General features: G+C 38.5%; 2 protein-coding genes across 5 annotated transcripts; one reads left to right on the forward strand and one right to left on the reverse strand.

Annotated features, from left to right (window-relative positions):
* Positions 1-39,757: 39,757 nt before the first annotated feature.
* Positions 39,758-49,006, forward strand: AIR9 (Outer arm dynein light chain 1 protein). Of its 4 annotated transcripts, none has more exons than XM_079010689.1 (37): positions 39,758-39,911; positions 40,037-40,129; positions 40,367-41,189; positions 41,312-41,380; positions 41,518-41,583; positions 41,703-41,774; positions 41,865-41,930; positions 42,033-42,095; positions 42,169-42,234; positions 42,346-42,445; positions 42,592-42,693; positions 42,773-43,005; positions 43,095-43,209; positions 43,292-43,412; positions 43,489-43,664; positions 43,867-44,002; positions 44,090-44,190; positions 44,261-44,308; positions 44,393-44,577; positions 44,676-44,793; positions 44,862-44,989; positions 45,085-45,253; positions 45,320-45,438; positions 45,524-45,692; positions 45,773-45,857; positions 45,956-46,029; positions 46,108-46,429; positions 46,497-46,826; positions 46,928-47,001; positions 47,092-47,230; positions 47,339-47,514; positions 47,605-47,760; positions 47,853-47,984; positions 48,074-48,132; positions 48,237-48,269; positions 48,366-48,497; positions 48,593-49,006. In XM_079010689.1, the coding sequence occupies exons 3-37, from the start codon at positions 40,422-40,424 to the stop codon at positions 48,767-48,769; spliced, it is 5,079 nt and encodes a 1,692-aa protein (XP_078866815.1). In that variant the 5' UTR covers positions 39,758-39,911; positions 40,037-40,129; positions 40,367-40,421; the 3' UTR covers positions 48,770-49,006. The 4 variants fall into 4 exon arrangements, with proteins under 4 accessions (XP_078866815.1, XP_078866818.1, XP_078866816.1 ...); XM_079010692.1 differs by having other exon boundaries at positions 46,111-46,429; XM_079010690.1 differs by lacking the exon at positions 40,037-40,129.
* A 1,184-nt stretch (positions 49,007-50,190) lies between these two features.
* On the reverse strand, positions 50,191-51,418 carry LOC145064826 (39S ribosomal protein). Its single transcript, XM_079012192.1, has 2 exons — positions 50,999-51,418; positions 50,191-50,387 (listed from the first exon to the last, which is right to left on the reverse strand). The coding sequence occupies exons 1-2, from the start codon at positions 51,353-51,355 to the stop codon at positions 50,358-50,360; spliced, it is 387 nt and encodes a 128-aa protein (XP_078868318.1). The 5' UTR covers positions 51,356-51,418; the 3' UTR covers positions 50,191-50,357.
* Between the last annotated feature and the right edge of the window lie 20,671 nt (positions 51,419-72,089).

Consider the following 72,089-nt stretch of genomic DNA (forward strand, 5'->3'; position numbering starts at 1 on the left):
CTCCATTTCTCAATTATTTGATATATATTTATTTCCATAACCATTTTCAAGAATTTTCCATTTCTTAATCTTGCCAGATTATATCTGCATTTGGCCTGTATATTTGGTGCGCTGGTGCTGATCCAGCAAATACAGGAGTTTTCAAATCAAGAAAATATTGTAAAACAACAAACAACAAAACAGGTGTTAAAAAAGAAGGATCGATAATAGAAGATACAAAAGATTATAAATCTGAATTTAAACTCATGATTTTTACGAGAGAGAGAGAGAGAGAGAGGGCATTTTAATATTAAATAATTATATTTTTTTCTTTTTCTTTTTTTTTAAATATGGCAACCTTCATAAATGGTCCCTGTGGTTGTGAAATGACTGAAATGCCCTTCACTTAACAGTCAAATGTTAACGGTGTTAGCGAAAAGGACCATTCGTTAAAAGTTTTGAAACCACAGGGACCATCTATGAGGTTTTTTGAACTTAGGGACTAAACTTGATATTTTCGAAAACCACAGGGATCATTTTTTATGTTTTGTCTTTTATATATTTAATTATATCTGTATGTTTTTGAGTCCATGGTTCAGGATTGTCTTTTAATCGATTATAAAGTGGTTTACATATGATCCCTAAATCTTTGAAAAAATCATGGATATAATTTAAGCATCCTAAAAATCTTTGAAGTTGCTTTTTATCTTTAATTTCATCAGGAAATTTAGTAGAAAATTGCAAGCTCCTTGTAATAGGTCTAATAGTGTTTTTGACAATATCATGTCCTAAAAAACGAATTTCATTTTTAAATAAATGCATTTTTGCTGCAGAGACAGCTAAGCCATTTTGATAAATCAAGTCATAAAATTGATTTAAATGTTTAAAATGTTGATCAATTGATTTTGAAAAAATTAGGACATCGTCAATATAAGCAATAGCAAAACTACTTATAGGAGTTATGATATCATTCATAATATTTTGGAATTCAGAAGGAGCATTTTTTAATCCAAAAGGCATTACATTCCATTCAAAATGCCCAAAGGGAACATTAAAACCAGTTTTGTATTTATCTTCTTCATGAAGTTGTATTTGCCAAAATCCTGATTTCATATCAAACTTTGAAAATATTTTTGAATCATAAAGCTTTTTTAGCAAATTTCGTTTATTAGGAATAGGATAACGAATCCATTCTAAAACTTTGTTTAAAGGTTTATAATTGATAACTAATCTTGGTGATCCTCTTTCTAATTCTGCGGCATTCATGACATAAAATGTTGAACAAGACCATGGTGATTTAGAAGGTCTTATGAGTTTTTTATTTATTAAATCCTGAATTTCATTTTTACAATGACTTTCTAATTCATTATTCATGTGAATGGCTCTAGATTTTGAAGGAATATCCTTTTCATTAAAAAATTTTATATATGGTAGTTTTACAATATGTTACTTTCTATTCCAAAAGGCATTAGGAATATTAGAACAAACATTTTTCTCAAATTTTAATTTTAAACCTGTTATTTTATTTTGAATATTATTATCATTTAATTGATTAGTTATTCGAACATTATTTATTTCGTTAATAAGATATTTGGCTTGTTGTGTTTTATAATTAAGGACATTAATCGTTGAATATAGAGGAGGTTCACAAAACTTAAATATAATTTCCTTTCCAAAGACATTGGTTCTTATACCATCATCATGAACCATAGAAGGATATAGTTTTGTAATGAAAGGCGTTCCTAGAATTAAAGGAGAAGAGAGATCTTTTACTAAAATTAGGTGAGTTTTATAACAGTAATCTTGGTCATTACAAATATGAACATCAGAAACTTTATTATCTACAATTAATTTTGTACCTCCGGCACCAGTAAGTCTAGATGTAGTTTTTTCATAAAATTGTGTAGGAAAAATTCCTTCTTGAATACAATTCATATCAGCACCACTATCAATTAAAGCAGTTAAGTTGATTTTAAAATTATCTTTGACTAAAGTAATTTGAGTGTTCCATTTTTGAGAAACTTGATTATTTATAAGTTTACCAATAGTTACATTTTCAATTTTATTTTCTTCTTCGTTATTAATTTCTATATTTTTGTTTTTAAAGGTAGAAGGTTTTTCCTTTTCTAAAATAAAAATTTTATTTTTTATTTCTTTTATTTCTTGTTTTACTATTTTTAATTCTTCTTGAAGTTCTTGCATAGAAATTGGTTTTGCTTCAGTAAATATTTCGTATATATTTTTTAAATTAAAATTTTCATTATTAGCAGGAGTTATGTTATTAGTTTTATTAAGCATCTGTTTTATTAGCAATTCTTGGATATTTTTATCTTTTATAGAATCAAGAGAGTTTAAAAGATCTTTATCATCTTGTGAAAGAACATTAATGGAGCTACTAGTAATTACATTGATTAAATTGTTACAGTGACATTTACCAATACACTCGCAAATATCAGAATCTTCAGAACTTGAAGTAGTATTTTCTAGAATATTTAAATCATTTGTTTGAAAGTCAGAAATACTTTCATCGGAATCTGAATCAGTATTTAAAATAATTTTTCTTATTTGTTCTTTCAAGTCTTCAAAGACATTTAACTCATTTATTTTTGTCTTAGCATAACAATTATTAGCTGTATGACCATTACGCCCACATTTATGACAAATAATAATATCTTTTGATTTTCTTTTAGATTTTTTATAATTTAGTCTATAAGGTTTTTTAGATTTTGAAGCGTAATCTTTGCCCTTTTTATAATTTTCTAGAAGATTATATTTCTTTTTCCTGAAATATTTTGAAGATCTTTTCTTAAATACTTTAGATTTTGAAGTAGACGGACCATTCAAGGGCTGATAACCATATTGTTGGCAAAAATTTCCCAATTCATTTTTACTGTTAATTCTATCTTTTTTGAGTTTTTCTTTAAACCTAAGATCAGCACAAACTGCTAATCCCTCTTTATTAATATAGTTTATTAAATCTCCATAAGTTAAATTTTGATAAAGGATGGTATTATTAAAATTTTCTCTTAATTTTTGTCTAACTCTTTCCGCAAAGAGTTTTGGAAGGCCAGCAATAAAACGTTATTTCCAATAGGACTCTTTACAAACAGGTCTTGAAAAAACTTTAACAAGATAATTATCTTTATACCATCTAAAATCAGTAAGTTTTCTACAATGTAAATTCATTAAAATTTCTGAAGTTTTTTCTTGAAAAGTAGTAGGATCTCCTACAAAGTTTTTGATAATAGCAAAAATTAAAGTGTTAACCATATCATCTTCAAACGTTTGTATTTGTGGATTATTTTCTTGTTTTATAATAGTTTTCTTAGCAGATAAAATATAATCTTTTTCTTCTTGTGAAATATAGAAATCCCACCAGCCTTTAAGACTGCCAGTAAAACCAGAAGTAATAATATTAACAATTTGGAGTTGAGTATTATTATGAGCTTTATAAGCATTAGCAGCCATAGTCATTTCTTGAACAATATTCATAATTTGATGTTCAGAATGGCCATCAATATTCCATTCATAAATAGAATTACCATCATATTGAGAACGATCAAATTGAAAAGTTCGTTCTTCAAGTTGAACATCTGGAAGAGAGGGTCTATTCCAATAATTTCTTATAGTTGGTTTTGGATTTTTTCCGAAAGTGCTTTGCTTTGATTGATGAATTTTATTAAGTTTTGAAAAGTAATTAGTGAGTTGATTAATGTCATCATTTGTATCAAATTGTTGAGCAAGAGTTTCAAAATTTGTTTCACTATTAATATCACTATTTTCAGATTCTTCATTCGTAAGAGTATTAATATTATTAGTGTTTGAGATATGAAGTTTTGAAAGTCTTTTTTCTAATTCGTTAATTAAATATATATTTCTTAGATTAAAATTACCATCGATTTGGCAAGGAACAAAACTTAAATTACTAGTGCTTGCCATATCATGCTTGTTAACGTTTTTATCTTTGAAAATTTTTTCTTCAATTTTAACTAAATGTTCGGTAATACTAGATAAGGTTTCATTTGCATAATTATTTTGGTAAATAATTTTTTGAAGACCCTTTTCAGTAGTTAATTGGTTTGGGGCTTGAACTAAAGGAGTTGCAATAAACATATCGTTAATAATAATTTCTCCTTTTGGTGGAAAATTAGCAATAATTTCTTTATTAGAAATAATATATTTATATTTTTTCTCAAAAATAGGAGTGATAGAATCATTTTTAAATGGGTAATTTATTTTATGTTTAGGGGCATAAATTAATTCAAACCATTGAAAAAAAAGGAGAATGAATTTTATTTGATAAAACATAATCTTCCCAAAGGCCTAAATGGAGAAATCTTAAGTAGTATGAAAAATTTTCTTCATGCCAAACTCTTTTTTTATGGTTATAATCTTTATAATATTCAATATTTTTTAAGTAATCAAAATCAACTTGATATTCTAAATTCGAGAATTTCATTTTAACAGGTTGTTTTTGTTAGGATTGAGGAAATATGCTTTATCGATTCTAAATTATGACTTCTTGATTTTTCATATTTTTTTATGCCTATCTTTAGCCTAGAAATTTTTTCTATTTGTTTATTATATTTATTAGTATATGGAGGTATTTTGTATAAATTATAATTTTCATGAGTTATAGTTTGTTCTAAATGTTGAATGGTTTTGCATATATTAGAATTTATCTTCCAATGCCTTTTTAACATATTAGCCCAAAGCTTATATATATATATATATATATATATATATATATATATATATATATATATATCTTTTTTAATATAAAGGTTATAATAGATGTTTTTCTATTTTTATGTTATTAAAAGTTGCAGTTCATATTTTTGTTCATATGTTTTGTTACCCGTTATATTATCATTCATTTGATATATAATTTACACAATTTTAAACAGTTTATAAAATTATCAAAGAATTGTATATATCACAATGACTTAAAAATTAAACTATAATGTCTAATAAAACTAATATGTTAAATATATGTTTGCTTTACTACTAACATTTTGTTTCAAAGTAGAAAAATATTAAATGATAATTTGGTAAAAGTTATTATTTTAACTATATAATTCTATTCTCGCGCAACGCGCGGGGATTCGCCTAGTACATATTATACTTCCCAAATAAATAACCAAAAACTAACCTCATCGCTAAATAAATTACATTTTAACTAACATCAATAAATTATGATTATACTGTCTTGATTTTTAATTATACATTATAGAGAATCGGTTAATATATAGTCAGTATTCTTATATTCGTATCGGTTTTGAACTACAAAAACTTTATTCAAATAATAAAAATAAAATGGAACATATACGATGGTAATAATACAAAAATAACCTTCAAATTTGGTCTGATGCAAAAAATAGTCTAAAACATATTTCTAAAAACAACAAGAAATAACAATGAACTTTTAAAAATAAATGAGAAATTGAAGCGAACTTTTCAAAACCATCAAGAATGTATAATATAGGATGATAATAATGCTGAAAACACCGAGTTTGGTCTGATGCAAAAAAAAGTAATTTTATATGAAAATAAGATTGCAGTAATACTAAAAGAACCTATTTGTTTTTTATCTGATGCAAAAATGGTCCATACTTTTAAATCGGCAAGAAATAGAAATGAAATTTTAATTCATCTTTAAATAACCATTTAATAGTTATATGTAAAAGATATGAATACTCAGCAGTTAAGACCATAGACCTTACACAAACGTCTGCAAATGTCTTGAAGTAAGCATTCATTTTTCCATTATTTTATCATTATCATAAAAAAATACAGCATCATCATGTATTTATTGTTTAATTCGTCTCGTAATAACAAGTAATTTGTATGCTAATTATGTATTTTTCACATTTCCAATGAGTCACGGGCAAAATCTAAATCGAGCAAACATAATTGTTTTTATATTTATTTGCTAGAGTTTCTTTATATTTAATATTGTGGGGGGTTTATGTGGTTCATTTCGAATAAACATAAGTACGTTTTTATTTTTTGAAATAAACAATTCTATTTTGCACTATAACCATGAAATAACAATGTATTTTGAAAGTACATTGTCAAATGTTGGATTATACTTGCATAGACCTGTTTTCGCGCATGGCCAGCTGTATGTAGCTGTTTTTCCGTGTCACAAATAAAAAAAGGTTTGGAGATACTTTATGACGAGAAAGGTCGTTCAACTAATCAAACAAAAAAAATTGTTCACAAAGAGGTCCTTCAACGACCATATATATTTACCGATTTCAGTGTATTTTCTACACATTTCAATAATACCAATAACCCTGGTTTTTTATAATTATTCTGCAATATCTATATACATTTATATTTTATTTATGCGTTCCCCAGCGTTTAACGCGGGTCATAATCTAGTTTGATTATAAAACCATATTCTAAACGGTTCCGTAACGACGGATTCTCGGTTTCTCTAGTAAATAACCACTAGGTTTGCATGTATACCCATGGGTATCAGGTATCCCGATTCGCATGGATGGGTTAATAATTTTAATATGTTAAAATTTACCAGTAGAATTTTCATTGCCTAAAACCCGGTCACGATCTTATAAAATGACTTAATTTTTTTTTTAATAATTTCAACTTCTAATAACTTTGGCTTAATCATTAAAGTTCACCTTTATCTTTTCCCATATAGGGTGAAGTATAATGTTATCTACATCTTCTTGATTACGTTGTCCTTGAGATTGAGATTGATTTGTGCTTATCCATTGTCCTTGATTTCTATCAACATGTATTTGTGTATAGAAACTCTCACAACCTATACTTACTTCTCCTTCTACATATATACTACTTGAATATGAAAGTGTTAGATAGTTATGGGACCACATCATATGTATGTAATGTTATCATTAAATCCAATTATTATGATAAGAATATAAATTGTTGATGTACCGATTTATAGAATATTTACTTACCTTCTGGGTTGGGTTCCCGGTTTGACTCAAGATCCTCAAGATCTCTTTCATCTCTCACGTTAGGGTATATCTCCATCTATATATACATGTGATGAGGAGCAAATCAAGATATACGAAATTACATAAACAAATTCGTGAGACATTGTTGAGGGTTCTTAGAGGTGGTATTGAGATCAACTGAAAAACTCATCCTAGTCTTCAGATCCGAAAATCATAATGAATCAAGTATGTAATCGATCTTTCGGGTTTAAAGTTTTCTTTTTACATGTTCGAGATTAAGATCTAAGGCTTCCGCATTTTATGTTTTGGTTATATGAAAATCTCCAACAATTGATATCATAGCCTACTCAAATCTATTATTAGAACTTTTTTTGGTTGATTTAAAATCATACAGACAGACATGTTTTTATGTCCTCTTGGCATCAATAATTTTTTTTTATCTCATTCGATGTTTGTTTTCTTGACCAACTATAAAAGAACCAGTGTATTTAAGCTAAGTTTCTTGTATTTGAGCTAAAGTTTCCTGTTCGTTCTCTTGAGTCTTGACCATGGAAAAGAAGCATATGTGTATTTTCAAAGAATATTTTTTTTGATTTGAATAACAAAACCCCTGCCGTAGGCAAGATATATATTTAGATTTTTTTTTAATTGTATACAAAACCTAATACTTTTGTATGATTGTCAAACTCATTATATATTTTTGCTTTCTATGGGTTGTAAAACCCATTGTTGTAGTTTATAGTACTACAGGCACATAAAAACTGACATATAAATGAAAATTTTGTGGTGTAATTAGTAAACCTTTTTTTGATTCTTCAATTGGAATGTTGAGGCACGTATTATCCTTCCGAAGTGGTAACAAGGTTTAACTTAATAAGGGTACTTCAAATATTATAATATATATATATATATATATATATATATATATATATATATATATATATATATATATATATATATATATATATATATTTTGATTTAGTCAAATCATTTTGATAAGAAATTATAAGAAATTTTTTAGACAGTGATCACGTGGCCATTATTAATGTTTGTGATATTACTTTAATTTGCTTGATAGATATTATGAGGTAAGATTTAGGTTCAATGTAAATCATCAATAAATATAAATTACATTTATATCTAAATTACATTTAAGGATCCATTTATATGGTTATGTAGATTGAATTTACGTAAATGAAGATAAGGTTTGTTTACCTTACAAATCATTTTTTATAAGCAAAAGTAAATACCTAGTTCAAATGATAAACCATATCAAATAAATGTTTGATTTGTTTCGGTTTAAATATTTGTCATTGATAATAGGTTTTATGTTTATGGTTTTTTCTTTGAGATTCTTTTAACTTTTGTCATGAATTGTTTGGAATATTAAATAGACAATGATTATTTTTTTTATGTATTATATGCAATCAGTAATTGTCTATTCCACTAATGTTTCCGTGAATTTTGATTAAGGACAAATACTGTAAGATGAAAATGTATTTTCGTTTAAGTTCCATCTCTGCTAATGATGTTCAATTTTTTAAGCAATGATACAACCGGATGTATGTTTATGTAAAAGTAAGATCATTTTATTATGGTTGTAATATTTGCAGAAATTATAAAATGGTATTTTTGATACCGATTAATATTTGTAATTTTTTTTGTCAATAATTTTCAGTTATGACATGTTATTTATTTTCAAAGTAAATTAATTGACACAATATATTGTCAAAACGATCTATTTTGCAAAAATTAATTTACAAAGAACATAAATGTTCAGGTTTTTGTGTTTATTATTGCGGATATTAGTCGACCCAAAGTTAGATTGATATTTGGTCGGATAAATGCATATATGATAATAAACATGGAACAATTTTTTTTAAAGTTACATGTCATTAATAAATCAATCAAAATAGGGCTTTTAATCGATATGATTTATTGTCAATGTTTATTGTTAAATTTTATGGTAATGTGTTTGTTAATGCAAATATTAATTGACCCAAATATAGGTTAATATTTGGTTGGATAAACACATGTTTGATTATAAATATACGACAATTTTTAGGTTGATGTTAAATTTTATGGTAATGTGTTTGTTAATGCGGATATTAATCGACCCAAATGTAGGTTAATATTTGGTCGGATAAACACATGTTTGATGATAAATATACGACAATTTTTAGGTTGCATGTCTTTAATAAGTCAATCCAAAGAGGACTTATTAATTGGTATGATATATTGTCAATTTTTATTATCAAAATTTATAGTTTGTGTTTGTTAATGCGAATATTAACCGGCTCGAAGGTAGACTGATATTTAGCTGAATAAACATATATGTGGTGATAAACATGTGGCGATTTTTTGGTTCCGTGTAATTAATAAGTCAATCCAAAGAGGGGCTTGTTAATTGACATGATTTATTGTCAATGTTTATATCTAAAACAAGGATATCTCTTGCAAGTTAGTATTACTGTCCAAAGAATTGATATTAATATTGTATTGACACCTTGTAAAGATGTCATAAATTAAATTTATTGATTACGGTTTATGGATTAATGAGCATAAAAATAGATTTGCTTATGTTCTCAAAACAACAAATTTCAATTATGATATTATATCTGCTAACATTGATCACATTTATGATTCATGTACTCAGTGTGATTAACCTTAAAGAATGGAATGAGGGCATTATGTTAGTTCTCAATTGCATGGATATTGACTTTGCATTTGGGATAGAACAACATTCTTTGAGGATGTTGAGTTTTGGGGAGACACAAGATTAAAACATTGTCCTTAAGGAGGAATCAATCTTAATTCCTATTATTGCTTTCGATAGTACGCAAATTATGAATCAGTGATCGATAATGTTATTCAATCTCCTATTTTGAATACACAACCTCAACTTTGGATATCCTATGTGTGGTACCACATTTTTCATCAATTTATTATCTCTTTTGGTTTTGAGGTAAATACAGTAAATGATTTTGTGTATCACATATTAAGTAGGAGTAAATTTATCTTTCTGGTTTTGGAAAGATATCTATGCAACCCAAGTTTGAATCATAAGAAAGCAGGCAAATGGATTTTGAGATATCTATACATAACAAAAGGCTATATGCTAAACTACAGGAAATCATATGTTTTGGAGAACATTTTTATTAATAATATGATTTTATTTGATGCCAAAATGGTTATCGATCTATATCGGGATACTTTTACATTTTAGCATGATGAGTCATTTCATGGAATAGACGTTGGTAGCTTCTTCCATAATGGCAACATAATTTGTAACATGAAATATGATTGCGGAAATTTGTCACGAGGCTACACATTATTGTTATTGAAAGACCACTAAAGTTGTGATAATAAGTCAACAATTGTGACAACCCGAAATCTTCATTCGGTAAAACCATATAGTCAATCAATTCAAATTATAAGTCAAGTTCACTTTTATTGGTTTTTAGAAAATTTAAAGTTCGTTTGATTATTTTAATAATTAATCTTTAAACGAACGGGTGAAAGGATGTGCCGACTCGAGTCTTGAAATTTCAAAACCGCGAATACCACGTAGTTTAGAAGTTCACGGCCAAACTTTTACGTTTGGGGCTTAATTTACCCCAAAAACCGTAAACTCATGCTTAAGCATGAGTTTACTCCCCCAAGACACTTCATTTCTCATTTGTAAACTCAAGAGTAAACTCCAAAACTCTCTTAAGTATCATCAAAGTTTTTGTTCAATATCTTCAATCTAGTAAGTGTTTCTAGCTCTTTCAAGTTAGTATATCACTTAATCTAGTGATTGTAAATCTTTTCATCCATCCATTTATGTGTTTTGACTAAATTTCCAAAACACCAAGAACACACACTAGTGTTCTTGGGGCCTTAGCACCTTTTCAAGCTTCTAACTAGTAAGTACTCCAACCCTAGTGTATTGAACAGCTTATTAACTTATCATACATCAAGAAAATGTCCCAAAAACACCAAGATCATGGATTTTACGGTCCAAGGAGTTCTTGGACCGTCAACCCCAAATAAAGGTGCTAAAGTGTGCCAAAGTGTGCTTTATCTTATCCTAAGCCTTGGGTATTAACTTAGAATCCTTCCTTGATGTGTATAGCACATGAAAACCACCAAAATCCCTCATTTATATGTGTTTACGGTTTGGGGATCTCCCAAAACCGTAAACACCCCAAAGTGGGTATAAATGGCCCATACTCCTTCCTTATGCCTATAATCTAACCTAGGCTATTACCTTGAAGTGTTTAGAACTTGAAAACATCAAAATACCTTAGTCCATAAGAGTTTACGGTAGTAAACTCATGGAGAAATGGTCCATATACCGTAAACTCCATTTAGGAGTGTATTGCTGCCACAAAACACTTCCTAAGGCTTAAACATGAAGTAGAATGCTTGGATTGGCTTAGAAGACTTCAAAACAACAAATGGTCAAAAGGTTATGAGCTTATGGCCGTAAACTCAAGAGTTTACGACCGTAAACTCAAGAGTTTACGACCGTAAACTCAATGGGATATGGTCAATGAGGAGTAAACTCATATTATGGGTTCCCTTGAACCCTAAAACCCAATAGCCTTGCCCTACAACACTTAGATGCACTCCTTAGCACTTATAACACTTATACAAAGTGTTTATCATGCCCTAGGATGTCTTACCTTTGTTTATTAGTTGTATAGAGACTAATTGGGTACACATATGTGATATTATATGTTATCTAGGATCATAGAGTGTGTACAAGTCTTCACTTGACACCTAGCATCCTATTTCAGTCCGTTCATCCCAACCACTTGCTACAGGTGAGTTCATACCCCTTAATCAATGTTTCAAATGTTTTTAAATGCTTTATGGGGGGATACAACTAGAATCATGCTATTTATTATATCAATCACATGTGATTAATAAGCAACATTCAAATGATTTACTACTCGTTAGCTGTTTTACCAAACAGTTTTCTTCAGATGATTTTCATAAACGTTTTATATGTTTATATGTAACGACCCAATTTTCACGACCAAAAATTTTGTTTTAAAAACATTACTTTAGAAAATATTAATAACTAAAAACATTGTTTGATCAAATCATAACACAAAGTGAACCATATCTAAAGGCCAATTCATACATTCAATCAAAATATCAGAGTACAAATCCCAGTGAAGCTCGTAAATGCGGAAACCGGAGAGTGTGTGTGTGACATGCTGCTACCGCGCCGGCTCCTTTCCCCTAGCTGAGGAGATACCTGAAACCAAAACTGAAAACTGTAAGCATAAAGCTTAGTGAGTTCCCCCATAATACCCCATACCATGCAAACATATAACAACCAATGTTCAGCTAGGAGTTACGGGCCTTGCCCACACTCGGGAAGATACGGGCCCTGCCCACACTTCGCTAGCCGGGAGATACGGGCCTCGCCCACACTTGTTAAGATACGGGCCCTGCCCACACTTCGCTATCTGGGAGATACGGGCCTAGCCCACACTCCAACCTCGGAGAGATACGGGCCCTGTCCACACTCAACCGCTAACCCATAACATACAAGTATCACGCAGACAACAAGTATAAGCAACTCTATCATATTAACACATATATCATACTTGACTAAACCCAGAGATACGGGCTCGACCCACACTCTAGTACTAGCATCTCGTCTACACGGGTCGGCTTTGGTGCCTTAGACCCGTTCCTACTGGAAAGGAAACTCACCTCGAAATAGTTGTTGGTCTGTGTGGGAATTGATCACCTACTACTGTTGTTGCTGCTCCGGAAACCCTCCGGCTGCAATTCCCACAATATACTCAATCAAACACTGCTCACTGACCTTTGGGTAAAATGACCATTTTACCCCTGACCTTGCCCTAAGTCAAAGTCAGAGTCAACTTTCAGTTGACCCGACTCGCCGAGTTGGCTTTCCAACTCGCCGAGTCCCTACCCAAACGATTGCCCTGAATCCCGATCCTACCCGTCGAGTTAGGCGACGACTCGACGGGTTCGCCTTCTTAACCAATATTCAAGTCCTTCATCCTACTCGCTGAGTTGTATGAACAACTCGTCGAGTTCATCTTCATCCGATGAACACTTATGCTAAGACTCGCCGAGTTGTATGAAAAACTCGTCGAGTCCATCTTCATCCGAAGAACACTTATGCTGCGACTCGCCGAGTTGTATGAACAACTCGCCGAGTTGTATGAACAACTCGCCGAGTCTGTTCTTGATCTAAGGAGATTGCCTTGAACTCGCCGAGTCAGGGCATTGACTCGCCGAGTACCTCCATAGATGAGTTAAGCTTCCGACTCACTGAGTCACACCCCGTGACTCACTGCTCACTCGACACTACGAAAAGGGGACAAACTCGGAGACTCGCGAACAGACTCGCCGAGTCATATGAACGACTCGTCGAGTCGTTGCCATGCACCCACTAAATACACGGATTTGCTCGATTCCAGTCCATGCCATTCACAGATCTGGACTTCTAGGACACGAATCACACCTAAAGTTTCCAACTTTACGTGTGGATATTCACCAATATGGATTTTAGGGCTCAAAATGCCTCAAAAGGGTAGATCTAGGGTGAACAAGCAACATGGGGCCATAAAGCTAACAGATCTGAGCTCCTGGAGCTCAATCCTGCCTAGATCTAAGGGCCAATCAGCCTATTACGAAATAATTTGCACATACAAACTTGGGGTTTGGCTCAAGAATGACTTACATGAAGTAATAAGCATAGAAACAGGGGAAAAACAGATTATACCTCAAGGGAACTGCTGAAAGAGTGCAAAAATGTCTGGATTCCTTTCCTTCCTCTTGATCTACTTCCCCTTTTTCCTTAAAACCATCAAGAACACACACAATAGCCTCAAACTCTCAAGGAACAAGCTTAGAACGAGGGTTGGGAGCTCTGGGGAGAGAATGGGGGCTGGCCTGGGCGGATAAGTCCTTTAAATAGGGTGCAAACCCCTGAAACTTAGGGTTTCATCCAACAGCTGTGACTCGCCGAGTCCAGGATATGGACTCACCCAGTCGCCAACTTAAACGTATCCCGGGTCCCGCATCCACTCGGCGAGTCGGACCTATGACTCGCCAAGTCCAAGGCTAGAAGAAAGGAAATACTCAAATAACATTTACGTACCAGGAACCGGGTGCTACAAATCTCCCCCACTTATTTTAGACTTCGTCCTCGAAGTCTGCTGCTCGATCCTGAAACAGCTTGGGATAATGCTCCATCATCTCGTCCACCGGCTCCCAAGTCCATTCCGAACCCTTGCGGTGCTGCCATTGCACCTTCACTAGCTCCACCTTCTTGTTCCTCAAATCCTTTGACTTCCTGTCGAGGATTGCGACTGGGCGCTCAATGTAATTCAGGCTGTCATCAACCTGAATATCCTCCAAAGGTACTACTGTAGAATCGTCCACTAGGCACTTTCGCAACTGAGAAACATGGAAAGTGTTGTGGATCTGGCTGAGCTCGGCTGGCAGATCCAACCTATACGCTACCTTGCCCACCCGGGCTACGACCCTGAACGGTCCGATGAATCGCGGGCCCAACTTGCCCCGCTTCCTGAATCGAATGACGCCTTTCCAGGGCGACACCTTCAGGAGAACCATATCCCCGATTTGGAACTCCAAATCGGATCGACGCTTGTCAGCATAACTTTTCTGCCGACTCTGAGCAGTCTGAAGCCTGCTCCGGACCTGCTGGATCCTCTCGGTCGTCTTGAGCACCACTTCGGTGCTCCCCATGACCCTCTGGCCAACTTCACCCCAGCATATCGGGGTCCTACACCTCCGTCCGTACAACATCTCGAAGGGAGGGCGGTCGATACTCGCGTGATAGCTGTTGTTGTAAGAGAACTCGGTCAGGGGAAGATAGTATCCCAGCTACCACCGAAGTCTAGCACGCACGCCCGCATCATATCCTCCAGAGTTTGGATGATCCGCTCGCTCTGCCCATCCGTCTACGGGTGAAAGGCAGTGCTAAAATGCAGACGAGTGCCCAACTCGTCATGGAATCTCTTCCAAAACCTGGAAGTAAAACGCACATCCCTGTCCGAGATCACCGATACTGGCACCCCATGCCGTGCCACAATCTCCCTGATATAAATGTCGGCCAATTCTCGGCCGATATGCTCTCCTGAATCAGAATAAAGTGAGAACTCTTGGTCAATCTATCCACGATGACCCAAATCGGATCCACTCCACGTGCGGTCCTGGGAAGCTTCGTGATAAAATCCATCGTGATATCTTCCCATTTCCACAGTGGAATATCCAACGGCTGCATCTTGCCATGCGGTCTCTGATGTTCGGCCTTGACCTTCCTGCAGGTCAAACATCACTCGACATACCATGCCACATCCTGCTTCATGCAGGGCCACCAATAGTCTAGACGAAGATCCCTATACATCTTCGTCGCCCCGGGATGAATAGAGAATCGGGACTTGTGTGCCTCCTCCATCAAAATCTGGCGCACGCCTCCGTGATACGGCACCCACACCCTACGATGTAGTGTCAATAGTCCTCGGTTATCATAATCAAAGGAGGAAACCTGACCCACCACACGCTCGCTCTTCCGATGCTCCTCCTTGATAGCCTCCTGTTGAGCCTCCCGAATCTGCTCCAACAGGGGAGCCACCACGGTCATCCTCATACAAACGTCCCTGATCGGCGCCGCCTTGCGGCTAAGCGCATCGGCCACCACATTGGCCTTCCCCGGGTGGTAAAGGATCTCACAATCATAATCCTTCACCACGTCCAACCATCGACGCTGCCTCATGTTCAGATTCGGCTGATCCATGAGGTACCTCAAACTCTTGTGGTCCTTGTAGATGGTACATCGAACCCCGTAGAGGTAATGCCGCCAAATCTTGAGGGCAAAGACCACCGCCCCCAACTCCAAATCGTGCGTCGGGTAGTTCGCCTCGTGAGGCTTGAGTTGCCTCGAAGCGTAGGCAATGACATGCCCCCTCTGCATCAGTACCGTGCCCAACCCAGAAATGGACGCATCACAATAAACCACAAAATCCTCTACGCCCTCTGGCAGGGCTAAGATCGACGCCTCACACAATTTCTGTCTCAGTGTCTCAAATGCAGCCTGCTGCTCGGGTCCCCACCGAAAGACCACGGCCTTCTTCGTCAGCCGCGTCAGGGGTACGGCTATCTTGGAGAAATCCTGGATAAATCTCCAATAGTAGCCTGCCAATCCCAAGAAACTCCGAATCTCAGATGGAGACTTCGGAACCTCCCATCTCATCACGGCCTCGACCTTGGCCGGATCGACCAGAATCCCGTTCTGGTTGACGAGGTGTCCAAGAAATTGCACCTCGCGCAACCAAAACTCACACTTTGAGAACTTGGCATACAAGCTCTCCCTCCTCAGGGTCTCCAACACCTCTCTCAGATGCTCCTCATGTTCCTCCCGAGTCTTGGAATAAACCAAGATATCATCGATAAAGACTATCATAGACCGATCCAGCATCGGTCTGCATACGCGGTTCATGAGGTCCATGAACGCGGCAGGAGCATTGGTGAGCCCAAACGGCATCACCACGAACTCATAATGGCCATAGCGCGTCCGAAACGCGGTCTTCTACATATCCTCCTCCCTGACCCTCATCTGATGATAACCCGAACACAAATCAATCTTGGAGAACCAAGATGCTCCCTGAAGCTGGTCAAAGAGGTCATCAATCCTCGAAAGCGGGTAACGGTTCTTCACCGTTACCTTGTTCAGCTCCCGATAATCTATACACATCCGATGCGACCCGTCCTTCTTCTTCACAAACAGAATCGGGGCTCCCCAGGGTGAACTGCTCGGACGAATAAATCCCTTGTCTAGCAGCTCCTGCAGCTGCGTAGACAACTCCTGCATCTCGGGAGGAGCCAACCGATACGGTGCCTTGGCTATCGGAGCCGTACCAGGAACAAGGTCAATCCGGAACTCCACCTGTCGCTCCGGAGGTATCCCAAGAAGCTCCTCTGGGAAAACATCTGCAAAGTCTCGGACCACCGGAACCTCGCTCACTGTCGCCTTACCCGCCTCCCGGGTATCCATCACATACGCGACATATCCTGCGCATCCCTGCTGAAGGTAGCGCCTAGCCCTCGCTGCTGAACATACAGCGGGTCCATACTGAGGCCTCTCACCATGAATCACTAACTCTCCCCCGCTTGGGGTCCTGACCCGCACTAGCTGCTGTGCCCAATCTATCACCGCCCCATTAGGGCTCAGCCAATCCATGCCTATAATCACCTTGTTCCCATGCAACGGAATGAGAACCAAATCTACCAAATAGCGCTCCTCGAACAAACGCAGCACGCAATCTCGAAATACCATCGATGCTCGCACCGATCGATCGTCAGCAATCTCCACCTCCAAAGGGCAGTCTAACTCGCCCGATGACTCGTGAAACTTCTTGCTAAGCGCAAGGGAAACAAATGATCGGGACGCACCCGAGTCGAACAACACCTGAACTGGAAGGCCGTTCAAATGGAACGATCCTAAAGCATACATATACATACAGAGCACATATCAATAACATAACATCATAAAAATAAGATAAAGGGAAAGAATCATACCCGTCACCACATCGGTTGCGGCGCGTGCCTCCTCGGTAGTCAGCTGGAATGCTCGACTCCTCACCATTGGAGCCTCTGCCTTGACCTGCCGGCCATCCGTGATTCGCAGGGTCGCTGGAGTTGGCGCCTTCACCGGCGCTGAAACTATCAACTGGGGGCAATTGGCCTTCTTGTGGCCCCTCTGGTTGCAGTGAAAACACAGCAACTCCGATGTCTGAATAGCTGAAACTGGAATAGTACAATCCCTGCTAAAGTGCCCTGTCTTGCCGCACTTGTAGCAGCCTACTGATCCCATCCTACATGCCCCCACATGCGTCCTGCCGCATTTCCCGCAACGGCTCGGTCCTGACTAGCCTTTCGGCCTACCATCTGATCCCTTGGGCTTCTTCCCCGAAGCCCCTCCTGCCTGACCCTCCTCTAATTTTCGTTTCCGGATGTGCTCCAAATCTATCTCCCTCTCCCTTGCCCTGGCAATCATAGAATCCAATGTAGGGCAAGCCGAAAAGCTAACATGCTCCCGGATGTCAGCTCGTAGCATATCATGATAACGAGTCCTCCTCATGTCCTCGTCACCAGCATACTGGGGCACCAACAAAGCCCTCTCCCGGAACTTGGCGGTGATCTCCGCCACAGTCTCCGTCGTCTGCCTCATGTCTAGAAACTCCCTGGCCAGCTGCTGAAGCTCGACAGCCGGCGCAAACTCTGCCCTGAACCTGGTCACAAAGTCCGACCAGGTCATCGCCTCGATAGCTGAGGCTCCCAACGAGTCACCCACTGACTCCCACCAATCCCGGGCTCGGTCCCGTAAACATCCTGCTGCATACCTCACCTTCGACCCCTCGGGGCAGAAGCTAGTCAACTGGGCAGACTCGATGTCTGCAATCCATCGCTTGGCAGCAATGGGGTCTTTCACCCCATGGAAATCCGGCGCACCACTGCCCCTGAAGTCCTTGAAGGACAGCGTGCGAGATCCTGACTGGCTAGATGCCATATCACTCCTGAATGCCCGAAGGCGATCCTCAATCAACTCCATGATCCCTTCCTTGATCGACCCAAAGAGAATGGGGGTCGACTCAAGGATGCCTCTGGTAATCTCTGACGCGATGAACTCGCATAGTCCCTCATCAACCGGCTCGGAACCTGATCCTGAACCTGACCCCTCTCCTGAACCGCCATCTACCGGCCTCAATCGAAGTACCACCATTCTGCAATACATCACAACAATCATTAGTGATACTGATACTTCCTGAGGGATCACAACTACTTACAAGTTCCCTGGTCTTATCTTGGCCTTCCTTGGTTCGGGTATGGATCCTCTGCTTTCAGTAGTACGGGCCCATACTACCTTCTACATCTATCCGTACCTTCTTCAAGGAATGCCTCGACTCCACCAGATCCCTTGCACTACTGCTGATCACTGCTATACTCATCCTAGGCTTGCCCTAGGGAAATCTCTAATTCCACTCTAACCAGTCCTCAGTTGCTGCAGGCCTCCTTGTAATGCCAATTAGCCATTAGCCAAATACCATCACGTGTGACGAGGCTCAGATAATCCTTCGAGTACCCAACTCGTCCCTACAACGGTTGGACTCAAACAAGAGCTGCGCAGTAGGATCAAATCCGGCACTCTAAGATTATTCAACCCTGATCACATGTGACGTGACACATTCGCCTAATGGCTAGATGCCATATCACTCCTGAATGCCCGAAGGCGATCCTCAATCAACTCCATGATCCCTTCCTTGATCGACCCAAAGAGAATGGGGGTCGACTCAAGGATGCCTCTGGTAATCTCTGACGCGATGAACTCGCATAGTCCCTCATCAACCGGCTCGGAACCTGATCCCGAACCTGACCCCTCTCCTGAACCGCCATCTACCGGCCTCAATCGAAGTACCACCATTCTGCAATACATCACAACAATCATTAGTGATACTGATACTTCCTGAGGGATCACAACTACTTACAAGTTCCCTGGTCTTATCTTGGCCTTCCTTGGTTCGGGTATGGATCCTCTGCTTTCAGTAGTACGGGCCCATACTACCTTCTACATCTATCCGTACCTTCTTCAAGGAATGCCTCGACTCCACCAGATCCCTTGCACTACTGCTGATCACTGCTATACTCATCCTAGGCTTGCCCTAGGGAAATCTCTAATTCCACTCTAACCAGTCCTCAGTTGCTGCAGGCCTCCTTGTAATGCCAATTAGCCATTAGCCAAATACCATCACGTGTGACGAGGCTCAGATAATCCTTCGAGTACCCAACTCGTCCCTACAACGGTTGGACTCAAACAAGAGCTGCGCAGTAGGATCAAATCCGGCACTCTAAGATTATTCAACCCTGATCACATGTGACGTGACGCATTCGCCTAATGGCTAACTCCCATTATTCAGAGTCCCACGTAGCACGAAGCAAGCAGCATTCAGATAAGGGTAACAATCTCAATTAACTCTATCTACTTTCAGGAACTGAGCTAGCATTAAGTGCTAAGCTCATACTACCAGGCATAACCTAATCAGGCCATCCTACTCACTGTCTACTCAATAACTAGCATGCAATTTTTCATACAACTGAAACACATAAAGCAGGCACATAAGGCATCACTCCTAGATCCTTAGTCCTATTCTAGCATGCTGTTCTACAAAAGCTGATAAACATATCATAAACTTGTATGGGTACTTTGGGGAATACTTACTTGAGCTCGGCCGGTCGCGCACATCACACACTTCGTTCTTTCTCAAAACTCTTTTCTCAATTTTAGAAAACATTTTCTTTTAGAAAATCTTTTAATCCCTCGATTTGAGTTCAGACACTCCCGAGGGTGTGTCCGAATCCCTCAAACCAGGGCTCTGATACCAACTTGTAACGACCCAATTTTCACGACCAAAAATTTTGTTTTAAAAACATTACTTTAGAAAATATTAATAACTAAAAACATTGTTTGATCAAATCATAACACAAAGTGAACCATATCTAAAGGCCAATTCATACATTCAATCAAAATATCATAGTACAAATCCCAGTGAAGCTCGTAAATGCGGAAACCGGAGAGTGTGTGTGTGACATGCTGCTACCGCGCCGGCTCCTTTCCCCTAGCTGAGGAGATACCTGAAACCAAAACTGAAAACTGTAAGCACAAAGCTTAGTTAGTTCCCCCATAATACCCCATACCATGCAAACATATAACAACCAATGTTCAGCTAGGAGTTACGGGCCTTGCCCACACTCGGGAAGATACGGGCCCTGCCCACACTTCGCTAGCCGGGAGATACGGGCCTCGCCCACACTTGTGAAGATACGGGCCCTGCCCACACTTCGCTATCTGGGAGATACGGGCCTAGCCCACACTCCAACCTCGGAGAGATACGGGCCCTGCCCACACTCAACCGCTAACCCATAACATACAAGTATCAAGCAGACAACAAGTATAAGCAACTCTATCATATTAACACATATATCATACTTGACTAAACCCAGAGATACGGGCTCGGCCCACACTCTAGTACTAGCATCTCGTCTACACGGGTCGGCCTTGGTGCCTTAGACCCGTTCCTACTGGAAAGGAAACTCACCTCGAAATAGCTGCTGGTCTGTGTGGGAATTGATCACCTACTACTGTTGTTGCTGCTCCGGAAACCCTCCGGCTGCAATTCCCACAATATACTCAATCAAACACTGCTCACTGACCTTTGGGTAAAATGACCATTTTACCCCTGACCTTGCCCTAAGTCAAAGTCAGAGTCAACTTTCAGTTGACCCGACTCGCCGAGTTGGCTTTCCAACTCGCCGAGTCCCTACCCAAACGACTGCCCTGAATCCCGATCCTACCCGTCGAGTTAGGCGACGACTCGACGGGTTCGCCTTCTTAACCAATATTCAAGTCCTTCATCCTACTCGCTGAGTTGTATGAACAACTCGTCGAGTTCATCTTCATCCGATGAACACTTATGCTAAGACTCGCCGAGTTGTATGAAAAACTCGTCGAGTCCATCTTCATCCGAAGAACACTTATGCTGCGACTCGCCGAGTTGTATGAACAACTCGCCGAGTTGTATGAACAACTCGCCGAGTCTGTTCTTGATCTAAGGAGATTGCCTTGAACTCGCCGAGTCAGGGCATTGACTCGCCGAGTACCTCCATAGATGAGTTAAGCTTCCGACTCACTGAGTCACACCCCGTGACTCACTGCTCACTCGACACTACGAAAAGGGGACAAACTCGGAGACTCGCGAACAGACTCGCCGAGTCATATGAACGACTCGTCGAGTCGTTGCCATGCACCCACTAAATACACGGATTTGCTCGATTCCAGTCCATGCCATTCACAGATCTGGACTTCTAGGACACGAATCACACCTAAAGTTTCCAACTTTACGTGTGGATATTCACCAATATGGATTTTAGGGCTCAAAATGCCTCAAAAGGGTAGATCTAAGGTGAACAAGCAACATGGGGCCATAAAGCTAACAGATCTGAGCTCCTAGAGCTCAATCCTGCCTAGATCTAAGGGCCAATCAGCCTATTACGAAATAATTTGCACATACAAACTTGGGGTTTGGCTCAAGAATGACTTACATGAAGTAATAAGCATAGAAACAGGGGAAAAACGGATTATACCTCAAGGGAACTGCTGAAAGAGTGCAAAAATGTCTGGATTCCTTTCCTTCCTCTTGATCTACTTCCCCTTTTTCCTTAAAACCATCAAGAACACACACAATAGCCTCAAACTCTCAAGGAACAAGCTTAGAACGAGGGTTGGGAGCTCTGGGGAGAGAATGGGGGCTGGCCTGGGCGGATAAGTCCTTTAAATAGGGTGCAAACCCCTGAAACTTAAGGTTTCATCCAACAGCTATGACTCGCCGAGTCCAGGATATGGACTCGCCGAGTCGCCAACTTAAACGTGTCCCGGGTCCCACATCCACTCGGCGAGTCGGACCTATGACTCGCCGAGTCCAAGGCTAGAAGAAAGGAAATACTCAAATAACATTTACGTACCAGGAACCGGGTGCTACATTATAACTCCATATTAAACTGTTCATTATACACTGTATGTTTCATTTCAAACTCATTTACAATTGTGTTTCAAAAAAATGTTTCTTTATACTTAAATTGTTTTATCAAACAAATGCTTTCGACCCGTTTTATAGGCTGACATCAAGTCGACCTTTTCTTAGATAGTAATCATGTTAAAAGGTGTTACAAAACTTATTTTATGCTTTTATATTGTCAATTGCATGCCTATGTATGTATAGTTATATAATAAATGTTTAAAGGACTTAGTAAGGCTAGCCGCTCTATTTCCTTTTCACCGTTGGGATATGGTCTGGTGGGTATCAGGTATCCGTCTGAAGGTCGTTTAAATATCAGTTATGTATCATGCGTACATATATAGTCATAAAGGTTCTTCCTGTCAATTCAATACCCTTGGGTAGCAAGGGTATACTTCCATGTTCATACGTACCAGTTATATTACTAGTAAGCTACCATACAGGTAGTTTAGGAAGATACTAATACGTTTACTAGAATGTGGAATCATACCACGAGTCAGTTCATTCATGAGTCTATACATGCTAGATAGAGAGAGAACACACATTACAGCTAGTACACATACTATACATTCTAGGTAGAGAGAGAACACACGTTACAGTTAGCATACGCATAACATTACAGTACACTACTATACTATTACATGATTACGTTTAGATGATTATGCTTACATGAGTACGTTTACATAAATACGTTCACATGAGTGCGTTTATATATATGATAATAGGACAAACATCATTAGGTGCTATAGCATGGAACGATTGCAGGATCTAACTATACCAATGAATCACAACGCATTGTTATAGTTATATTGGGTATACGTGATCATAGTAATGTGGATGTTCACGGCTTGCAAATATGCAGGGGTCGTGTATGGGTCCCAAAATCTCTTTGACAGGGGAGCATCTAGCCTGGAATCTAGCCATCACATTATGCCTTATCCCTCAAATAAGGCAATATTAGTACAAAAATAGTCACTTATTACAAATACTACAGTACTTACGAGATTACAATAGGTTAAAGGTAGTTAGTATGGTTGTAGTTATTTGATACTACACCATAATACTATTTCATTTTCCCATTACATTCACTTCGTGAACATTCACACGATGCACGGAAATGTAGAAGCTATATTTTTGGTTAATGATAGTCGGATTTGGGAAAATACACTCTTACAGGAGACACACACATATACTAGATGCCTTGGTAGAAGGTAACTCTCAGTAGGAAGCATAAGGCTTTCTAGGATGTTCAAAACGTTTTCATACTTACAGTTCATATACATACAAATACTTACATTTCATATACGTACAAATACTTACATACAAATTAAGACACTAAAATACTTATGATCTCACCAGCTTTAAAGCTGATACTCGCTTTCAAAATAACTTGTATCCTCGGGTCAACAGTAGACAGGTACCGATGCAAGGTTTAGAGAAGATGGTGCTCGTTCAAGACTCATCTTTCATTTTGATTTATACTTTAGTGTTTATAATAATTTGACAGAACACACTTGTATTAAAATTTTATTATTAATGCAATGGATGATGTTGTTGCTTGTTTACTACTTTTCATTATTGTAGTACTGTACATGACGTCCTCCGCCCAAGAACGTTTCCGTCGTTCGTGGTTTTGGGGTGTGACAACAATGTTATATTCCATCAATAGAAGTTCTATTAACTCAAAGAATATTGACATCAAGTTTTCTTCTTTAATGCAATAGTGCAAAATGGAAATATATATAGCACATATAAACAACTCCATGAAAGCGGACCCACTCATAAAGGGATTACCTCCCTATGTCTTTCATGAGCATACTACACATGTTGGTGTGATATTTGGTTTTAGTGGGAGTTTTATGGTGCTTTATGTTTTGTTTAAGAACAATTATGTTTTTCTGTACATAATTAAGAATTCGGTTAACTCCATTATTAGTTACGCTTATTTGAAGTTTGATCTCACTTCAATCTAAAGATGAACTCGTTGGAAATCTATTTAGATTTTAAAACTACACATCATGTTTAATCTATGCTGTTAGTTATATATGTATATGTGACCGTTGATAGGTTTAGTTACGTAAATTGTAACAAAGACCACTTTGATCCTATATTATTATGATTAGTGGATGAGATTGTTTAAGGTTACCAATATTATGATAACATTCATTAAAGCGCTTATACAGTTATATGCACATTTATATATTTGTGGTCCAGTGGGAGATTGTTAGATAGTTATGAGACCACATCATAAATATATGTAATGTTATCATTAAATCCAATTATCGTGGTAATAATATAAATTGTTGATGGACCCATTTATACAATATTTACTTACCTTCTGGGTTGAGTTCCCGGTTTGACTCAAGATCCTCAAGATCCTTTTCATCTCTCACGTTAGGGTATATCTCCATCTATATATACATGTGATGAGGAGCATATCAAGATATACAGAATTACATAAACAAATTCGTGAGACATTGTTGAGGGTTCTTAAAGGTGGTCTTGAGATCAACTGGAAAACTCATCTTAGTCTTCAGATCTGGAAATCATAATGAATCAGGTATGTAATCGTTCTTTCAGATTTAAAGTTTTCTTTTGACATATTCGAGATTAAGATCTAAGGCTTTCGCATTTTATATCTTGGTTATGAAATATCCAACAGAAAGGACTGATATCACTAAAGTCCCATGTAAATTGAAGAAACCCCTGAATTTATTTTTTCGTTGACTGTGGACACGATATTTTCATGGAATTATGGCAAAAGGGAAAAGTGTTAGTTTCATCGGTTTTAGCAGGTTACAAAGCAAAGACGGACGTTAGAGGTCAGTTGTTAGCTCGGTTTTGTTCCATTTTTCTCTCTAACGTCAATCCTGCAAGATGGTAAGCTCATCCAACATACACAACACACACACACACAAGGGTACAAAAAATAGAATTTAAGGAATCGTTGGTCTGAATATTTGAGATGCGAGTGTGATGAACCTACGACACTCTTGATCTCCAAAATTGTCGATAATCTATGGAGGAAATATGGGGGTGTCCAAACTATCAGGTAATATCAAGTTTCCTACCTCTTTTGTGGTCTTGTTGAACTAGTATGAAGGAGTGGTTGTTGTGCAGGACTCCAAAAAAATGCAGAATTTTTTTATGGTTTGATCCACCACTGCCAAACACTTACTACAAGGAAACTATGTGGAAGTTCCATATGGATTTGGAGGAGGCTAAGAACAATAAAGCATTTGGAATGGAGATTTTGAAGCTTTCGGAGGAGGCCAAGAAAAACAAAGAAGTTCAAGTGGATATTTTAAACCTGTTGAAGGTGGTGCTACTTATGATGGTCATGCTTTTGGTGGTGGTGATTGTGATGGGGTTTATGGTTCACAATGTTGTGGTTAAAGCACTATGAAGTTATGGGCATTAGTTAGGTTTAGGTGGAATGGTAGTAGTAGTTTAGGTGTAAGGGTATTTTGGTCAAGTTAGACAGTAAGTTGATGTATGTGTTATGTATGGTAATTTTTGGTGTTGTAAGAGATGACAATGATAACAATTTGTTATGTCTTAATGATAGCAATGTATTATATCTTAGTAATGGCAATAACATATAGTTTACAAAGCTTCCCCAATGTCAATGTCAGTTAACAACTCATAAAGAAGAATGTACTTTACAAAGCTTCCTACAAACCACTACCATACCATGAAACCTAAGTAGAGCCTAAAATTTTAATTAGTACTAAAAAACATATAAAAAATTAATTAGTGTGGTCACTTTCATTAATTTTTTTATAAAAATCATATATTAAAAATAATAAATGCAAATTTAAAAATATTTACTTTTAATGGTTTATTCCAATTGTATAAATTATGTTTTTTTGATAGTATTTATTAAACTTACTAAATATTAAAACTATGTTGATTATTGTAAAATCCTTAAAGGGTGAAATGTAAAATGAAAGGATGTAAAATATTATGTGTAACAACCCAAAAATTTTCGAAGAAATTTAAACTTTCCAAAATCATTTTTCACACAAATAAAAGCGACTCAAACATCAACAAGTTCTAATTGCCTTCAAAATGTTTTCATATCAGAGTTCCCATAAATCCAAAATTATAAAAAATAACGGGGATGTGTACGTCACGCCTTTGCCTTGCCCTAGTCAGCTGAGGTACCTGAAACAATAATCAATAAAATGTAAGCTCGAAGTCTTAGTGAGTTACCCCCAAAATACCAACCTCTAACATCCAGTAATAACAAACAGCATGCATAATGAGCCTTCAGCCTGACTGGACCACCTCCTACGGGCCTACAACCTATCTGGACCGCTCTCAAGCCTTCAGCACGACTGGACCGCCTCATACGGGCCTACAGCCTATCCGGACCGCTTGTCGGGCCTTCGGCATGACTGGACCGCCTCCTACGAGCCTACAACCTATCCGGACCTCCCCGGGTATGTTGGACTCAACCGCACAAAGCAGGACATCGCCTCAACCCAACCCATCCGTGTATGTCGACATATAAATAGCACACAATCAAACAATAAGCACATATCACCCTAATCGGTAAGCATAGCACCATTCTATCTACCAGGGTATCAATCCAACAGATCATAACAACATAACACCCTAGGTTCAAGGGTACCAATCTAACTGATTATGAATATGAAACACATACTAACTCCGGGATAAAATCCCAAGGGACCGACCTAGTGTCGTAGACCCTGTTGGTATAGTGAGGAGAAATGACCTAGCAATATTGCAGAACCGAACCGAGAGTCTTTAACTGCTACGCCTAACACCCTCGACTGAGAGATAAAAAATACGAATTACTTAACAAGACCTTAAAGATATCAAGAGACCCAAATGTCCAACCTAATATTGGCCCAATTTATTAAATTGGGCCCATCACTCTATTGGCCTACACAATCCTACAAGTCCAACCTGGCCCAAACAGCACTATATCCATAGTCCATTAACAGATTAACCCAAATGGCCCATAACCGGCCCAAAGAAAAAATCTCACAAGCTAAAAGTCCAACAGGGAGCGTACGCAGGGCGTACCTCCCAATTACGCTGGGCGTAGCATAGTTCTTTGTTGACCATCATCGGGACCACTGACCACGTACGTTGGGCGTATAAATATTACGCGGGGCGTACGCGGGCATTACTAAGATCTTAATAAGTGCTTGATGTTTTGAGCTCTTGAACCCATATTCCAGATCCATCGACCAAATATGCCATATAATCATAAAGTTTCGGATTTTATCACTTTGGACGTCCAAAAAGTCCTTAATTCATAGTCTTAACTCATTAAGACCTTCTTATCACATGCATGGATCAAATCTAGCTAAAAAGGAATGATTTTTATCACTTAAGGCCTCTCAAAACTTATGAAAGGACAACTTATTTTGTCTAGAACTTCACATGCATCATCTTGGGAAATCTAGGGTCCATAAGACCTTCAAAAAGCTAAAATGTCTAGATCTAAAGTAAATAAGCATAAAGTTTCAATCTTTTTACCATCTGGAGCTCAAATGGTGTAACCCAACTTCAGATCTAAGGCCTTGCTTTCCTCCTCTAGCTTCTTGGTGCAATAACTCCACTCTCCAAGGCTCAAGATGCACACTAACACACTCTACACACAAACTAGGGTTTTGAGGCGTTCTCTGAGGTATGGAGGTTGAGGTAAGGAAAAATAATGAGCCCTAAGGGTGTTTATATAGTCCCAACCTCAAATATTAGGGTATTTAGCTGACGCGAGTACGCCCAGCGTACTAGGGCGCACCTAGTACGCCCAACGTACTCTTATGTACACCTAGTGTACTCCCTCTTTGGCCCAAAGTTTCAACTTTATCCCTTAAACTCCCCGGGACTCAACATAACTTCTTCGAGGGCTGCCAAAGACAATAATCAAAAGAAGGCGGGTTTCGAAATATATCTGCTAGGTTTGGGGCGTTACAACTCTCCCCCACTTGATCTAGACTTCGTCCCCGAAGTCGGATGTTGCGAAAAGATCTGGGTAGTGCTCCCTCATTTCGGACTCTGGCTCCCAAGTCCACTCGGATCCCTTACGGTGCCGCCACTACACCTTGACCAGCGGTATTTCCTTGCTACGCAAAATTTTCATTTTCCTTTCCAAAATAGCCACCGGGTGCTCCACATAGTTCAGGTGCTCGTCGACCTGAACATCTGTAACAACGCAAATTTTCAAACAAATTTTTCATTTTAAAAATATATTTATTTCCATTCAAAACAAGGCATAAATAGTTTAAGTATTCTGTCAAATACAAATAGTCAAAATCCCAAGATCATAAAAGCGTTCTTCAGTGTGTATCGATCACGCCGGCGCCTTCCCACGGTCCTCGCTAGTACCTGAAATACATGCACAACAACTGTAAGCATAAATGCTTAGTGAGTTCCCCAATATACAACTTACGCACATACGCCTTTCCAGGCCCTGACCTTCCGGTCCATGTGTCTCAGGGGACTTCCGTCCCTGCTGGGTAAACCTTCCGGTCCTACCCACGCCGACCTTCCGGTCCATCACACAATATATTGCCTTCCGGCCCATAACATATTGCCTTCCGGCCCATAATATAATCGCCTTCCGGCCCATAACGTACATAGCACATATAACAAGCAGCTTACCACATATAGCATACATATCACATATCATAGCTGACCTTCCGGTCACACAGTCAAACCCTTCCGGGTACAGTATAGTGAGAGGACTCACCTCGCGAATGCTGAAAGCTAGCAAATCCTGAAATCACTCGTGCACAATCCGACGAGCTACAACCTCCCTATAACATCACATATCCCTCATTAACACTTATATCTTCTAAGTGTGACTATCCCTAAGAAGTCAGACTTAGGTCAACTCTGGTCAATGGTCAACTCGACCGGACTCGGCGAGTGCCATGGCGACTCGGCGAGTCTAGACGTCCTCCCCAACTTCCCTTGATGTTCCCTTTCTACTCGTCGAGTATCCCTCTTGGCTCGACGAGATCCTCGTGGAAGAATCGCGGGGCCACCCCGACTCCACTTGTCGATTCTGAAGAACAGCTCGACGAGTTCCAGTCAATCTCCAAGCTACTCGCCGAGTCTGTTCATCGGACTCGGCGAGTCCATGCCATGCAGTCGATCAAACTGCTTCCTGAGATAAGTTTTGTCCCGAATACACAAGCATGGGACCTTCTGGGCCTCTAAAGGTCCTAATACAAGGTTATATTCGATTGGGTAACAAGGTAATAATCCATCTAATCATCAAATGGGTTCCATAAACCCTAGATCCATGCACACATCAAAATAACAGAAATGATCCGAAATGTTACCTGAATAACGCACCCTCTATGTCCCCAAACCTCAGAACTCGAATCCCTTGCAGTTCCTTTAGCCAAACTCTTCTCCCCTTGCACCACAACTTCTTCAAGTCACCAATGGCCTTCAATCTTGCTCTAGATGCCCACAGCCGCTTAGGGTTCTTCTCAATCGACTAAAAGACGAACAATGACGGCATATAATGCGTTATATACGACCCAAACCTGAACGGTTAGGGTTTTCGCTAAACAGCGTAGACTCGCCGAGTCCATATCCAGACTCGTCGAGTCCAGTCGCGAACCCGCGACCAAGTCTGCGGTCCTACTCGGCGAGTCTAAGCTCCAACTCGCCGAGTCCCCTCTTAACTCACCCCAAAAACATAATTTAACAATACCTGAGATTCCGGGCTGTTACAACATCATCCAGAGATACCACTGCATCCTCATCCAAAATGCACTTCCGCAACTGGGAAACGTGAAAAGTGTTGTGTATTTGACTAAGATCCTCCGGGAGATCCAGTCTATAGGCTACCCTGCCAACTCTGGCTATCACTCGAAAGGTTCCAATAAACCGGTGGCCAAATTTTCCCCTCTTCCTGAAACGGATCACACCTTTCCAGGGTGAGACCTTCAGGAGCACCATATCTCCGACCTGAAACTCCAGTTCCGATCGGCGTCGGTCAACGTAACTCTTTTGCCGACTTTGAGCAGTCTGAAGTCTCTGTCTGATCTGCTGAATCCTCTCGGTAGTTTGCAGAACAACTTCAGTCCGACCCATAACCTTATGACCCACTTCACCCTAAGAGACCAGGGTGCGACATCTCCTCCCATACAAGAGCTCATAAGGTGTGACATCCCCAAAATCACGGCCAGAAAAGACCGATTTCATTTATGCTTTTTAAAATAATTTCAGAGTAAATCCTTTTGATTTAAAAGTGTTGCGGGATTTGTTCCCAAAACAAAACATGATAAAATAATATTTATTAAAGCATTTCATCAAGAGATGCATTTTCATTATATAATCAAAACTCGGGATGTCATGTTCCGATACAGACCATAAAGCATAAACGATAACATTACAAGTCATTCAACAAATATATACATATACAGACTTGTAAACAAAACAACTCGATGATTCATCCATCTTACGCCCTTGCGCCACTTCCTGTAATACAAATAAAACTGAGTGGGTCAGGCTTGAGAGCCTGGTGAGCATATAGGGTTTTCAACCCACAATAAATAAATTATATTTAATTTCACCAACCAATCACTATCCCGATTACCCATTCCCGTTATCCTCACTTTACGTCCCTAAAACAACATCTATCTCAAGGGACCTAATCTAGGATTTTCATCAGGACGGATATTACTGCTAAGGGGTTTCCTCAACAATAGATATCCTAAAGGCAACCATGAGGGGGATAGAGTACACCGGTGAACACATCGTTCACAACACCTACAGGTTATGAACCTGCTAGCGTTCCACAGGACTGTCTAGAAAGAGTTTGTGGTCGCTATCCATACTCCGCTGAATAACTAGATCAACAACAACAGCAACATCGAGGCCTCTCATCTGTTTATTACACACCAACTATCTACCCATGTTCTACCCAACATATTAGTAGACAAAAATATATATTTTCATACATAGTTTAAAACCTGTATATCATTTTCATTCAATACATATTCCACATAACAGACGAGACACACCTACATAACACGTATTTCATAGAAAATAAATCAGATCTATGAGATAGAAGAGAGTGAATATACATTCACGCATATAACAACAAAATTCTACACATAACACGTATTTCGTATAAAATACTTCATAATTATGCGTTAGAAGAAAGTAACTACACACTCACGCATACAAACAACAATATACTTAATACACTCAAACCATACTTGTATTATTATCGTGTTTATGAAAGGTAGTATACACTCACCTGATCAGAAGATGATCAGACAACACTGCGGCTTGTAGAAGTAGTATCTCTCCGCAGATCTGGAAGTTCTCCACAAAAATCGAACTTCTCGCGGGTAGAGCTTCGGCTCGGGAATCTTACTTCTTGGGATCTTCAGGACCTCGGGACTTGCTTCGGGGCTCGGGAATGATACCGGGGCTTTGGGGTACTTATGGCACGTAAATCGATGCAAAACGGGAGAGAGAAGAGAGAAAAAGAGCAATTGAGTCGGCTGCCCTCGCATCCTATTTATAGGAGGCTGGAGCCTCGGAGTACGCGGGGCGTACTGGTCCGAAATCGTCATGGCGTTCGTCATCCGAAGTCACTTGAGTGCGAGGTGCGTCATGCTTCGCGGTACGCTGGGCGTACTTCGGATCAGATCGGTGACTACTCTTCGGATAATGCTGGCTTTTATAATTAAATTTAAATATTAATTATTTAATAAACTTTGGAAATTCATATCTTCTTCATACGAACTCCGTTTTCGACGTTCTTTATATCCACGCGTAGGTGAGACTACGCTCTACAACTTTCGTTTAGACTTCGTCGGCTAATTTTGACTTTATTTTTATTATTTATTTTTAGTAGGCCCGGACAGGAAAACTTCGTTATAAATTCATAACTTCTTCGTTTGACGTCCGTTCTCGCCTAACTTTTCATCGCTTCGATACCAACAACGAGATCTTCGATTCTCGTTCAGATTGTTTCGGCTAAAAACCGCTCGATCTCAAATCGAGTATTTCAGGCTGCATACCGCTAAGTCGAAACTTCAATAAATCATAACTTCCTCATACGAAGTCAGATTTGGGCGTTCTATATATATTCGGAAACCTCGTTTCAACTACTACAACATTATCCAAAGATATCAAGTTTATTTTACACTTAAATTTTGACGCTTATTTTTATTCTTAATTAATCAAACCACATAATTAAGAAATTAAGCACAAAACACATAATACTCAAATAATACACTCTCATTATTTCAAAACGGGTTGCAAAGGTTAACCTAGACTATTACATTGCTAAAAATGGCAAGCCCGGAAACACAGGCGTTACATAAGGCGGGGCACCTATACTGGAATGAAAGCTATTGTTGTATGAGAATTCCGCGAGAGGTAGGTAGGAGTCCCAGATCCCACCAAAATCGATAATACAGGCCCTCAGCATGTCCTCAAGTGTCTGTATGGTCCGCTCATTCTGGTCGTCTGTCTGCGGATGGTAAGATGTACTGAGGTGCAGTCGTGTGCCCAGTTCCTCATGGAACTTCTGCCAAAATCGGGAGGTAAACGAACATCACGATCCGAGACAATAGAGACCGGAACTCCATGCCGCGCGACAATCTCGCGTACATATAACTCAACTAACTTCTCGGCTGAAGATCCCTCCCAAATGGCGAGGAAATGAGCACTCTTGGTCAGTCGATCTACGATGACCCATATAGTGTTGAAACCCCTTGTCGTCCTCGGCAACTTGGTGATGAAATCCATCGTGATTTGTTCCCATTTCCACATAGGAACCTCAAGAGGCTGCAACTTCCCGTGTGGCCTTTGATGCTCAGCCTTGACCATTCTACATGTCAGGCATCTCTCCACGTACTCAACGATTTATCGCTTCATGCACGGCCACCAATAGCTCAAACATAAACTCCGGTACTTTGGTTGCCCCGGGGTGAATAGAGAAACGAGACTTATGAGCCTCCTCCAATATAATCTGCCTAACTCCACCAGTTATCGGAACCCAGACCTGACCATGATGGGTCATCAATCCCCGACTATCCTGCTCAAACCGAGCATTTTCACCCTTTATCTTCTTTGGTTTCCAGTTTCTCTCTACGCATACCCTCTGAACGAGCTCCTTTGAGCAAGCTCACGAGTGTGGAACCCACTGATATCCTCATGCATGATACTGGGACAGATGGTCCGACCGCCTTGCAACTTAAGGCGTCGGCAACCACATTCGCTTTACCAGGGTGGTAAAGGATCTCACAGTCGTAGTCCTTGACTACATCCATCCACATACGATGCCGCATATTCAGGTTCGGCTGATCCATAATATACCTCAAGCTCTTATGGTCCGTATAGATAGTACAGCGGACCCCATAAAGCCAGTGTCTCCAAATCTTGAGAGCGAATACCAACGCTCCCAACTCCAGGTCATGTGTGGGGGTATCTCGACTCATGCGGCTTCAGTTGTCACGATGCGTAGGCGATAACCCTACCTCTCTGCATGAGGACTTCTCCCAAACCTGTGATGGATGCATCACAGTACACCACAAAATCCTCCACCCCTTCGGGGAGGGTCAATACTGGGGCTTCGCATAACCGCTGTCTGAGGGTCTCAAACGCCCTTTGCCGCTCAAAGCCCCACCGGAAATCCACCCCCTTCCTCGTCAGACGAGTGAGGGGTACGACAATCTTGGAGAAATCCTGAATGAATCTCCGATAGTACCCTGCCAAACCCAAAAAACTCCTGATGTCAGAGGGGGATATCGGGACCTCCCACCGCATAACGGCCTCGATCTTGGTTGGATCAATCAAAATCCCATCCTGGTTCACGAGATGCCCAAGGAACTGAACCTATCGTAACCAAAAATTACACTTCGAGAACTTAGCATAAAGCCGTTATCGCCTCAGAACCCCCAATAACTCCCGTAGATGCTCCTCGTGTTGCTCCCGGGTCTTGGAATATACCAAGATATCGTCAATGAACACTATGACCGAGCGATCAAGCATCGGTCTACAGACCCTATTCATCAGGTCCATGAAAATCGCCGGCGCATTGGTGATCCCAAATGGCATTACCACAAACTCGTAATGCCCATACCGAGTTCTGAACGTTGTCTTCTCCACATCCTCCTCCCTTACTCTGACTTGATGGTACCCGGACCTCCAATCAATCTTGAAAAACCAAGATGCCCCCTGCAACTGATCAAACAGGTCTTCTATCCTTGGGAGTGGGTAACGGTTCTTCACCGTTAACTTGTTCCATTCCTATAGTCTATGCACATCCGATGGGATCCATCATTCTTCTTTATGAAGAGTATCGGGGCTCCCCATGGAGAACTACTCGGACGAATGAACTGCTTCCCTAGCAGCTCCTGCATCTCTGGTGGTGCCAGTCGGTACGGGGCCTTAGCCACAGGGGATACACCGGACACCAGGTCGATCCTAAACTCGACCTGCCTCTCCGGGGGTATTCCGTGTAACTCCTCCGGAAACATGTCAGCGAACTACCTGACTACTGGGACATCTGAAACTGGAGAGGGGATGATGACCTGCGTATCCTCCACGTACGCAAGATAGCCCGCACACCCGTGCTGAATATACTGTCGAGCCCTGGAAGCTGGACAAAATCTGAAACCCATTCTGGTGCCCTCACCATAAACCACTAGTTCTCCCCCACTTGGGGTTTGAACTGTAACCCGCTGACCTTCGCAGTCGATCATGACACTGAACCGACTCAACCAATCTATCCCCACAATCACGCAGTCATCCCTCATGGGGATGGGAATCAGGTCAATCGGAAAAGGTATCCTAAATATCTCTAATGTGCAATCCCGATAATTTGAAGAAACATAAACCCTAAGCTCACTGGCAATAGAGACTAATAACGAACACTCGAGCTCTCTTAAAGGCAGACCGAGTCTGCTACCGAGAGTCGGGGAAACGACCGACCGACTCGCACCCGAGTCGAACAATACCAAGGCAGCAAGGAATTCATTAAAACGTACCTAATACATGTACCCACAATAATTTAGAATAAACAATCATATATATTTAGCAAGAAAGAGTATAGAAACATACCGACCACCACATCTGGTGCTGATCTGGCCTCCTCGACAGTGAGTTGAAAAGCGCGTCCCCAAGCCTTCGGAGGCTCTGCACCACCCTGCTTCCCATCCGTGATCCTCAAATAGCCGACGCTGGAGCCTCCACCGGTCTGGCAACTAACTGCGGACAATGGGTATTCACATGACCCACCTGATGACTATGTAAAGGTTTGGGCCCAATTGGGAAAATTGGGCCATATGTTGGGGCTTTAAACCATAGTTGGACTTTTAGGCCTTAGGAGTGTGAGTTGGACCTTGGGCTTGGAACCCAATTATTAATTGGGTGTTGTTTGATGTTGGCAGTTCGGGTGTTGTTTGTTGTTATATGATTATCTGCATGCTCAGTGGTTATGTTATATGTTGATATGTTATGTGGGATGGGTTGAGGTGATATTGCTGATGGGAATTATACAAACACTCATATGTGTGCATGCAACCCTAGAGTTGGATCTATGTTTTCACTATTAGTTATACAGCTTTATGAACACAAAAAGAAACATGGCATGCTACTACTATTTTCGAAATCCACATAAAAGAATAGAATACATACCTTTTGTTGTTATATAGCAATAACAACTAGTTCCTTGAATTTCCTTAGCTCTTGAAAGCAAGTACCACAAGTGTAGTACCTCTAATGGCTCACAAACACACTAGGTGAAACGATGAATATAGGAGAGAGGATAGAAGGGTATCTTTCCCTAGATTTCGTCCCTTTTAGGGTTTCCCAAGGCCTGGACGAGATCTTAGTGCCTTAGGGTGCTATTTATATTTAAGGCTAACTAGGGTTTCAAGGTGTAAACCCTAATCCCTTAGCTTAGAGCCTAAGCACGTCCATGGACTCATTTCCTTAAGCCCCTGGACGAAAACTCCTAGATCCTTCTAGGATTTTCGTTCAAGCCTTAATAAAGGTGATCCAATGGCCCAAAGCCTCAACTATTGAATAATTACAAAATAGCCCATGCACTTTCAGTCAGTTACTTTAATCCCAAAATTAATTCTAAATTAATTTCTGATTAAATACTAATTAATAATATGATTCCAAATTAATATATTATTCATATAATATATTAACAAATCATATTTATACCCTAATTTATTATTCTTAACAATAAACCAGCCTCTCTCCTCGACAATCATCCTGTCTAGTCATCAGTGTGAAGGCAATCTAAAAGGACCATGCACAATCGGGTCAAGTACATACCAAAATAGTTATGGACTTAGACACTAATCCAACAATTGCTCCGTGCGATAACCAACAAACCCGGGAGCATTCCAGATACAAGCTAAGGGAGACTCGTACTGTAGGCTTGGTGGCAAGCCAGATGTGAGCTGTGGGCCCGAAAGGCAATCCAGACTCACACAGTGGGCCTAGGGGTAATCCAGTCTTTAAAGCTGTGGACCCATTGCATGTTGTTCAGTTTGTTATGTTATGATATTGTTAATATTGTTATGTGGATTATATGTGTATCAGTATTTTGGGGGAACTCATTAAGCCTCGGGCTTACAGTTTTAGTTTATTGTTTCAGGAAGATCAGGTGATCGCAGGAAAACAAATGCGTGATCGTACAACTCCTCACATTTTATGACTATGTTTTTGGGATACTCTGATATAGAATTTGTTTTGAAAACAAATTAGTAACAACTGTTGGTTTCTAAATGTTTTAAAAAGTTTTAAATTGACTTAATTTTTTTTAGGGTGTTTCATATTCATAACCCTAAAATCGCATATTCACATTCAGTGATGCAGAAAGAAGATGAAGAGGGATGCAAATAGCAAAGACAATGAAGGAAGCAGCCCCTCCCATTGGTCGTCCTCTCTCGTTGTAGACAACACGATCCACAACGACCACGACTCACGACGACACACCGGGATGGTGTGCATGCTCGTGGTTCGTGGCCACGTATACCATGGAGGTGTCCGTTGTATGCATACTGGACAACCTTATAAGTTTGATTAAGAATGCATATGAGTGCTAACCATAGTAGATTGTGAAACATGAAGGCCGCTTGCATTAATTTTTCAGAAGTTGGACTAATGTCGTAGATTGGTGCCAATTACATGGACCAAAACAATAATTTATTCAAAATAAAATTTAAATTGTAGGTTTCAAAATTGTTTTTCGATTTCCAAGACATGACAAAGTTTCAGAACTCATTTTTGAATTCGCAATTGAAATATTTAGTTGCAGAAAACATCAAGTCTATAAAGACAAAGAGTTAGAGAGAGATTAAGTAAAATAAATAAATTGTTTTGCCATTTGGCGACGAATTAGGGGATAATGTGATTTGAAAAGGATTTTAGAAATTAGAACCACGAAACACTTCAAAATGTTTAGTAAACGACACTTGGGTAATGGGCACCATATTATTGGTATTTTGAAACTTGCAATTTGACAAGCTGTAAGGTTAGTGGCCATTTTGAAGATTTTTCAAAAAAAAAAGTCAATTTGTTAAATATCAAATATCAGATTTTAATATCCTTTTTTATGTAGTAAGTTCTAAATATTCAGATGACACTACACGTTAATTATCGTTTTTTATTCGACTAGAATATAATACAAATAAACTGGTTCAATTTCGTTGACTTGTCATCCATAATGCTAGTGTTATAATTTTGGAAACAATATGAGATTAGTGTGTATAAATAAGATATTATAAATTTACAGACTGAAAACAAATCCATTTATAATTAATTATTTATTTATTATTATTTTTTTAAATATCCACCAAAATTTTAGATATCGAAATTTCCGTATGTTCCAAACCTATCAGCCGTTAAAAAAAATTAAAATATAACATCCAAAAATATATTGGGTATCAAAATTTGGACACCTTTAAAACTTTATAAATGCTAGTTTTTATTATTAAGTAATTATTTCTAATATCATGTTAAAAAAACTTGTATAGTTATGGAATTAAGTCGTATATTCTTAAATATATTAAATTAAAAAACAATACCTTTTAAGTTTTATCTATGTCACATATATACCAAAGCTATGAAACATAATAATATTGCATGAATTAATGGCATTTATAAATGAAAATAAAAGCATCCACTCACTATGCCATTACTTTATGTCCTTTGGATTCTCTCTCTCGTTATTTTTCTTTTCTCAAAGGAAGATTCTTTCTCATCATAGTTTTCGTCAACTTAACTTCAACTATACAACTATACTAAAAAACTATTCGGTTTATTCTATACGTTTTTCTATTCATTATTTAATTCATTCACCCATCTTTAAAATAGAAAAAGGTTTTATGATTATTTAAAAAGAAAACGACCAACCTTTTTTTTTCCCAAGTTTTTTTTTTTTTTACAAAATAGCAAAAAAAAAAACTTGAGAAATTCCCAAAATAGGCATATTTTTTTTGCAAGGGGACCACCTGCCGAAATCTAGATTTTCGTAAATATTTATGATTTTTTTTCAAACTTCGCATCTTCGTAAGTTTTTCATACGAACAGTGTTTAAGCTGAGTTTTTTTTCATTTTTTTTGCAACAAAGGTTTTCAAAGAACATATTACATTCCAAATTTGAATGTCGGAAAAACCATAAATTTCTTAACATATCGGTGAAAAATATGAAAAAATAAACAAACTTCAATCTTTAATAAATTTCACATACAAACTCTATTTGAATTTTTTTTTTCATTGTGTTATTTATCACAACAACTTTTCATGAACATACTACACTCTCGATTTGAATGACGGAAAATTATACTTTTTAGTTTCAAAGTAAATTATTCGGTGAAAAATTATGGGGGAAATATTATACATTTAGATTTTCGTAGGTGTTTTGTGAAAATCTCAAAAAAAAAAAAAGAAAAAAAAGAAAAAAAAAGGCAAGACGCATAGATTTTCGTAGATGTTTATAGCTATTTTGATAATTTTTTATTTTTATGACTATTTTATGAAAAACTTAAAAGAAAACTATTATTGTCCTTTTCTCTTATTTAAATAACACATAATTATCTTTCTATAAATTACTAATGTATTTATTTGGCGTGCGTATAATATATTTATATTATATGCCGCGCGCGAAAACAAAACTTGTTGGAAAATTTGGCTACTTTCCCCCCCACCAGGTGACCCATCGCCATCACTTTCCTCAATCAGACCCACCCATTCCTCTCTCTTAATCCAGATTTGTTGCTATAATCAAGCCCTAGTTCAGCTAATTCTACAGCAAACAAACAATCTTCCAACTGTAATCCTCAGATCTGCACTGACATTTCAGTACACACAGGTGCGCCCACATTATCATTTACCTTTTTTATTTTGCTCAAGAAGTAGCACGACTGTTGTCTTCGATACTTGTTTATGTTCATAGTATAGTAGTCATAAATGTTCTGATTTTGACTTTTCATGTAGACGATTACTTGCAATTTCTACACTCGCTGTCACTTTCTGCTTAACAAGTAGCACAATTTCTCTCATGGATTGTTGTTTTTGCTCATTGTAGTGGTAACTCTTCCAATTTTTTACTTTTTATTACACGACTTGTGTATTTCTGCCGGTTTATACTCCGACCGTCCCTTTAGATTCGCAGGCATCAAACCACAACATTTTGCTCAGAAATTGGCATAATACTTCCCATGAATCGTTGTTTATGTTCACTGTAGCGGATTCGCATTGTAATTAGTTGCTTTTTAGTTTTTATCTGCAATTGTTCTCACTGGTCGTTGTTTATGTTCTTTGCAGCGTTAAGTAAGGCAGCTGATTTTGGTGGTGGGAAGTTTATTAATTTAAGAGTGAAATGGAAGGGGAAGAGGGATCTTTAGACAAGGTCCCGATTTCTGTCACAAAGACACAGTCTTCAGCTGAAAGTGTGAAAGCAGCAAGAAGTGTTACAAAACCAACTGTGTCGTCTTCTTTGAAAGTCTCAGGTTCTATTACTGGAACTACCCGAAAGAAGATAGAACCCAAGGGCGCTTCAAACATGGTCAAATCAACTACAAGGAAACCAACCGTAGATCATGGCAATACTACTTCCAATTCCGCCCCTGCCATTCGAAGGAATAGCACTGGGAGTTTACCTGAAAAACAACAGCAACTTCCGGTTAAGAAACAGATCAGTAGTGGTGGTGGTTCAGCTGTTGGAAGGAAGATTAGTTCTTTGACCACAACCGAGCCATTGAGGAGGTCTCTTCCTGAAGCCCATAAGAGCTCACAACCTTCTTCTCCTATTGTTAGAGCTTCAAGAACCATGGGCAGTAAATCTGAAGCAAGCAAGGGACAATCTTCTCTTACATCTAATGTTAAATCATCTCCATCACTTTCTTCATCATCATCATCAAGAATTCCTTCAACATCCATCGACAGCACTGCAAGCAGCACAACCAGGAAGTCAATTTCAAAGCTCTCATCATCTGCAGTTTCCAGTGGATCAAAATCCGGGTCTCTATCATCTTCCCGTGAAAGAATGTCAACTTCATCAAGTCAAAGGAAAGCAGCAACTCCTGAAATCAGGATATCTCGTTTGATCATGCTTCCCCAAGTTGAGACTAAAGCTAATGATGATGTGGTAAGCACGTAAAGTTTACTAATCTTGTTGCCTGTTTTGTTTAAAAGCTCCACTGTAATCCCCAGTGTACTGATCATCGTACTCTCTTTCATCTTTCCTTTTTTTTTTTCTCACTATATCAGAGATTGGATCTTAGGGGTCACAGAATCCGTAGTCTGAAAGCTGGCATGAACATGTCTCCTAATTTAGAGGTAAGCTGATATGTACATTTAATTTTGATTTCCATTTATTGTATTCGTCTTCTGTATAGTTAATCTCTATTTATATTCATATAAATTGTTTTGTGCATTTACTAGAGAAGCCTATGATTGATATTCTTTTGTGGCAGTTTGTTTATCTCAGGGACAACCTTTTATCTTCATTAGAAGGCATTGAAATACTGAAGCGGGTTAAGGTTAGTATGCATATTTTCTTTTCCTTCTCCCCCAAACAATTAGGACATTTGACATTTGACATATGAAATTATCTTCAGTATATGATGATTTTAAAATGAATGTTGTGGCCTATCTACAGGTTCTTGATTTGAGCTTTAATGATTTCAAAGGGCCAGGGTTTGAACCACTTGAAGCCTGTAAAGCCTTGCAGGTTAGTGCCTCACATTGTATTCATATCTGATATGAGCGTTGATATTGAACTTATTTTAACTATATTTCTTTTTTCTTTCAATTTTTTTAGCAACTTTACCTTGCTGGGAATCAAATCACCTCACTGACATCACTTCCTGCACTTCCAAATTTGGAGGTCCATGCTCTTATTATACTCTTCTCTGATAAGATAGCAACAAAATTATTGCTTTATCAACATTTCATGAAGCCTATAATTTTTTTTCTTTTCTTGTTCCAGTTTCTTTCAGTTGCACAAAACAAGTTAAAGTCTCTTTCAATGGCAAGCCAGCCACGATTACAGGTTTCTTTCACCCTATAATTAGTTTTCTCTCTTTGACTTTTTATGTCATTCTCTGACCTTTGGTTATTTACAGGTGTTAGCTGCCAGCAAGAATAGAGTATCAACACTAAAGGGTTTTCCATGTCTGCCATCACTAGAGGCAAGCTCACTTTTATATCATTATTTTACTATTAAAGCTAAATCAATATGCTGTCACACAAACATGCTTAAAAGGTTTACTTGATATATATGATATTCCTATATGTTGCAGCATTTACGGTTGGAGGAGAATCCTGTACTTGAAATGCCACATGTAGAAGCAGCTTCTATTTTGCTTGTTGGCCCAACTCTGAAAAAGTTCAATGACAGAGGTATGTGTATATGTTTGTTTAATCAACCAAATATGTGTATTATCTAAGAATATCAACTTTTTTTTTTAATTTTTTTTTATATATTTTATATCCGAAGTTTCCATCAACTGTCTCCTAACATGAATCTTACTTTATATTTTTGCTAGATCTTTCTCATAAAGAGATTACATTCGCGAAAAATTATCCTCCGCAAACAGCAGTTTGCATAGCAAAAGGTTGGGAGTTTTGCCCGAGAGATCAAGCCCTAGGTGAGCTTTATGGGATTTCTTCTGTTCATAATATTATTAGTTGACTACTATTTGACCAGAGTCTTTTAATTTAAAACAGAGTCAACTTTTCATTTTCTGGTCGAACAATGGAAAGACCATTTTCCACCTGGGTACATGCTCATGGAAGCCTCAGTTGATCAACCATTTGAAGAAGATGCTTGTTTCTGTCATTTTCTTTTTACCAAAGATAAAATAAATAATGACGAGTCAGAATTAGTTTTGCATTATCAATGGTTCATTGGATCCACACCTCTTTCAAACTTCACTCCAATTCCAAATGCTACAGCTGAGGTAATTACTCATTAGTGGTTCTTTTTTGAATTATTGCTTTTAATGACATCTCACTTTGTGCAACTGTTTTTTTTTTTCTTTTTGCTTAGGTGTACTGGCCAAAACGTGATAATGTGGCCAAGATTTTGAAGGTGGAGTGTACTCCTGTATTAGGAGATACCAAATATCCCCCTATATTTGCTATATCTTCACCAGTCTCCCCAGGTAAATAACGAAAAAACCCTAAACCTTAAACAGTCTTTCCCGATTGTGTCATTTAGATATCAGTTTTAACTTTTTTGTGTAGGAACCAGATGCCCAAAGGTTTTGAAGCTTGATGTGCGTGGAGAACTAGTGGAGGGAAACATAATTACAGGCCACCCAGAGGTTGCATGGTGTGGTGGGACCCCAGCAAAAGGCATTTCTAGGTAAGCCATATTCATTCATATAATGTAATTTGACTTATCAACAGAAGGCTTAATTAATACTTGTTACTTTTTTCAGTTGGTTAAGGAGAAGATGGAATAGTAGTCCAGTGGTGATTTCTGGTGCTGAAAATGAGGAGTATTTATTGACTCTGGATGACATTGGTTCATGTCTAGTTTATATGTACACTCCTGTAACAGAAGAAGGAACCAAAGGAGAGCCTCAATATGCAATCACAGATTATATAAAGCCTGGTATGTTCTTTGGTGTTTATTATAGCATTCTACTTTCATTTCTGCAAATCTACCGAATTATAGCAATGCCACTCAAATACAATCTATAATAGGGTAAATGTTTCAAAGTATAATGTCCTAATAAGAAAAAGAACTCAAAAGTACAATGCTATAATTGAAATTCAATGGTACTCAAGCGGCTAAAATGTTTTCTTACTTGCAGCTGCCCCATCAGTTAACAATGTGCAAATAATTGGAGACATTGTGGAAGGAAATGCCATTAGTGGGACAGGTGTCTACTTTGGAGGAAAAGAAGGACCAAGCAAGTTTGAATGGCTGCGTGAGAATAAAGATACAGGGTTTGTAATTTGTACTCTTTTTCTTTAATTGTATTCTTTTTCTATTTCTTTTTTCTAATAAATTCTACAATTATGTTGTCTTAACAGAGACTTTGTCCTGGTGCTAACTGGAACAACAGAGTATAATTTGTCCAAGGAAGATGTTGGTTCCCGTTTGGCTTTTGTATATCATCCTGTGAACTTTGAAGGTCAGTCCACGTATTTCTTGTTTTTATTTTATTTTATTTTATATAATTCGATTATTTATTGGACTTTCAGGCCAGGAAGGAAAATCCACTTCAGCACTATCTCCAATAGTCAAACGAGGTACTTATATACATCTAACACTACCCGTTGATTAAAAATTGACCCCGTTTATTTACTTCATTTTTCTTCTGATTACAATTTCAGCTCCACCAAAAGTAACAAACTTGAAGATAATCGGTGATTTAAGGGAAGGAAGTAAGATTACAGTGACTGGTAATGTAACTGGAGCTACAGAAACTTCTAGTAGAGTACAATGGTTCAAAACATTTTCCTCAATTCTTGATGGTGAAAATGGTCTAGAAGCAGTAAGCACATCCAAATTGGCCAAGGTTAGTGGTCTTTAACTAATTAACTCTTATGATCTTATCATGGACACTTATAAAAACACATGATTTTAGTTGATTAATTATAAGTATTTCCATTTCAGGCTTTTCGCATACCCTTAGGAGCTGTTGGATGTTACATTGTTGCCAAATTTACCCCTGTGAATACAGATGGTGAATCTGGTGAACCAGCTTACATTATATCGGATCGATCAGTGGAAAGTAAGCGAATCTTATATACTTTTTTGATAGTAACTTTTTGTGTAACATGTTTGTTAAATCTTTTGCAGATCTTCCCCCGAATTTAAATTTCTTATCAATAACCGGCGACTACTCTGAAGGTGGAATACTAACAGCATCTTACGGGTACATAGGAGGTCATGAAGGAAAGAGTATTTATAATTGGTATCTTCATGAGGTAATAAAACTGTTTGTTTTTTTTTTCTGTGATATACATAATATACCATCGACTGTATCATTTTTTTTATTAAAATTTCATGATTATATTTGCAGGTTGAGACTGAGCCTGGTGTGGTGATACCTGAGGCTTCTGGTCGCCTTCAGTATAATGTCACAAAAGATGCCATTGGTAAATTTATCTCCTTTACATGTACTCCATTACGTGATGATGGAATTATAGGGGAGTCAAGAACTTGCATGGGGCAAGAGTGTGTTCAACCAGGTAATTAATTACATTTTTCACATTTTGTTGTTTTTTCTTACTTATTATTAATTATTCTCATAATAGGAAGCCCTAGATTGATGTCGTTACAAGTGGTTGGAACCCCAGTTGAAGGCACTACATTATCTGTTAACAAACAATACTGGGGTGGTGAAGAAGGAGAATCTGTTTTTCGCTGGTTTAGGGTATTGTTTGTGATAATTATTAATTCACAGTTTTTTTTAGTATTGACATTTTATATAGTTTATTAATTGGTAGTCCTATGTGCAGACTAGCTTAGATGGTATGCAAAGTGAAGTTGCAGATGCTGCCACGTCATCATACTTGCTTTCACTTGATGATATTGGTTTTTCTATATCGGTTTCATGTGAACCTGTGAGAAAGGATTTGGCGCGTGGTCCTATTGTATTATCTGAACAAATTGGACCAATATCTTCTGGTATTTTGCTATATCTTTTGTAGTATCACACTGCTTTAATTTTATTTAGTATAGAAAACTCTGAATGGTTTATCTTTTAGGGCCACCAACTTGCAAGTCACTTGAGTTTCGTGGGTCAATGGTTGAAGGAGGACAGTTGACCTTCATTGCATCTTATAGCGGAGGGTAAGACAAGCCCATTAAAAAATCCAATATATGACAAATTATTAGTCACATCTACTTTGTTGTGTTGTTTTAAAGTTTGTTTATTTGATTCTTTTCAGGGAGAAAGGAGCTTGCTTCTTCGAATGGTTTAGAGTGAAGGATAATGGTAGCAAGGAGAAACTACATTCTGAAGGTGAGTTTTTGCCTAATATATCTTATCACTTATATGCACAGTTAGCTTGCTAAACAGGTGTTGTACATACATTCTTAGCAGATCATTTGGATTTGACTCTAGAGGAAGTAGGAACATGTGTGGAGCTTGTTTATACACCTGTACGAGCAGATGGAGTTAAAGGAAGCCCAAAAAGTATTATATCTAGTCCTATTTCTCCTGGTGATCCTACAGGTGTCAAACTTGTAATTCCTGATTGCTGTGAGGCCCAAGTTGTGGTTCCTTTAAAGACATATTTTGGTGGACAAGAAGGTGAAGGAAATTACATCTGGTACAGAACTCGGTCAAAGCTTGATGCATTGACACTCATGGATATATCAGAAAATGCTGGTGATGACGTGGCGACATGCGGGAAAACAACGTAAGCTTATTTATTCCACATGATATCCGGGATTAACTGATTTTAATATCAATTAACCTTTACACAGAATATACACTCCATCACTCGAAGATGTGGGAGCTTATTTGGCTTTGTATTGGGTCCCAACTCGCTCAGATGGAAAATCCGGGGAACCGTTGGTGTCCATTTGCAACAATCCAGTGGGTCCCGCTTTTCCGGAAGTTTCCAAAGTTGGTGTAAAGGTGTTGTCTTTAAGCAGTTATTCTGGTGAAGGAGAGTATTTTGGTGGTTATGAAGGAGAAAGCATCTTTAGTTGGTATAGAAAAACTATAGAGGGAACAATTGTTTTAATCGATGGTGCCCACTCAAAAACTTATCAAGTTTCAGATTCAGATTACACCTGTCGATTATTATTCGGGTAATTAATTTCTTAATTTCTCTACCCCTTTTATTTAATTCACTGTTAATATCTCGGCATATACTTCTATTAAAAAAAAACTTGTTTTCTACATTTTAAAGGTATACGCCTGTTCGTAGCGATTCGGTTGTTGGTGAGCTGAAGTTGTCCGAGCCAACTGACGTAATTCTCCCAGGTACTAATTTTGTATTTTTCGGGATTTATTTTATATATTTTTCTTAAAATACATTTTTTTTTGTTTTATAAATATTCTGTTATATTTCAGAGATTCCAAGAATTGAGATGCTTGCGCTCACTGGTAAGGCTGTTGAAAGGGAAGTAGTGACTGCCATTGAAGTTATCCCAAAGAGTGATGCTCAACAGAATGTATGGCAAAAGTACAAGAAACATGTCAGATACCAATGGTATATTAACTATATTTTAATACTTGTACTGTTGTACATTATAAAACTTATTTTGTTTCGTATTTGCAAATATTAAATACTTGTGTATTAAAAATATAAAAAACACAGGTACATTTGTTCAGAAGAGAACAAATCCTTTGAGCCATTACAATCACAATGTTCTTGTTCGTATAAGCTGCGATTTGATGACATTGGTAGTCGCTTCAAATGTGAGTGCATTGTAACAGATACATTTGGAAGATCGAGTGAACCAGCATATTCCGAAACTGCCCCTGTTTCACCAGGTCTTATTTCTTTTCCATTCTGTCATTTCTTTTACTTTTCTAATTTCTATCAATATATAAAAATGTTTCTTGGATTTTGAATTTTTTCAGGGATTCCTAAAATAGAGAAGCTGGAAATTGAAGGGAGAGGTTTCCATACTAACTTATATGCAGTTCGTGGTAATTATAGTGGAGGAAAAGAGGGTAAGAGTAAAATCCAGTGGCTTAGATCAATGGTTGGAAGTCCAGATCTTATTTCTATTCCAGGTATCTTTTTTCTTAATTTTATAATTAAAAAAAAATAGGAGAAAGAAAATGAAATGTTGTTTTATAAATGGTTTGTTTTTATTGTATTGTAGGTGAAACAGGAAGGATGTATGAAGCAAATGTAGATGATGTGGGATACAGGTTGGTTGCCATTTATACCCCCGTAAGAGAAGATGGAACTGAGGGATGTCCAGTTTCTGCTTCAACTGAACCAATAACTGTTGGTAAGCCTCAAACCACTTTTATAAATTTTTAATGGTGATTTTTTTTGTGTATTTTTCCTAAATTTATTTTACACCATGCCTACTTGTAGAACCTGATGTTCTTAAAGAAGTAAAGCAGAAGCTTGATCTTGGATCTGTCAAGTTTGAGGTATGAATATGTTAAATTTAAACCTCATCTGTTTATTGCCATGGGGCAAAAGACGTAAATGCCCTTCTCAAGAACTCACCAGCTTTGTGTCTTTTTTTCAACAGGCATTATGTGACAAGGACAGATCTTCGAAGAAGGTAGTTGTTTTTCTTGATGCATGTGAGGGTGGGATAGGGGCAAAATTGTCCACTTTGAACATGGGACTATTCTAACTTGTGCTTTTATTATTGAAGGTTTCTGGGGTGAGTAGTCTTGAGAGAAGAATTTTGGAAGTTAATAGGAAAAGAGTGAAGGTTGTGAAGCCTGGTTCCAAGACTTCTTTCCCAACAACTGAGATTCGTGGAAGCTATACCCCTCCATTCCATGTAAGAAATAGCAATGTAGTTTTACTTTGAAAAATATACCTAATAATATTGAATATTTGAGTTGATTATTATTAATATGTGATACACTTGTGTAGGTGGAGACTTTTGGGAATGACCAACATAGGCTGAAGATTGTTGTAGACAGTGAGAATGAAGTAGAATTAATGGTTCAGACACGACACATGAGAGATGTGATTGTGTTAGTTATCAGAGGCTTTGCTCAACGATTCAACAGTACTTCCCTCAACTCCCTCCTCAAGCTTGATGCATGAGATCAAGTGACCAAATCTTTGTATATTTCAGCTTCTACACATGATTGTTTTTCTTCGCGTTCATTGTTAAATATCCCATTAAGACAAAAAAAAAAGAGAAGAGAAAACAGTATATATTATTGTGATGTTTGTTGTAGGGATGTACATTTAACTTATCGGTTTTTTGAATGTGTTCTTCCATACTCTTACTTGTGTGGCTTGTTTTTGATGAAACTAAATGAATGACTATTGAATGAATCTTTTGATTGGATCAAGAAAAGAGTTCTTAAGAGAGAAAGTGTTGGTTTTCATTTAAATTCACCAAGTGTTGATTTTTGAATTATTTTCCAAAATTCATTTAGAGCATCCACAATAAGAGCTTTTCCAAAGCTTTCACTTTGGAAAAGCTCTCTCCTTATTGTGAAAGCTTTTTCAGTACATTGTGGGTCCTATATATATTCAACTAATTACAACCTAACATGTTATATCAAAAGCATTAGAATAATATAAATCTATTTGATGAGTCATGAAAAAGTATATTAAAAAGCTCTCTTATTGTGGTTCTTAGTTGAGCTTTTTTGATTGATAATGTGGCTATTACATGACACTAAAATGTTTTGTGAAAAAACTCTCGTATTGTAAATACTCGTGTTAAAACAACATTTTATCATAAACATCAATACAACATGAAGTAAATTCTATTACAATTTGGTCTAATACGTATCAAATATAGTACAACGCTAGGGATGACAAAAATACCATAACCCATAACTTTTGGGATGAATTTTGTGCCGGGTAAATGGTTATGTGACCCAGTATGGGACTTTTTCTGAAAATTTTGCAGGTTTGTGATGGTTATGGTATTAAGGATATATTTGCCGGATTACGTGGTCTCATTTACCTGTCCTGAAACCATTTGTATTTTATAATATTTATATTTTTATTATCAACATATATGATTTCAAAATATATTATAATATTATATGTGATATTATAAATGTAAAGTTTTTTATGTAATTACTTCATCAAATGGAAATGATGATATTGATTAGTTTATCAAGTAATTCAAATATTATAAGTACGTATGGTTAACATTTTTTAGATATTATACTTGATGTTATTAGAAATTGGAATTATGAAAAAGTTCAAGTCTGTCTTTTTAAAATGAGATTGTGATCAAGTTTTCAATAATGAAAATTACAACATCTAAGTTTAATTTTTAAGATCATAAATGGGATACCTGCTACCCGTGGGTATATACTAACCGGGTAGCCGACAGGGTGGGACCGGGTTTGGGATACAATTTTGTAATAGTATTATGATGACTTTTTTTTTTATTATTTGTGTGACAAAAATGCATAATAGCTGCTTAAGGCAGCATGTGCCTCTAATGATCCTATTTGATCTTGTCATGATTCTTATTATTACAAAATGGCCAAAAATGAAATGGTAAAGTAAAGCTTGATTGGAACCACAAGTTTTAAGTTTAAAACAAAGGATGTTTATGTTGATTCCAATACAAAACTGTTTTGAATTGTAATTAATCTGCAAACATGAACTAATCATCATTCATCCACTTCATTATCCTATAAAGATGGAAAGTTTTCAGCTATTGCTTCTTGTCTTCTGCTTTCCTTGGCTGAGAAAAGAAAAAGAGAACATATTGATCAACTTTAACGGAATGCATATAGCTCTCGTGTGCATAGAATAGCAACATACTTTCATTTCATATTTATACGTTTCATGTTACATATTGCTATTCTTGGTAACGAACTGTAAGTATGTTGCTATTTTGAGTAAAAAGAATATGAATTATGTTGCTATTATGGGTAACAAAATAAAGTACATTGCCTATACCAGTCGTGAGAGTAAGGTGTGTTCCTATTTCCTAGAATCTGCCCTTCTTATACTATACTAACTAAGCAGATAAACAATCAGATCTTAAAAAGAAGGAGATCTGATTAGATGGCATATGAAGTTTAGGAGAAGGGATAAACCTAGATTACCTCAAAGAAAAGTAAAGAACTTCCTAGCTTATTGGATTAAGTCATGTCCCAATTGTTCAGTTCTTTAGATCAATGTATCCAATAGTATCCATATGTTTCAATTCGTATTGTCATTGAGGTCAATTTAGCTGTGTGAGAAAAAAGTTGATTCAACACAATTTCAAGCCAAGTGATGGTATCCTCAAACAACAATTACTTAATTCAAAGAGCAATAATCGACAAACCAGAAATGAATATTGAATACCTTGGTACCGGGGAACGATTGACGGAGCTCTTCCTCTGGAATAATAACAGGCCACTTCTCGCCGGCTTCACGAAACATTTGCTCAGTCTCCAGCTGCGTGCCTTTTTCCAGAATCATCTTCCTGATAGTCTGCGCAGGTGTGGAAGTGGCATCAAAAACCTCCTCGACTCCGTTCACGAACGTCACGGAGATCTGCGGTGGGTGGCTGTCAGTGCGGCGCTTCACCAATAGCTGACACGAAGGGTTTGATTCCTTCGCTGTTCGAGCATTGCACTGAGCCAAAAACTCCATACATGCCGCCGTGCGTGGGTCTAGGGCATTGAATTCGATCTTCACTTTTGATAAGAACTTCAACATGATTGATTCTCTTCTCTCCCAGGGTTTGTCTCGATGGACTGCACACCAAAATTGGAATTGGTATATTGGTTTTAATCAAAGTAGGAAAATAAGCCCTATACTATCAATCAATTTGCATAACTCATCCTTTCACTTTAAAAATAAACAGTTTCACTCCTCCAGTTTGTTAAAGTTCAAAATGAATACTAACGGGACTTGTATGCTAACTATAAACACACTTTATATGTAATTTTCATAAACATTATACCTAAGCATGTTAATGGGCGTAATTATAACTTGAATACATCCAAGACATTAAAGTATGATATCACATCATACAATAGTCACATTATAATGACTTGGCATCATTTTAGCAACATAATCATATTTACATCCACATACATCTTAGTGTAACAATTCTTTCTTAATATTCCAGCTATGGTGTTATAAAAGAACACGTAAACCACGTAATGACATATTATATTATATTATATCATATTATATTATATTATATATATATATATATATATATATATATATATATATATATATATATATATATATATATATATATATATGTTGAGATCGGTTGAGAACTCAAAGTTTCCCGAGAACCCGAGAAACTAAAAATGGAGCGTTGGATTAAAAGTAATTCTTTAAGGACATGATCGTCATCTTACCAATCTCATTTAATGTTTAATTTTTTTGTGTTATTTAATATATTAATATAAATGTCTAAAAATTAATAAAATAACTCAAAATTTTGGATTTATTTAAAAAAAAATTTTGATTTTTCTAAAAAAAATGGAGATTTTTTAATTTTTTTCAAAAAACATGAATTTAAAAAAAAATGAAAAAAATATTTTTTTAAAAAACTACATCTTTTTTTCAAAAAAAAAAACTGCATTTTTTCTAGAAAAAAACTATATTTTTTTTTTCAAAATAACTGCATTTTTTTTTTCTTCAGAAAAACAACATTTTTTTCAAAAAAAATGCGATTTTTATAAAAAAAAATGCAATTTTTTTCAAAATTGCATTTTTTTTAACAAAAAAATCAATGTTTTTAGGTGCATATATGAATATTTTTTCAAATGCATATATGCATATTTCTTATACTATAATATTCGTAAGTAAATTATAAAAGATCTCATTTTTATTAATCAATCTATAACCATAATACAAGTATTTTATTCGATACAAAATAAAATATAAAATAACTACAAAGATTTGCAGTGTTATCATTTCTTCATATCAAATTTCCATATTTTCTTCAATTTATCACTTTTCACCTCTTCAATATTTTCCAAAAATTCTTCAAAATCTACAGGAAAATAAAAAAAAAATTGATTAATGCAAGAACACGCACATGTATATATCTTGTAAGATTCTCATGTGATTATATATTGTGATACCCACATGTGATTGTATCTTTTAAGATTTAAATGTGAAATTCACAAGAAAATTTTAAAAAATAATTAACGAATAACACTTACACAAAATGCATGTGTACATATAGACGTAATTCATATGTGATTCACTTGTGATTTACATGTGAATCACATGTAATTGATATGTGAATCATTTGTGATTTACATGTTAATTACATGTGATTAATATGTGATTTACATGTGAATCACATATAATTCATATGTGATTAACTTGTGAATCACATATAAGTCATAGGTAATTCACTTTGTAATTCACATGTGAATCACAAATTAATTATATGTGAATCACATGCAATTCATATGTGAATTACATGTTATTTACATGTGAATCACATGTAATTCATATGTGATTTACTTGTGATTTACACGTGAATCACATGTAATTCATATTTACATGTGAATCATATGTGAATTACATGTGATTAATATGTGAATCACATGTGAAACATGTGTGAATTACATGTTATTTACATGTGAATCACATGTAATTATATGTGATTCACTTGTGATTTACATCACATATAAATTACATGTGAATCACATGTAATTTATACGTGAATCACATGTAATTCATATGTGATTCACTTGTGATTTACATGTGAATCATATGTAAATTGCACGTGATTTACATGTGAATCACGTGTAATTCATATGTAAAGTTTGCAACCAAAATACTTCAATAAAATTATATTTTTATTTATATATTAAACTAATGGATTAGTTTATTGGTCACCGAATCAAAAATCAATGATGGAACAAAAAATATCCCAAAGATTAATTAAAATATACCTCTTTCCTCAATGTAAATTGACCAAAATCCAAACGAAAATGACTGTTATAATTTGATGAGGCATTTAATCTTATAGGAATTCTAATTTTTTGAGCATCAAGGTTAATATCAAGAGCAAATCTGCAAATGCAAGAAGAAATATAGGAAATTAGCAAACTTTTTTTTGTAACAATTTTATCAAAGAGCAAGATATTAGTTTCTCATATATATAGTTGAATTTAGTAAAATTCATCCAACTATACCTGCAAAGCAGTTGCTGTTTCATAAGCAACTTTAGGGCTAACAAAATTATTCCTCTTCATAAATTCCAGAAAATGGAAGGAATTACATTCATTCAAGATTTGTCCATTACAATGGAATGATACATTCTACTGCAACAACGTGAAATTCAAAACAATTTTTCACTTTTTAATAACACAATTTCATTCATAAAAAGATTCCAAATCTCAAAGTGTCGCATAACAAATTCATAAAATCATATCCCAAGATCAAACATATAAAACTCCAATAGTGTGTACTGGTCATGTCGGCGCCTTCCAGCGATCCTCACTGGTACCTGAAACACATCACACAAACACTGTATGCACAAGGCTTAGTAAGTTCCCCAAAATACCACATACAACACATATGCCTCTCGAGGCTACAGTTCGACCCTCCGGTCGATGTGTCTCAGTGGGACCCTCCAGTCCCGTAGCTCGTTGAACCCTCTGGTCCGGTCATAGCTTGTTGGGCCCTTCGGTCCAGTTTGTATCGCTGGATCCTTCGGTCCGGTCTATATCGTTGGACCCTCCGGTCCGGTCTATACAATCACATAGCATACATACATCACATTGCACGTAATCTTATACATACACATAGCACACAATACCCCCCGGTCTATACAAATATACCACTCTAGGTAATGTATAGTGAGAAGACTCACCTCGGGTATCTAGGATAATATCGCACTCGAACACACTAGTCTAGCCCTCGCCTAAACACATAACAACATTCTCAAATAAGTAATGGCTCTCAAAGGCTAGATTAGATCCAATCTACAATTCCACAGAAGGGCAAAATACCATTTTACCCTTCCCTGACCCTGAAAGTCCAAAGGTTGAACAAAACCCTAAAAGTCAACGGAAGTCAACAGAAGGCACTACGCGGCGCGTATCCTCTCTATACGTGGGGCGTATGCCGGCGAGTCACAAACGGGGTCTCAACCCCTTACACTGCGCGTACTGAGAGTTATGCCCAGCGTAAGTCTCAATTTCAGCCTTTCCTTGATTTTTGGTCTTAAACGGTTAAGACACTCATTCAACTTTCAGATCTGACTCATTCTAGACCTCTTATCCCATAAAGTCAGAACCTTTAAGCCTTTGCATGGCTGTAAAGGTCCTTACACCCTCTAACACTTTTCCTTTCTCCTCAAAAGGTCTAGATCTCATGCATGGCTCAATATCCACGTCCAAGATTGCATTTATATGATCATACAACCCTTAAAGTCCTTAAATATGATAGATCTAGGCCAATGGAGACTATTTGCTCATAAAGTCTCCATCTTGGGACCAAAAACCCTAAATATTGGTCCAAGAAGCACACAACACAAATGACAAGCCAAGATTTGAGCTTTTTACCTCAGGAAGAAGCTCCAACCTTTGAAAAGCTCATATTTACTCTTGCTCACAACTTCTAGTCTACAAAAGGCCTCTACTTCTCTTCCACCACCTTGAAATGACACTTAGAAGCTTAGAACACCAACACACTAGCTAGAAACGAAGGAGGACTCTCTATAAGGGTTTCACTCTCTGGAATGGGGGATGAGGTCCAGGCCATAACATTCCTTTTTAAAGTGCACAAGCGCCAAATTAGGGGTTTCACCTGGACTCGTTACGCCCAACGTAACCCTGGGTACGCCCAACATACCCAGGCGAGTCCGCATCCAAAATAAGCGCATGAGTACGCGCAGCGTATTTTCATGTATGCCTAGCGTACTCACAAGCCTAACAATTCATTTAAGGGCATAACTTGACAACTTGGGAAAACAAGAAGGGTTTAAGAAACACACCTGAATTCGGGATGCTATAAATCTCTCCCACTAGAACCAAACTTCGCCCTCGAAGTCTCATGCCGCGAACAATTCTGGATGCTGCTCCCGCATCTCTGACTCCGGCTCCCAAGTCAGCTCGGACCCTCTCCGATGTTGCCACTGGACCTGAACCAAAGGCACCTCTTTGTTTCTCAGAATCTTGACCTTCCGGTCGAAGATCGCGATCGGTCTCTCAACATAATTCAGGCTCGCATTCACCAGAATATCCTCCAATGGTACCATTGCCGACTCGTCAGCAATACACTTCCTCAGTTAAGACACGTGGAAGGTATCATGAATATGGCTCAACTCTGCAGGTAGCTCCAAACGATATGCTACTCTGCCCACTCTCGCGGACACTCTGAACGGGTCGATGTAACGGGGCCCCAGCTTGCCCCTCTTCCTGAACCGGATCACTCCTTTCCAAGGAGACACCTTAAGGAGTACAAGATCTCCGACCTGAAACTCGAGCTCGGATCGTCGCCTGTCCGCATAACTCTTTTGGCGACTCTAAGCTGTCAACAATCTCTGCTTGACCTGTTGTATCTGCTCTGTCATCTGAAGCACTAACTCAGTGCTACCCAACACTCGTTGCCCGACCTCTCCCCAGCAGATGGGAGTCCGACACCTCCGTCCATACAATAAATCAAAGGGAGGCATACCGATACTCGAATGGTGGTTGTTGTTATAAGAAAACTCAGCCAATGGCAAGTGTGTGTCCCAACTTCCTCCGAAGTCCAACACGCATGCTCAGAGCATGTCCTCGAGCGTCTGAATCGTTTGCTCACTCTGCCCGTCCGTCTGTGGATGGTAGGCGGTACTGAAATGCAACCTCGTGCCCAACTCCTCATGGAACTTCTTCCAGAATCTGGAAGTGAAACGTACATCCCGATCCGACACAATCGAGATCGGCACTCCATGCCGTGATACCACCTCTCTCACATACAACTCGGCCAACCTCTCTGCAGAATAGCCCTCACTGATAGCAAGAAAGTGAGCGCTCTTCGTTAGCCTGTCAACGATCACCCAAATTGCATCGACACCCCTCGCGGTCCTCGACAATTTGGTGATGAAACTTCCATTGGGGAACCTCAAGTGGCTGCAACTTGCCATGTGGACGCTGGTGCTCGGCCTTAACCTTGCGACAGGTCAAGCACCTCTCGATAAACCATGTTACATCCCTCTTCATACAAGGCCACCAATAGTCTTTCTTTAGATCCAAATACATCTTGGTGGCCCCGGGATGGATCGAGAATCTCGATCGATGCGCCTCCTCCATTAATGTGGTGCGCGCCCCACCTGCATACGACACCCAAATCCGACCCTAAAAGGTCATAAGCCCGCGGCTATCGGTAACAAACTCCGGTACCTGCCCAATCACCCGCTCCCTCTTACGGTTCTCCGGCCTCACAGCCTCTGCCTGGGCCTCCCGGATGGTGTCCAACACCGGAGTCATCACTGTCATTCGCATACAGATGTCTCGAATCAGGGCGCTCTCCGCCCTACGGCTCAGGGCATTAGCTACAACATTAGCCTTGCCCGGGTGGTATAGGATCTCACAATCGTAATCCTTTACCACATCCAACCATCTCCTCTAGCGCATATTCAGGTTGGGCTGATCCATTAAATACTTCAAGCTCTTGTGGTCCGTGTATATAGTACACCAAACCCCATACAAATAGTGACGCTAGATCTTGAGGGCGAACACTACTGCCCCCAACTCCAGATCATGGGTGGGATACCTCGTCTCATGAGGCTTTAGCTGCCTCGATGCATATGCTATCACATGCCCCCTCTACATAAGTACTTCACCCAACCCTGATATCGATGCATCACAATATACCACAAAATCCTCCATCACTTCTGGGAGGGCTAACGTCGGGGCTTCGCATAATCTCTGGCAAAGTGTCTCAAACGAGGTCTGCTGCTCAGGACCCCATGAAAAAGCGACACCTTTCCGGGTCAACCTGGTGAGTGGCATGGCGATCTTGGAGAAATCTCTGATAATAGCCCGCCAACCCAAGGAAACTCCTGATCTCGGTGGGCGATCTCGACACCTCCCACCTCATAACTGCCTCAATCTTGGTCGGATCAACCAAATTCCCGTTTTGGTTGACGAGATGCCCCAAGAACTGGACCTCCCGTAACCATAACTCGCATTTGGAGAATTTGGCATAAAGCCTCTCCGATCTCAGAACTCCAAGGACCTCCCTCAAATGCTCCTCATGTTGCTCTCTAGATCTCGAATATACTAAAATATCATCAATGAACACGATCACTGAACGATCCAACATCGGCCTGCACACCCTATTCATGAGATCCATGAACTCCATCGGTGCATTGGTGAGCCCGAAAGGCATCACCACGAACTCGTAATGCCCATAACGAGTTCTGAACACCGTCTTCTGGATAGCCTCATCCCGCACTCTCATCTGATGATATCCCGACCTCATATTAATCCTAGAGAACCAAGATGCCCCCTGCAACTGCTCGAACAAATCGTCGATCCTCGGTAGTGGGTAACGGTTCTTGACCATCAACTTGTTCAACTCCCGGTTATCAATGTACATCCGGTGTGAACCATCCTTTTTCTTGACAAAAAGGATCGACGCTCCCCACGGTGAGCTACTCAGTCTAATAAACCCCTTTCCCCAACAGCTCCTGAAGCTGCGAGGATAACTCCTGCATCCATGGAGGCGCAAGGCGATAAGGCGCCTTGGCGATAAGTGGCGCCCCAGAATCAAACCGATGCGGAACTCAACCTGCCTCTTGGGTGGCACACCCGGCAACTCCTCGGGGAACACATCCGGGAATTCGCACACTATCGGAACATCATCAATCGAACTCGACCTCTCGGCGGCCACTCGCGCATCCATCACATAGGCTACAAACCCACTGCAGCCTTGCTGTAAACTCTGTCTTGCTCTGGCAGCCGAACAGAATGCTGACCCAGAACGGGTACCCTCGCCATAAATTGTAAGAACTCCCCCACTAGGATCTCGTATGGTTACCAACTGTCGCTCGCAGTTGATAACTGCTCCAAACTTGCTCAACCAGTCCATGCCCACGATGACAGACATCTCCCATTGCAATCGGGACCATATCAATCGGAAACTCAATGCCGAAAATCTCGAGCACACAACCTCGAATCACGTTACACTACTACAAAATGAGTCTAATGCAACCTTTTGGAAGCAACCTTTTAACATAAGTTGCATTTGATTATAAACTAACTTTGTAAAACAAAAAGGTTGCATTAAAATGTATGTTGCAACCCTTTTTCGGAAAGGTTGCAAATTTTATTGAAAATTGCAACCTTTGTTAAAAAGGTTGCATGGAAAAACTCAAAGGCAACCCTTATTTTAAAAGGTTGCATAATTAGATGATATTTTAGTACAATTCTTATTGAATTTAAAAAGACATTATCTATTAAATTTAAGATTTTGAATTTCGTCTCAATATTTTTTATTTCATTTTCAATAAGTTAAAGTTTTTTTGTTTTCGATTTTCTTTCTTAAAATCAAAATTTTATATTTCATTTTTTTATAAATTTTTAAATTTATAAAAGAGAGAAAAATAATTTTTTTTATCTTATTTAAATAAATAGATTTTAGAAAAGAAATAAAGCTTTTATATGAAAAAAATAAAGAGAAAGTTGATTTTAAATGATTAATAATAGATGGTGGGGTTTATTTTAGAACACACTCAAAGTTGATGGACCTAATATATAAAACATGAAATTTTGAATATGGATCGGCAGAAAACGATCATAGCCTCATAGGGTACATCTCTAAACTCTAATTGGCGATTCAGTAATGCGAATGAGACGGGAAGGCTTCATCGAAGAAGAAAAAACGAGAATGGTGGGTGCCGATACTCATTGCACATAGAGATCAATAGAAGAGGTGACGTCGGAACGAGAGGGCATACGGGCGCTCGACGTGAGGGAAGAACTCGTCGGCAACGACGCTGCTTGGCCTGATTCCGACGATTGGAGTGGCGGCGGTGACTGGTAAGGGGTATTTGTGATCGGAATATTCAATATTCATAAAGGAGCAAACCCAAATCACTTCCATATCCATTAATTTGATGAAATTCAAAGGTATCTTTAAAACCCTAGAAATTTAGAAAATTTATTTGGACTTTTGAATTTATTAGTTGAGCAAATCATCGCTGGAGTTTAGTTTGAAATGGTGTATAAATTAAGAAATTTTATACGATGATTATATTCTGAGAAATACTTGTAAAATTTACTATCAAGGTTGAGATTTGTGGTTTTTTGGTACGAAAGATGGAAATTCCCGGAACATGCTTCATAGTCATGGTGTTGCCTTCCTCAAGGAGGTATGGTCATTGCGCAAAAAACTTCTTTCTTTTAATCATGGACATTTTTTCTTTTAGTTTCAGTTTCTTCTAACGACATTCCAGATAGACCCTCTACCAATAAAATCTTTGCATATATTTTGTATTGGATTTATTCTATGTTTATAGGCGTACATTAGAGCCATGCCTACACCACATTTATCTTTCCTTTTCTTAGGGTATCAGGTTATGGCGTTCACATGCAGACCTTTAGACTATTATGATTTTTCGGTCTAGAATTCACCTAGTGGTCAGGTAAACTACGAACCTTAAATGGTTGTAAGTTGTCACTTTAAGCATTTATGCAGCTTAGACCTTCTTACGACGCATTCTATTTAGATTTTAAGGTTTAAATGCAAGAAATGGAAGTGTACTTTCATTTATTTGTTTATTTTAGTATCCTACTTTCAATATCCTCTCCTATAACATTATATTTTCATTTATGTACTGTGAAAACTCTACACAGTTATAGCATTGTACTTTAGACTTTTTTTTTCTTAATTTTTCTCCTATAACATTCTATTTTCATTTATGTTCTTTGAAAAATCCTCTCAATATGTTGAACTTATAAATTGGCAGACTTTTGTTTCTTCGTGTCATCTCTTATTGATAGTTGTATAAACAATTTACTAGTTTTACATCCATTTGACATTTTATAAGTGATTTTGACAGAAGCTTGTTTTGTTGAAATGATTGATGTGGATTCATGCCTACCTATTGAAGGTATTCTTAAAGAAACTATGTATTATGTAAAAACAAGTTTTGTGAGTTCATTCCTTGCTTTTTCCCAAGCGTGCTCTTGTAAGTTTCATTGATTCCTATACATTATGCAAATTGAGTTTACTCTTGAAGGTGAATATAAATTTCTTTTTATATCCACTTTTTATTCATGATTCAAATGTTATGACTATTCTTGTATTTTTTTTTTTTTTTACAGAGGAACCTTTGTGAAATGGTGGGGAGAAGAACAATCCATTTAATTCACGCATCATTTATATGAAACACAAATTGACTTGTTATTTTTTTGTAACTGTTCGGTTTCATCACTATTTAGCTCATTTGATTCCAACATTTATATTCATCTATGTGTTGCATACTATTTTGTTTTGTAGTATCTAATGAACCAGTGCCGTTTTGAAAAGATGGTGGCATTTGGAAAAGATGGTCAGACTAAACAACCACCTTACATGAAAGAAATGAGAAGTGCAGGAGGTTTAAATACCTTTATGATTATAATTGACAATTTTGTATTAAATATGATTTGTAACTATTATTTTGAGTTTGGACATATCTGTTAATGCACATGAAACATTATTTATCATATTTATGTTATTATTTTTATGGTGTAATTGAATTAATAATGCATAATCATATTAATAGTTATCATAGTGTGTGAAACATTGATGCTACAAATGTAATAGAATGTGATTGCATCAACAAAAAAATAATGTCTTAGCATTATAAAATTCAAAAAGAAGATTCTGTTTTAGTATAAACAAGGTTACCTTTGTTGTAACTAAAATAATAATAAAAGTTGCATATATATTGTAAAAAAGGTTGCACTTTTTTTTGTTAAAAACATAACAAAGGTTGCATTTGATCATAGAAAAGGTTGCATATTTGTGAATTACACGTTTAAAAAAGTTGCATTTAAATACTAAAATGGCTGCACTTTAACGTAAAAACAGTTGCATTTCAATGTAAAAAAGGTTGCTTTCTAAAAAGGCTGCATTTAATAGTACATGCAACTCTCTCAAAAAAAAGTTGCATTTTCTTACAAAAGGGTTGCCTTAGGTCTAATGCAACTTTACCTAATGCAACCCTTGATAAAGGTTGCTTTAGGCATAATGTAACATTTTAAAGGCTTAATGCAACTTTTTAGTGGGGTTGCATTAGCTTCGTTTTGTTGTAGTGTTAGTGGCATACACCGCTCGCTCGTCAGCTATGGAAACTCGTAGAGGTCGACTCAACGCCTCTCGCTGGATATTGATATGCTGACTAAAAGCTAAAGACACAAATGACCGACCCGCACCGAGTCAAATAACACCAAAGCAGGTACAGAACTCACAAGAAAAGTACCTACGTATATCGCAATATAAGCACAACATCTCACAAATCAGCATAAATAACAGAAAGAGTACATACCAGCCACAACATCGGGTGCTGCGCGGACCTCCTCCGCTGTCAACTGGAAGGCTCTCCCGCGAGCCTTCGGAGCCTCGGCCTTAACTGGCCGGACCTCAGTAGCTCGGGCAGCAGGTGCAGATCCCTATGCCGATCCCTGTCGCAACTGAGGGCACTCGGCCTTCCGATGGCCGGTCTGGTTGCAATGGAAGCAAACCATGAATCCCTGGGGACAATCCCTCGCATAGTGTCCCTCCTTCCCACACTTGTAACACACCCCAGCTCTGCACACTCCCTCATGACTCTTGTCGCACTTCCCATAAGTGCGGCCCTTAAACCTCCAGATCTCGAATCAGCGGGCTTTGTCCGCTTGGCTGCCGGCTGCGCCTATGTCGGTCGCCTGTCCCTCTTCTGAGACTCGGCCTCCTCCCTGACCTGGGTCTCCAGCTCAATCTCCCTCTTACGGGCATTTGCCTGGAGCTCGGCAAATGTCCGGTATGCCGAGTTTGCCATGAACTCACGGATCTCCTTCCTCAAAATGCTCAAATATCGACTCATACGTGCCTGCTCGGTCGACACGTGCTCAGGGCAAAACAACGCCCTCTCATGAAACATCCTCGTAATCACTGTAACAGTCTCAGTTCTTTGCTCGAGGGACGAGAACTCCTGGGCTAGACATTCCCTCTCCACAGGGGGAACATACTCATCTCGAAACATCGTGGTGAACCTTTCCCAGGTCACCGCAGTAATCTCTGCTATAGTGAAGTCTGTCGTCACAAATTTCCACCAGTCCTTCACCCCCAAGAAAAACTGGTTCAATGCAAACCGAACTCTCAAATGCTCCGGACACGAGCAAGTATAGAAACTGTAGCACCTGGTTCCTCGTACGTACTCCTTGTAATTAATATTTTGTAATTTATGCAATTTTTCCTTGGACTCGGCGAGTTAAAGGACCAACTCGCCGAGTAGAAGCGGGATGAGACGTGGGGTCTGAGCCTCGGACTCGGCGAGTCGGTTCCCAGACTCGGCGAGTAGGCCCTGTTTGGGAAAAAACCCTAACCCAGGTGTTTGCACCTTATTTAAGCACACTAACTCGACCTCCCTTGTCCCTAACACTTCCAGGAGAATTGTAGAGCGAAACCCTAGCCCCTTTTTGTCCTTGTGAGTGATTTTGGCCTTGTGAAGGAAGTTTGAAGCTCAAGAGAAGAAGAAGGAGGTGGAATAGTGCAAGGAAGAGAAGTAGATCCGATATCTACCCTGCAAGAGGCTTCCATTCAGGTAAAAAAGTTCCTACCTTGATCACTAGGTCATTAGATACCATTTTTGTCCCTAATTGGTGGTTTTCAAGCCCTAAAACACCATACTTCATGTGTTTGTGCTCTATGATCCGAAAGGACTTCAGATCTAGACCTTATGGACGTATTAGAAGTATAAAGTCTTTGTGGTTGAAGTGTTTGAGGTCCCTATTGAGTGTATGACCTCATAAAGAGCTTGGATTTGCCTTTTGGAGCTTATAGGGCCATGCATGCACGTAAAGTTTGCAACTTTACGTGATAAGCATGCCCTAGGAACATAGATCTATGGTTTAGAAGCGTTGCATGTCTCAGATTTGGTCTGTATGGGAAATGGGTCGAAGGGACTCGGCGAGTCCCAAAGTGGAACTCGGTGAGTTCTGTGAAGATGGTCTTAGACTCGGCGAGTTGGATGAACAACTCGGCGAGTCCTATGAAGATTGCCTGGAACTCGACGAGTTGTTCTTCAAACTCGTCGAGTCATATGAACTGTTACTGAATAAGAGGGGTTTAAGTGTTGCAGGTCCAAACCCTCGTATCTGCACGCGAAATTAGCAATTTAACGTGTAGCAATGGTCCTAGAAACCCAAATCCTCATAAAGGATGCTCTGATGAGGATTTGGAAGCGATTAGGAGATATGCTCGTGGGAACTCGACGAGTTGTTCTCGGACTCGGCGAGTCGGATCGCGGGTCGGTCCAATCGTCCCAAGTAGTGAGTTAAGGGTGACTCAGTGAGTAGGAAGAGGGACTTGACGAGTAGGATCGGGTTAGTAGGAGAGGGACTCGGCAAGTCTGTGCCATGACTCGGCGAGTCCAGTCAATTGGAAGTTGACTTTGACTAGGGAGTTCACCTTGGGCCAGGGGTGGGTCGGTCATTGACCTAAGGGTATTTATGAGTGTCTAATCTATGCTCATGATTTATAGCCGGAGGATTACCGGTTCAGCAGTCAGGCGCTTAGCAAGCAGACTTTCAGCAACTACTTTCGAGGTGAGTTACCTTCCAGTAGCGGTGGGTCTACGGCCACAATGTCGGCCCGCCAGTAGGAGTTGTATGATCAGATGGTTGTCTCTGTGATATTCATCTAGGGTTGCTACTACCTGCGATATGTTTATGTGCTAGTATGATATGATGTTATATGCTAGTGACGGTAGGGGAGATAGTCCCCAGATTACCGGTCGATAGGGCCGAAGGGGCAGTCATGCCCAGCCATGCTAGATAGATTATGTGATATGTGATATGTGGTAGTAGTAGGGGGTGAAATAGTCCCCAGTGCCCCGTCGAGAGGACCGAAGGGGAGACCAGCACCCAGATATGCTAGTCAGTATCCGGTCGAGATGACCGAAGGGGAGGCCAGCACCCGGATATGCTAGTCAGTATCCGGTCGAGAGGACCGAAGGGGTAGGTCGGGCACCCAAATATGCCTGACAATATATGTATGTTATGTGGTTATATGGTATATGGTACAGTGGGGGAACTCACTAAGCTTCGTGCTTACGGTTTCCAGTTGTTTTTCAGGTGCCTCTTCAGCCAAGGGGAAGGAGCTGGCGCGGTGGCGGCATATCACACACATGCTCTTTGTTTTCCGCACTATGAGATATTCTGGGATTTGTACTCTGATAATATTATGTTTTATGTTTTGGGTTACAGTTACGAGACATGTTTTTATTAAATGATATGATCGTATGGAATTTTGTTACAAACTTTTTGCAAATCACTTAAATACAAAATGAAATTTTTGGCCCGTATTTTGGGATGTTACAGAAACATCCCTCAATGTCTGAAATCCATCTCATCGCAGCGATCGGATCCTGCGTCTTGTCTAACTCCGATTGCTTCGCTTTGTTGAACTCTCGGTACAGCAACGAGTCACCCCCTTGCGGCCTCGCAGCAGCGACGACTGCGGTGGCATCAGCAATAGCAACATCAGTTCGAGCAGCGTAACACTCGTCAAAAGTCTCAATCAGAGTGGTCTTGATAGACCCAAACATCTCCGGTATCTCGGCTCGGATGGTAGCAACCACCTCCTCATGAATCAACCTACGGATCTCCTAATCATTAACACCACTGTTCTCAGGTGTTTGGCGTGTCCCAACCATGATGTCTCTCTGAAATACAACACAAAATATCAGAGGCCCGCTCGAGCATACTCGCACTCGATAACTCAACCCTACTTGCTTCCTAGTATCTTGGGGATTCTTACTTGGACTACGCACTGATACGGTGTCTTCGGTAGTACGGGCCCTTATACTACCGTCCATACCGCATCATTATTCACTACAAGTCCTCCTCCTTGGATCCCATATCACAAGTACTTTACATCTCGCTAGCATAGGCTACCCTTCGGTAGATCTCTCATAAGCTCCTCACTGCTACCTATTCACTCTCAAGCAGCAGAAATCACCCTAGGCTAAGGCATCATAAATCAGGCCACTCTAGTCCTAATATGAATACCTAGCCTACTCTAGCATGCATATCATAATCATAACACATAATGCAAGGGTATTTTGGGAAATCACCGTTCGGGCGCTGGCTGACCGTACACACTGCTTTCTCCTGTTTTTCTCTTTTACTTCTTTAGAAAAATTGTTTATTTTATTAAAACTTTCTCAAACCCTCAGTTTGAGTCCAGACACGCCCGAAAGTGCATCTGAATACCTCAAACCAAGGCTCTGATACCAACTTGTAACAACTTGAAATTCAAATCAAATTTTCACTTTTTAATAACACAGTTTCATTCATAAAAAGATTCCAATTCTCAAAGTGTCGCATAACAAATTCATAAAATCACATCCCAAGATCAAACATATAAAACTCCAATAGTGTGTACTGGTCATGTCAGCGCCTTCCCGCGATCCTTACTGGTACCTAAAACACATCACACAAACACTGTATGCACAAGGCTTAGTGAGTTCCCCAAAATACCACATACAACACATATGCCTCTCGAGGCTACAGTTCGACCCTACGGTCGATGTGTCTCAGTGGGACCCTCCAGTCCCGTAGCTTGTTGGACCCTCTGGTCCGGTCATAGCTCGTTGGGCCCTTCGGCCCGATCTGTATCGTTGGACCCTTCGGTCCGGTCTATATCGTTGGACCCTCCGGTCCGGTCTATACAATCACATAGCATACATACATCACATTGCACGTAATCTCATACATACACATAGCACACAAGACCCCCCCCAGTCTATACACATATACCACTCTAGGTAATATATAGTGAGAAGACTCACCTCGGGTATCTCGGATAATCTCGCACTCGAACATATTAGTCTAGCCCCCGCCTAAACACATAACAACATTCTCAAATAAGTAATGGCTCTCAAAGGCTAGACTAGATCCACTCTACAATTCCACAGAAGGGCAAAAGACCATTTTACCCTTCCCTGACCCTAAAAGTCCAAATGTTGACCAAAACCCTAAAAGTCAACGAAAGTCAACATAAGGAAGTACGCAGCGCGTACCCTCTCTGTACGCGGGGCGTACGCCGGTGAGTCACAAACGGGGTCTCAACCCCTTACGCTGCGCATACTGAGAGTTACGCCCAACGTAAGTTTCAGTTTCAGCCTTTCCTTGATTTTTGGTCTTAAACGGTTAAGACACTCATTCAACTTTCAGATCTGACTCATTCTAGACCTCTTATCCCATAAAGTCGGAACCTTTAAGCCTTTGCATGGCTGTAAAGGTCCTTACACCCTCTAACACTTTTCCTTTCTCCTCAAAAGGTCTAGATCTCATGCATGGCTCAATATCCACGTCCAAGATTGCATTTTTATGATCATACAACCCTTAAAGTCCTGAAATATGATAGATCTAGGCCAATGGAGACTATTTGCTCATAAAGTGTCCATCTTGGGACCAAAAAACCTAAATATTGGTCCAAGAAGCACACAACACAAATGACAAGCCAAGATTTGAGCTTTTTACCTCAGGAAGAAGCTACAACCTTTGAAAAGCTCATATCTACTCTTGCTCACAACTTCTAGCCTCCAAAAAGGCCCCTACTTCTCTTCCACCACCTTGAAATGACACTTAGAAGCTTAAAACACCAACACACTAGCTAGAAACGAAGTAGGACTCTCTATAAGGGTTTCACTCTCTGGAACGGGGGCTGAGCTCCATGCCATAACATTCCTTTTATAGTGCACAAGCCCCAAATTAGGGGTTTCACCTAGACTCGTTACGCCCAACATAACCTTGGGTACGCCCAGCGTACCCGGGCGAGTCCGTGTCCAAAATAAGCGCTCGAGTACGCGCAACGTACTCTTCTGTACGCCCAGCGTACTCACAAGCCTAACAATTCATTTAAGGGCTTAACTTGACAACTTGGGAAAAGAATAAGGGTTTAAGAAACACACCTGAATTCGGGATGTTACATCTACAAGAAGAAATACAGGAAATTAGTAAATCTTTTTTTTTTGTAATAGTTTTATCAAAGAGCAAGATATTGGTTTCTCATATATATAGTTGAATTTATTAAAATTCATATAACTGTACCTGTAAAGCCATTGTTGTTTCATAAGCAACTTTAGGGCTAACAAAAGTGTTCCTCTTCAGAAATTCCAGAAAATGGAAGGAATTATATTCATTCTTGAATCGTCAATTCCAATAGAACGATACATTCCATTCCTTCTCCATCATACCAAGGCTGAGCTCTTTGAGGGTTGCATAGATCCTACATGGCATTTTCCTTACAATCTTTGTGATCATGTAGTATACACCCAAACAAGACCCCACTGCAGCCATTGCCAAATGGGTGTCTTTCGTGCTCTGAAAAAGATAAAACAAGCCTCAGATATAAGCAAGTAAAACATAGAATTCATTAAATCATGAACCACCTTTAGAAATATGAGTTTAATTAATGAATATAGTAACCTACCAGGTTAATACATGTGACTACAACTTGAACATCAACTTCTCCATCTTCAGAAATAATATATTTCCTCACCAGCCAATATCTGAAACCAACTACTAACAAAATGTTCAAAACACAAGTTTAATTTTTGTTACAATATCGCCAAAATTTATACAAAATCAAATGTTTTAACAATTAATATAAAAAGACACAAATAAAGTTTACTTGGAATTTGCCATAAAAGAAGAGGATGATGACACAACATATGAAATAAAATGAACTCATAACGAACGTTTCTATTTACTCTGATGACTTGGAGCGATTATAGACATAAAAAAATTATTCTACCTGAAAATTAAAACTTTGTTTATAGACTTTCTTTCATCACAACATTTAAAAAATATAGGTAGAGCTAAATTATATATATATATATATATATATATATATATATATATATATATATATATATATATATGTAACGCCTGTGTTTCTGGGTTTGTCATTAATGTTGATATAATAGTCTAGGTTAACCTTTGTAACCCGTTTTGAAATAATAGAAGTGTATTATTTGAGTATTATGTGTTTTGTGCTTAATTGCTTAATTATGTGATTTGATTAACTAAGAATAAAAATAAGCGTCAAAATTTAAGTGTAAAATAAACTCGATATCTTTATATAAAGTTGTAATGGCCGAAACGAGGTTTCTGAATATATATAGAACGCCCAAATCTGACTTCGTATGAGGAAGTTATGATTTTCTGAAGTTTCGACTTAGCAGTATGCAGCCCGAATACTCGATTTGAGATCGAGAGGTTTTTAGCCGAAACAATCTAAATGAGAATCGAAGATCTTGTTAGTGGTAGCGAAGCGATAAAAAGATAGGCGATAATGGATGTCGGATAAAGAAGTTATAAATTTATAACAAAGTTTTTCTGTCCCGGCCTACTAAAAATAAATAATAAAAATAAATTCAAAATTAGCCGACGGAGTCTAAACGAAAGTTGTAGAGCGTAGTCTCACCTACGCGTGGATATAAAAAAACGTTGAAAACGGAATTCGTATGAAGAAGATATGAATTTTTGAAGTTTATTAAATAATTAATGAATAAATTTAATTATTAAATCCGACATTATTTGAAGGGGAGTCACCGGACTTATCCGAAGTACGCCCAGCGTACAACGAAGCATGATGACCCTCGCATTCGAGTTCTACGGATGACGCATGCAATGACGATTTCGGAGGAGTACGCCCAACAAACTGGCGTACGCCCAGCATACTGCGAGGCCTCAGCCTCCTATAAAAAGGGTTACGAGGGCAGCCGACTCCATTTGCCAAATTTTATCCTCTTTCTCCCATTTTGCATCGTTTTGTGTGCCGGAAGTATCCCAAAGCCCCGATATCAATCCCGAGCCCCGAAGCAAGTTTCGAAGCTCCAAAGATCCCTAGAAGTGCGATTCCCGAGCCGAAGTTTTGCCCGCAAGGAGCCCGGTTTATGTGAAGATCTTCCAGATCTACCAAAGAATACTACTTCTACAAGTCGTAGTGTTGTCCGATCATCTTTTGATCAAGTGAGTGTGTAATTACTTTCTTCTAACGCATAATTATGAAGTATTTTATACAAAATACGTGTTATGTGTATAATTTTGTTGTTATGTGTGTGAATGTATATTCACTCTCTTCTATCTCATAGATCTCATTTATTTTCTATGAAATATGTGTTATGTGGGTGTGCCTCATCTGTCATGTGGAATATGTATTTAATGAAAATGCTATACAAGTTTTAAACTATGTATAAAAATATATATTTTTATCTACTAATATGTTGGGTAGAACATGGGTAGATAGTTGGTGTGTAATAAACAGATGAGAGGCCTCGATGTTGTTGTTTTTGATCTAGTTATTTAGCAGAGTATGGATAACGACCACAGACTCTTTCTAGACAGTCCTGTGGAATGCTAGCAGGTTCATAACCTGTAGGTGTTGTGAACGATGTGTTCACCGGTGTACTCTATCCCCCTCATGGTTGCCTTTAGGATATCTATTGTTGAGGAAACCCCTTAGCAGTAATGTCCGTCCCGATAAAAATCCTAGATTAGGTCCCTTGAGATAGATGTTGTTTTAGGGACGTAAAGTGAGGATAACGGGAATGGGTAATTGGGTTATCGTTGGTTGGTGAAATTAAATATAATTTATTTATTGTGGGTTGAAAACCCTATATGCTCACCAGGCTCTCAAGCCTGACCCACTCAGTTTTATTTGTATTACAGGAAGTGGCGCAAGGGCATAAGATGGATGAATCATCAAGTTGTTTTGTTTAAAAGTTTGTATATGTATATATTTGTTGAATGACTTGTAATGTTATCGTTTATGCTTTATGGTTTGTATCGGAACATGACATCCCGAGTTTTGATTATATAATGAAAATGCATCTCTTGATGAAATGCTTTGATAAATATTATTTTATCATATTATGTTTTGGGAACAAATTCCGCAACTCTTTTAAATCAAAAGGATTTACTCTGAAATTATTTTAAAAAGCATAAATGAAATCGGTCTTTTCTGGCCGTGATTTTGGGGATGTCACAGTTGGTATTAGAGCATTAGTTTAAGCGAACTAGGAATTTGTAGGATTTCTAGACTTAAACTTAGAATGCTAAGTGGAGATTGTGAGAAGTGTGTCTGATATATTATAGACACGAGCACTAGTTTATTTTAGGAACTAAAATGCTTTTATGTGCTAAATGTTATATGTTGCCATATATGATATTATTTGTTCGGATCTATGGTCTGTTGCCGACCGGATCTGGAAACCTTATGTGTGTAGGATTCTAAGCGTACGTCTACGATATTAGAACTAACATGTAAAAGTTTCGGAGTAATAAGGATGATTTAAATATCTATCGTGAATGAGGATCTAATTTCACCTTATTCGGTGCGTAGATCAAAAATGGTGAGAACAAGGAGTGGCGTTGGAAACACGGATGAAAACAGGAATCAACCACCAGTAATTGAGCAAATACCTGTTGTAGCAGTAGCACCATAACCAATAACGATGGTTGGGGTGCAAGCCATGATTCGGACTATGTTAGCCGAACAAAGGGATGAAATGTGACAGATGTTGCATGATAATAGGGATGAACCTATCATACCTATTGAGGAACCCGAATTGATTCCCGAGCAATCGGAGGAAGGAAACAATAGTCGCATTATGAGTCAAGTTGGGACTCAAGGAGAACGAAGGAACGACCCGGAAAGGAGAAACAACAAGGATGGGCGAATGTACAAGAACTTCTTGGGCGCCAAGCCGCCAAGTCTTTCTGGAAGCCCGAAGCCTGTTGAGATTATGGATTGGATCTCCGAAATGGAGATGGTATTTGAAAGTTGCGACTGTAGCAACAAACAGAAGACTGTCTTTGCAGTTAGACAACTGAAGACTGGAGTCTTGAGTTGGTGGAAGTTATTGACAGATACTATGCCGCGAGGAGAAGCCCTGAAAATGTCATGGGAGGAGTTCTTGGAATAGTTAAGGGTACAGTATTGTTCAGAGATAGATCTGATTGATCTGAACAATGAGTTCCAAAACTTGAAGAAGGGGAGGATGAGCATAGATGACTATGCTACTGCATTCACTGAGAAAATGAAGTTATTTCCGTACCTAGTGCCAATGGAACTCTCCAAGATTGAGAGGTTTGCTAATGGACTGCCTGTCGACTTTGGTCCGACAGTCAAGATGGCAACTACTATGAAAACAATTGTTCATGCAGCTATGAATGTGGAGGCCCAGCAGAAGGAAAAGGGTCTAGAAAGGATAGAT

Source organism: Lactuca serriola, chromosome 7 (assembly GCF_051521515.1).
Source record: "Lactuca serriola cultivar US96UC23 chromosome 7, Lser_US96UC23_V15, whole genome shotgun sequence".
NCBI lineage: Eukaryota > Viridiplantae > Streptophyta > Magnoliopsida > Asterales > Asteraceae > Lactuca > Lactuca serriola.

Bases quoted from the DNA above. Each gene is read 5' to 3' on its own strand.
- AIR9 (XM_079010689.1), top strand. From the start codon at position 40,422: ATGGAAGGGGAAGAGGGATCTTTAGACAAGGTCCCGATTTCTGTCACA. The intron at 44,003-44,089 runs GTTTGTAATTTG...TTGTCTTAACAG, and splicing joins CGTGAGAATAAAGATACAGG to AGACTTTGTCCTGGTGCTAA. The intron at 47,515-47,604 runs GTCTTATTTCTT...GAATTTTTTCAG, and splicing joins AACTGCCCCTGTTTCACCAG to GGATTCCTAAAATAGAGAAG.
- LOC145064826 (XM_079012192.1), bottom strand. From the start codon at position 51,355: ATGTTGAAGTTCTTATCAAAAGTGAAGATCGAATTCAATGCCCTAGAC. The intron at 50,388-50,998 runs GTATTCAATATT...TTCTTTTCTCAG, and splicing joins AATCGTTCCCCGGTACCAAG to CCAAGGAAAGCAGAAGACAA.